This window comes from Lactuca sativa, chromosome 7 (assembly GCF_002870075.4).
Source record: "Lactuca sativa cultivar Salinas chromosome 7, Lsat_Salinas_v11, whole genome shotgun sequence".
Taxonomy (NCBI): domain Eukaryota; kingdom Viridiplantae; phylum Streptophyta; class Magnoliopsida; order Asterales; family Asteraceae; genus Lactuca; species Lactuca sativa.
The window spans coordinates 15366495-15438583 of NC_056629.2; the positions used below are offsets into that span (position 1 = coordinate 15366495).

General features: G+C 33.9%; 5 protein-coding genes and 2 pseudogenes across 8 annotated transcripts; all 7 read right to left on the minus strand.

Moving 5' to 3' along the window:
- Positions 1-10341: 10341 nt before the first annotated feature.
- Positions 10342-13696, minus strand: LOC111905965 (F-box/FBD/LRR-repeat protein At5g56420). Its single transcript, XM_023901698.3, has 3 exons — positions 12470-13696; positions 11895-12035; positions 10342-11350 (listed from the first exon to the last, which is right to left on the minus strand). The coding sequence occupies exons 1-3, from the start codon at positions 13430-13432 to the stop codon at positions 10994-10996; spliced, it is 1461 nt and encodes a 486-aa protein (XP_023757466.1). The 5' UTR covers positions 13433-13696; the 3' UTR covers positions 10342-10993.
- A 7659-nt stretch (positions 13697-21355) lies between these two features.
- LOC111905964 (putative F-box/FBD/LRR-repeat protein At1g78760) lies at positions 21356-24429 on the minus strand. 2 transcript variants are annotated; one of them, XM_023901697.3, is made up of 4 exons: positions 24268-24429; positions 22750-23698; positions 22389-22538; positions 21356-21995 (listed from the first exon to the last, which is right to left on the minus strand). In XM_023901697.3, exons 2-4 carry the CDS (start codon positions 23692-23694, stop codon positions 21600-21602), a joined length of 1491 nt encoding a protein of 496 aa, XP_023757465.1. In that variant the 5' UTR covers positions 23695-23698; positions 24268-24429; the 3' UTR covers positions 21356-21599. The 2 variants fall into 2 exon arrangements, with proteins under 2 accessions (XP_023757465.1, XP_023757464.1); XM_023901696.3 differs by having other exon boundaries at positions 22750-23704; positions 24268-24428.
- A 2144-nt stretch (positions 24430-26573) lies between these two features.
- Positions 26574-29946, minus strand: LOC111905963 (putative F-box/FBD/LRR-repeat protein At1g78760; annotated as a pseudogene).
- Positions 29947-31155: 1209 nt separating this feature from the next.
- LOC111905962 (F-box/FBD/LRR-repeat protein At1g16930) lies at positions 31156-37611 on the minus strand. The gene is made up of 5 exons (XM_023901694.3): positions 37390-37611; positions 35032-37266; positions 32774-33734; positions 32012-32182; positions 31156-31762 (listed from the first exon to the last, which is right to left on the minus strand). Exons 3-5 carry the CDS (start codon positions 33722-33724, stop codon positions 31397-31399), a joined length of 1488 nt encoding a protein of 495 aa, XP_023757462.1. The 5' UTR covers positions 33725-33734; positions 35032-37266; positions 37390-37611; the 3' UTR covers positions 31156-31396.
- Positions 37612-43019: 5408 nt separating this feature from the next.
- LOC111905961 (putative F-box/FBD/LRR-repeat protein At1g78760) lies at positions 43020-46034 on the minus strand (annotated as a pseudogene).
- Positions 46035-48328: 2294 nt separating this feature from the next.
- LOC111905959 (F-box/FBD/LRR-repeat protein At5g56420) lies at positions 48329-51050 on the minus strand. Of its 2 annotated transcripts, none has more exons than XM_023901693.3 (4): positions 50826-51050; positions 49123-50079; positions 48904-49050; positions 48329-48826 (listed from the first exon to the last, which is right to left on the minus strand). In XM_023901693.3, exons 2-4 carry the CDS (start codon positions 50071-50073, stop codon positions 48527-48529), a joined length of 1398 nt encoding a protein of 465 aa, XP_023757461.1. In that variant the 5' UTR covers positions 50074-50079; positions 50826-51050; the 3' UTR covers positions 48329-48526. The 2 variants fall into 2 exon arrangements, with proteins under 2 accessions (XP_023757461.1, XP_023757460.1); XM_023901692.3 differs by having other exon boundaries at positions 49123-50085.
- Positions 51051-52684: 1634 nt separating this feature from the next.
- Positions 52685-57036, minus strand: LOC111905958 (uncharacterized). 2 transcript variants are annotated; one of them, XM_023901691.3, is made up of 10 exons: positions 56717-57036; positions 56379-56576; positions 55795-55904; positions 54809-54877; positions 54545-54660; positions 54410-54464; positions 54056-54176; positions 53761-53808; positions 53580-53674; positions 52685-53032 (listed from the first exon to the last, which is right to left on the minus strand). In XM_023901691.3, the coding sequence occupies exons 2-10, from the start codon at positions 56473-56475 to the stop codon at positions 52931-52933; spliced, it is 813 nt and encodes a 270-aa protein (XP_023757459.1). In that variant the 5' UTR covers positions 56476-56576; positions 56717-57036; the 3' UTR covers positions 52685-52930. The 2 variants fall into 2 exon arrangements, with proteins under 2 accessions (XP_023757459.1, XP_023757458.1); XM_023901690.2 differs by having other exon boundaries at positions 56379-56597.
- Positions 57037-72089: the final 15053 nt, after the last annotated feature.

The following is a 72089-nucleotide window of genomic DNA, read 5'->3' on the forward strand; positions in this document are numbered from 1 at the left end:
GCAATATGTTCATCCATTTTGGACAATATGTTTTTTCATTTAAGTGCATATCTTAACTCCCTAAAATAACTAAATTCAACTCATATTATGTGAAACGATGAGGTGTGATGTATCCGATGGAAAAAAAAAGTATATCTCTTATCAAGTTTGTATCTAATCCAGTCTACCTTATTGGACACAATTTGTATTCATAGGAAACATTGGTTTTTTATTATTGCCAATTTTTCCCATAACCACTTCACATATATGTTGCTCCCAAGTCCTAGTTCGTACTAATGTTTGCTTAACTACCTTCCGCCAATCACCACAAGAGTTGTCAAGGATATAGTGCACAAGAGATTGCATTATTTTTAAGAAAACTTGGTTTTGATAAGGATAATGCTATTTGTTTCACTCAATCAAGATGGGATAGTAGTCTTGATGCTTTGAAAGAACTCTTCCCCAAATCTTACACAAAGGTGAGACATAATATAAAAAAAAGAACATTTGAATTTCTTGATGTAATTTGAGTTATTGATTGAATGATTGATTGATTTCAGAAGGAAATAATGCCAATGGACAAGAGAAGTCAAAGTTTCTTAAATCTGAATATGAGAAGGTGATTAACTTCTACATATGTTTACAAATTGATGTAATCTTTTTATTTTTTCATGGTAAAGAGGAGGCCGAATCCATCTTCTTTGAATATCATGTATAATCCTACTTTATACAAAGGTGAATATATGTGTTTTTACCTTTTAGTCATTTATGTATTGTGATATGTGCATATTTGGTCATATATTTTGTTTAATATCTTAATACTTTTTGGCTATTTTGTCTCAATTATTGGACAAAAGGTACTTAATTATGTTTAAATTGTATTTTCAGGCTACAAGACATGCTCAAGTTAAAAAGGAAGCGGGATTAGCAATCGGAAGCTCGGGAATTAAAGAAAGAAGTTTTTGAAGCCAAAAAGTTGAAGGACTCGACGAGTTGGGCATCAACTCAACAAGAAGATAGGAATATTCGCGAACCATCAGGTGCCTTACCGTGCACGGGATTTAAGTGATGGACTCGTCGAGTCGCCCCTGTTTTCAGAAAACTATATAAAGGGCACAAATACCCGAGACATGGACTTTTCCTCTGGATCTTTTGGCGACTTATCTGCGATTAGAAGGTGGAAGCTCTTGAATTCGAAGATCAACCCTATAGATTGATTTGGGAGAGATCAAAGGCAACATATACTCTCTTTTTCTTAATCTATTGCACAATACTATGTTTTTACTTATGGATTTCGTTTTTGAGATATTACTTGTTGTAGATATGAGCTAAAACTCATTACTTATGTTTAGGGTAGACTATCTTGTTAATATGGATTGAATTTATGAAATGGATTATTTGATTTGGTGAAAATTGTTTTGTTAAGCTTGTAACTAATCCTTATGTGTTGACAACAACTATTTTCTGTTAATTATCAAGTCTATTAAGTTGCATGAACATCCTCTTAATTGCTTGCTTCATATGATTTATGTGAAAACAATATTATATGCCTAGTATTAGTGATTATGAACCTAGGATTAATTAGAAAATAGGTAAGTTAATGTGTAAGCTTGTGTGATGAACAACCATACAAGATTTTAATTGAATTAGTAATTTAATTAGCTACAACTACAAGTCTTACTTAACCCGAATCAAAATACTAGGAAATTCATTAGTTTAACCAATTGGTCATTGTTTAAATTAATTTGTTTTCTGAGGATTAGTAATAGTGATAATGAATCTAATCACATTAATCGGTAGCCAATGTCAAAATAATCCATTGCACTAGTCATAAATTCAACTATACAAACAAGCGAGTCAAACCTAAACATAAGTCTATTTTAATATTGAATCTAGCTACCTTCTAATCCCTTAGATGTTAATTTTCTTTGTTTGCGTGTTAGTTAATTGTTTAAGTTTCTAGTCTTGTAAAACTAGAGAAAACTCTTCTTTTTATTGTTAATTTTAATTAGATAATTTTAGTACTTAGTTAATTGTTACCGTTTCCTATGTTCGATACCTGCTTGCTTGAACTATATTGCTAAAAGATAGGTACATTGCCTTTCGTGTATTTATTTGTGTTTGAAATAGTAGGAATAAAACTAGTGCATTTTTGTAACGCCCGTAGATCCGGGCTAGTCAATTTAGAGATAATAGGGGTCGAAAATGGCTTTTCGAAAAAAGATTATTTAGAATAAATAATCATAACCAAGTTGTAGAATACGTCTCAAGGGTTCCGTACATATAAAGAACGCCGAAATCCGAGTTATAACGAAGAAGTTATGGTCCGTCGAAGTTTTACAGCAAAACCGGCACGACACCGAGAGACGTAAATAGTGAATTTACGATGGAGGATTTTTTAGCCTTATAAATAAAAACAAAAGTTTTAGTATACGTTAAACCAATAACATATAAAAAAAAGAATGCCCAAATCTGATTTCGTATGAGGAAGTTATGAATTTTCTAAGATTTGGCTTAGCAGTGCACAACCCGAAACTCGAATTTTAGATCGAGCGGTTTTTGGCCTACGCGACCTAAATGAGAATTGAATATCTCATTAATAGGAACTCAACGGTAAAAAGACAGACGGAAACAGAGTCTGTATGTAGAAGTTATAAATTTTACGCAGACATTTAACAGTATAATCTCCTCCTACTGTTAAAATTAAGATCAGTCGAGAATTAGCCGACGGAGTAAAAAGGAAAGTTGTAGATTTTATTTTTACCTACGCGTGGATATAAATAACGTCAAAAATGGAGCTCGTACGCGAAAGTTATGGATGAAGCTTAGTCTCTACTTTTCTAGCACGGCGAATTCGATACAGTTTTGTAAATCCGAGATAGAATGACAATTAGCCTACGAGGTCTAAATGAAAGTTGTAGTACTCGTAAATACCAACACATGGATATAAATAACGTCGGAAACGGAGCTCGTATGTGAAAGATATGGACGAAGCTTAGTCGCTACTCTTCGTGCGCGATAAATACGATACCATTTTTGTAAATTTGAGATAGAAGGAGAATTAGTCGACGAGGTCTAAATAAAAGTTGTAGTCCTCGTAAATACCAACGTGTGGATATAAAGAATGTAGAAAATGGAGCTCGTACGAGGAAGATACGGACGAAACTTAGCGGCTACTTTACTATAAAATCTCTATAAATAAAGGGTGAACCCTTCATTATTTCTACACACAATAAGCATTTTTTTCTCTCTCTAACTTCTCTCTAGCCTCCATAAACCCCTCCCAAGTCTAGGGAACCTCCCTAGCACGAGAAGAAAGCCCCGGAGCGCCCGACGGCTCCGAGAAGAAAAGCTTTCGGCTCGGAAACGCTGCTCCAGCGAAGCCCGGTTTTTAATAAAAACCCGTTGTTTTGTCGAGGAAAATTGTTTTGAGATAATGAAGTGTTGTCTGAGTTCGGAATCACCACCTATTCAAGTGAGTGCACGGTCTCTTTCATCTTACAAATAGATATGAAGTATTTTATATAAACTACATACTATGTGTGAATACTATCTGTATAATTACTATCTATGCTGGATAAACGATTTTATACATGTTTTAAATGATTTAAACTGTATATGTATTTTATATCTACGATAATGTTGGGTTAAAACATGGGTAGTTGTAATAGATGGAGTATGAGTTGGATGATGAGTTGAGAGGTGAAATAGACCGTGAGGTGAGGGTGAGAGGTGGACGATGTGAGAAGCCTTTTTCCCAAATGATGGCCCCGTCATTCAGCAGAGTATGGATGACAACCACGGACTATTCTAGACAGTCCAGTGGAACACTAGCATGCTCGCAACCTGTAGGTGTTGTGAACGATGTGTTCACCGGTGTACTCTAAAAACCCATTGACATGTATTGCGAGTGGATACTGCCGATAAACGAAATAGCCCTGGCAGCTATGGATTTAGTGCCTGTTGAGAAAATCCTGGCAGCTATGGATTTAGTGTCCGTTGAGTAAACCTTGGCAACGATGGATTTCATGCCGATTCCTTAGGATGATCCTTAGGAATGAATTAAAGAGGAGTAGCTGATTCTTAGAGTAGACCCTTAAGAGTAAAGAAGATAATGGGGGATGGTTAATTGGGTTAACTGTTTGAAGATTAAACATAATAATTATATTATTGTGGGTTGAAAACCCTATATACTCACCAGGTTTCCCAACCTGACCCACTCAGTTTATTTATATCACAGGTGTTGATATGAAGTCACATTACACTGAGAGATTAAGGAGATATAGATCACTAGTGATAATGAATGTAAGTTCTATTTATTCTTATGTTTCTGTATTGACAATGACATCCCAAATGTTTTAAAATGAATAAAATATGTTTCTTTGGAAATGTTTTGATAACGTATTTATCGTGTTTTTCTGGGAACAAATTCCACAACATTTTTATTAAAAGAGATACTCTGATTTTTATAAAGCATAAACAAAATCGGTCTTTTCTGGTCGTGAAAATGGGGATGTCACAGTTTTACACACATCATATTGTGTATTATGGGTTTTGTTTAAATTTAAGAACAATTTATGATTATCATTCGATGACATATTTTGATAAAATGATCATAGTATATCTTAACATTTACTAAGTTTAATGCTAATTGGGTTAAATGTAATAAATAACAACCAAAATCAGTGACAACTTTTTATGGTCATTAATTAGGTAAATCAGTGGCCACTTTTTATGGTCACTAATTAGACAAAAGAGTGACGACCTTTTATGGTCACTAATTATATAAAAACAGTGACGACTTTTAGTGATTAGTGACAACAGTTAGTGACGAAACGGGTCGTCATTGATTTAGTGACCATTACATTTTAGTCACTAATTAGTGACCATTATATTTTAGTCACTAATTAGTGACCACTTTTATCTTTTGGTCACTAATCAACTTTTGTGACAGAACCATAGTGATGAAAAGTGACGACTAGAAGTTTGGTCACTTAATCATTTAGTGACGACACCTTCTATTATTAGTGGCCATTTCGTTTTCGTCATTATCATTTTTTTGTAGTGAGGTAAACATCTTAAAACATTATGACTGCTATGGGAAGTTCTAACCTCCCAAGCTTCAAAAACTGTAACGCCCGAAATCTTGAGGAGAAATTGTTGGGGAGTAAGCCTCTTTTCGAGTTAGACACGGTGTGTTGGAGGGACAAACACGACGTGTCTAGTATGGAAAAATTGCGAAGATTAATAAACCAACACGGCGGGTTGGCAGCTGGAAAGGAAACCCTAATTTTTAGGGTGCTGCACCCTATTAAAAAGCCTTAAGTCCCTTGGCTGACCTCCTTATCAGCCTCAGGGGCGAATCTACCTTTATATAAAGGGTGTCCATGGACACCCCTAAATTTGAAATTTTATTTAGAAGGTATACCATAAGTTTTTGTGGGACACCTGTTATCAAAAAAATTGGAAACCCTTTGAACTTTGAAAGAGAAACACAAAAGAAAGAACAATAAAAAAATTTGATCTTTCATAGTTGTCAATCGTAAATTCGTAATCTATTCTTAATCTTTACGACTTACAAAAAAAGTAAGAGCGTCAATTTAGGAGTTAAATATGCAAAATATTTTCAAAAATATAATAGCAAATAATATTTGAAACTCATACTAATTTGTTTGGTGATCGCATTCCGTCTTGAACCGTTCTTGGTGTAAAAATTATGGACTTTTGGTTCTTGTCATCTCCCTACTCCTACATTCGATTTATTTTCCAGGTAAAGCTCTTTTTTTCTCTGTTTAGGACTCGTTAAATTTCTCTTGGTGTTGTGATGTAGAAGCAATTTATCGCGTACTCTTGGTATTAAAAGTCAAAGTCTACAAACTAGAAGCTATAAAATAATTGCGTACATCATGAAACTAAAACACACCTATTTGTAGACTTACTTTTGTGATGTATGTCAGACATATATTGTGTATTGTATTTGGTATAATACACAATCAGAACTTCCATTTTCCTGGTTTCATTTTGTTTATATAATCCGTTTATGTATTCATATTATAGTGATATGGTACTAGCAAAGATGTATTTATAGATTTTTTAGGAATAAGACAATTTGTATGAACAATTATAATACATTTATAAGTGTTTTTTTAAATTAAATTGATACTTGAACCCGCAAACTCAATCTACTTCTAACCTAACATCTAAATTCACCTAAAAGTTAATAAATAATAGGCTACAATGATGTTATTATTAAACCAACCCGTTAACCAAAATTTTTGACTTATTTATTTTATCATTTCATTTAAGTAGGATACACGTGAATTTGAATCTTAGATTCGCCACTGATCAGCCTCCATTGTTATCAAAACCCTAAATCGAGTTGTAGCCTTCATTGTCAATCATTTGAGCCTTGGAAGAAAGTTTAGTGTTTATTTTGTGCATTGTGAAGGAGGTAGAAGATCTTGAAGTTTCTAATCTTGGATAAGGAAGTCTTGGATCCAGAACCACCACCCATTTTACAATGAGTTTGAGGTACCAAGTTCTTATCTTGATTGCTAGATGCTTAGATCTCTCTTTTGGGTTAAATTGTTATGTTTTAGCCATGGGTTGGATGGATGTTGGGATTAGGACGTCCCAAAGCCTTATTCTTTCAGATCTAGGGTTTTCATGGACTCTTTTGGCATAAAGGTGCCAACTTTATGGATTTAATGGTTTCATGCATTCACTAAGTCCCTTATTAAACCCTTCTTGAGCATTTGAGCTTCTCCTATACATGCATGAATGTGAAGTTGGCAATTTTACATGGTTTTCCAGCTCTAGGGTGTTAGATCTGCATTTTGGTGCTTTGCCCTTGAAGATTAAGTGATTAATGGTTAAGGCCTCACTCTTTTTAAGTCTAGTGTTTAGGTTTGGATCCTTTTCGGTGGTTCCTAGGGGTAAAGTTGGAAACTTTACCCTTTTAGATCTCAGTTTGGTCGAGATTTGAGCTTTGGAGCTCTTGGATTCGATTAAGGCAGCTTAATGTATTTAAGCTATTGGGTCTTGGGCAAACTCGACGAGTTTGTTGTCAACTCAACGAGTTGGGTCAACATGGATTGTTGATCTTGACTTTTTGGCTTTTGTCTTTGACCAAGTTTGTCCTAAGGGGTACTTGAGGTAATCTGAATTGTAACTAAGGAAATTATGGGCTTATGATAAGGCGCATATGGGGTTGGGCCCAATTTTTAGTGGGCCTTTGTGGATCTTTTGGAATTGGGCCTTAGTTTTGGTTCATGTTGGGTCAGGGGTAAAATAGTCATTTTACCCCAAGTATGGATGGTGGGCCTTAGAATGTAACCCAATTGCTAATTGGGTGTTATTTTGATCTGATAGATCGGAGGTGTCATTAGGGTAGCAACTAGGGATTTCTTGCAATGAGCTTCAACATTCGAGGTGAGTCTCCTCACTGTTCTACGGGTCGAAGGCACCAATGTCGGCCCATTTGGTTATGTTTTGTAGGAAGACCTGAGGATAACCCTTGGCATTTTGTATGAAAGACAAGGAGGCGGCTTCTGGCATTCTATATGCAAGACAATAGTCTGAGCTTTGGCAATTATTAGTTAAGTAGCTGTAGATTGTATGTTAGTTGTCTTTGTGATGCTTGCATGAAAGATCAAGAGGTGGCTCCTGACACTTGTATGTAAGACCCCGGGTTTTGCCCCCCCGACTTAGCAAGGAAGACCACGAGGCGGCTTGTGGCATAATGACAAGACTATGGATGACACATAACACCTTTATTGATCGTGATATATGTATGTTAAGTATAGCTTGATGATATAAATGTTATTTATGTCTCGATTGGTATGTGTGGTATGTGGTATTTGGGTAACTCACTAAGCTTTGTGCTTACAGTTTGTGGTTTATGGTTTCAGGTACTATCGGTTCGAAAGGGAAGAGCATGGTTTGATCGCAACACATACTCTCGTGTTTTTATTCAAGATGTGATTTTGGGAATTAACTCCAATAATTGTTTTAGTTAGAAATGCTTTTAAATGTATGGGTCAAGTTATATCTGTGTTTTGATTATAATAAAAATGGAATTTTTACCTAATGATTTTTGGGATGTTACAAAAACCTCAAACATTACACACGAATAATGAAACTAAAAATTAAACCCTACATAACCATTAACATACCAAATACCAGTTATAAAACTGAAATTAAAAATATTTTTGAAAAATAGAAGAGTATACAACGAACATACCTACCCTAAATAATAACAAAACATAATCAAATTTTAAAAAATATATTTGACAAGAATTATTAAATAGATGCAACGCCTTTGAGTTTAAGAATTAGGGGGGGGGGGGGGGGGGGGGGAACGATTTCATTTGTTTTCCATTGTTCCATCTAGGGATGAGCAAAATGACCGAACCGGACCCGACCCGGGAACCGACTTCGGCCAAAATCAAGAACCGAACCGTCTACCGGTTCTTGTCGTGTCTTCAAATGTTGGAACCGGTCCTCGAAAAATAACATCATACGGTTCCGGTTTTTGCCGGTTCTCCCGGTTCCAAAAATCTACAAAAATAATGTCCCGGTTCCGGCTCGATCGATTCCATCGGGTTCCGGTACCGATTCCGGCTGGTTCCCCGGTCCATATGCTTATCCCTAGTTCCATCGTACTAGTAATCGACCATGATTATTTTCGGTTTTTAGGCTATTTTGGATTGTTGAAAGCCTAAACCATCTTTTTTGGGCCTCAAATTAGCTCAGTTATTAACGTCTTTCTAGTCTCTACATGCTCTCTAATGGGCTGAGCCTAGCAGTATACTATAATGAATTCAATGACAAATGGGAATCATGATCGCTTTATGACAAAAGGATTTTTTCTCATGAAATGACTTTTTAAAATATCACAATTATGCAGGGTGTTTGATAAATGAGTAAATTGCATGAATAGTTTAACTTCTATTTGTTGATCTATGAGTCCGTGACATTTTTTTTTATTTTCCAATCTACCAATGTTTGTATTTGTTTCATCCATGTCTTACAACCCTCCAAAGCCATTTTAGAAAGGGTTATTGATATTATTGATCATCTGAGTATTGAAAAGTGAAGACACTTATTTGACCATTACAGATAAAACGAAAAAAATGTTAAGTAGGTCACCGAGCATATAACTTCAACACCAAGTGTCATTTGCTTCTGAAATGGCGTCCACATGAAATTTTTTGATTAATTTTTAGAAATGTTAAAATTATTATTATTAGTGTTGTTATTTTGTTATCTTTAAACCTTAAAGATGAACAAAAATGATGAACATGAACATCACCAATTCTGGAAAGAACATACTTCTACATATAATAATGTTTTACAAAAATTTAATACATCACACAACAAAATTCCTTATTGTGAGGATTAGGGTGTAATTGACTCAAGCCAACTAGAAGTGGTAAAAATTGACACGACACGAAACCCGACACGAAATAAATAGGTTTGGGTAAGATATTTCAATCCGTTTAAATAAACGGGCTGACATGACACGACACGAAAATTAAATGGGTAAGGTTAGGGTTGAGAATTTCAACTCGAATATGACTCGAAACCGACCCGTTTATTTATATGCAAGTTTTTTGAATTATTTAAATAAACTAGAAAGATACAAAACCAAAAGCATAAGTAAAAGAAAACCTTCAAATTGAATTGTTTTGTAATGTTGAAATGACTTAGCCGTCTAGATCAAGATTTCATTTCAGTTTTTCCATTCTCTCCCAAACTACCCAGTCTCTTTCACCACTCTCACATCCTCATGACCTTGTCATCCGCCTCCCCAACTCCCACTCTTTTAATTTTGTCATCTAAACTTGCTATGACTTCATTTATTCTGCCTCAAAACAATTAGTTTTTCATTTCCGCCTACCAAACTCCTACTCTTTCAACATGCTCAATCTTTTAACCTCACATGACACGACATATTTCAAGGTATAACCCTAACCCGAAACCCGACACGAACTCGACACGAAAATAAACGGGTTGACACGACACGACGCGTTAATTAAATGAGTCGGGTTAGAGTCAAACACTTTCAACCCGTTTAGTGTTTCGACACGACACGATTGCCACCTCTAAAGCCAACTCATACTCGAGATCGACTAAAAAATACTCGAAATCAACTCAACATAAGTGAAAATGAACAACATCAAGTTGGGTGTTGGACTGTTGGGTAATCCAAAAATCCAGATCCAACAAGCATTCACATGAAACCAAAAAATCTGGTTTACCCATAACATGAATATTTAGTTATTACTTGCACAGTTTTTGACTCAAAGCTTGTAACATCGGTCCTTCATTCAGCAGAGTCATGAGTTCAACTAGGGGTGTGATCAATCCGAGTCGAGGTGATACAATGTAACAAAAAGGGTAAAAATGTAGCTTTACAAAGCTCACGAGCTTCAAGGGCCAACTGGTTTAACACTCAAGTTGCTCAAGCACAAACTCGGCTCAACTTGAATTGAGTTGATTTCTAATATGTTTTGGGCCGGGTTCAAGGGGCTACAACAGGTTAACAATGGTTCTTTTGAAAATATTTATAAATATCAACGATTTTTCTAAAAAGAAAAATAAAATAGTGACTTGTGTAAAAAAGTTGAAATAATGGTTAATCTGAGAATTTCCCTGATTAACCAATAGAATTTGGAGTTTTGAACTAAAGTATGCTGTTACTGTGTTCATCTAACCCAACATTTAATATCTCTCACAAAATTCCTTAATGAAGAGGATTATGATAGACGTCATTTCAAAAAGAACAAAAGAACGACTTCCCCCTCCAAAAATCACCCTTACGAACCAAGAAATCTGGTCTACCCATAACATGAAAAGATATTCATTCTACTACTTACACAGTTTAAGTGTTTAACGCAAAGCTTCTAACATCAGTAGAGTCATGAGTTTGAGTAGGGGTGTAATCGATACAGGTATTATATTAATAGGGAAAAACAAAAAATGTAACTTTGACAAATCTCACGAGCTTCATTCATGAGCTGGAATCGACTTGAATCAGGACGAATTCTGGTATTTTTGGGCCCAGCCATGGGTTGAGTTGGTTTAGGTTGATCACACCTGTAAGTTTGACAGCTGAAGAAGCCTTGTGAAATTCTGAGACTTGATTCATAGTCTCCATTGACCTCTCATGGAACTTGGCTTCATCACTCCAACTGAAAACCATTTCCTCCAATTCATTTCCATGCTCCAATAAGGAACGGGCTAAATTTAGTTCAGGCTTATTTTCTTGGAATTCAAGAAACTCCACCTTTTTCAGATGACGAGTCAAGATGCTCATTGTTTCAGGTGTAGCTTCATCTTGATTCCACTTGTCCAATCCATAAACATTCTAGATAATCAAACAAAAGCACATGTGAGAAATGGGATGAGTGAAAGCGAGCCACATTCTTCAAGATTGTGATACATAAAAAACAGAGTATTGAATTACAGAAATGGTCCCTGTGGCTGTTTAAATAAATAAATTAACGGTTAACCCTTAAATATAGATTTGTTACGGTAACAGCCCCTGTGGTTGACTAGTCCCACGTGAAATTACTAATATAACCTTTCCTAGTCCTTTTATCTTTGATCTTTAATTGATTTCTATATCTGGATTCTGGAAGATGATGGGAGTGTGGGGTTGGGGTGGGAGTGGGAGTGGGGCCCATGAACTTTGATTTCTTTTTGAATTAATTTATATAAATAAATAAAAAAAAAATCCAGAAAATGGTACCAAATACCAATGCCATCAGGGACCAAAACAGTAACAGAATTCAAACTTAGGAACTGTATGGTTAGAAAAAATAAATTGGAGTGAGAGTGCAGTTTTTGGACAACTACAGTGACCATTTCTGTAATTTACTCCAAAAAATATTAATTTCATATGAGAATACCTTTGGAAAAACCAAATGAAGATACTCCAGATCTGGAAGACAGGTGAGAAATCGGATGAGTACATGTAGGGCATCAACTGTAAGCTCCAACGTCTTGAGATTAGGTAGAGATATAGGGTCATCATCATCTCTAAAGCCCATCTTTTCATATGGAAAAAAAAAAAAAAAAAAGATGACATAAAAAAAGTATTAGGGTTACAAAGACCAATTAGAATTGTCATTTGCACAAAAAAAACATGAAACATAAGCACCGGATGTCATGTTTCATGTTAAGTGCATAATGTGACATGTTTAGATCCCTAAGTGCATAAATTCATATATAATACCTTAGCAGAGATTATGTGAGAATGTTAATCATGATTTTAAAAGTGTCGTATGTAATTCTTGAAAGATTAAGGAAAGATAATGCACCTTGTTAAGGAAAGTAAATAAGCCTTAAAAGCGTGGTATGTAATTCTTGAAAGATTAAGGTGTCAAAAGAGAAAATGTGCAAAATTTATACTAAACGATCAAGCAAAAGGTAAATACAATTATACAAGGATGACAAAACATGACATAAGGGTATAAGAATCTACCTGTTCAACAGAGCGAAGGCTGATCGACAAAGATTCCACATGACGCATGTCATAAAACAAATCATAAATGGGTTCCTCAACTTCAAACAATTCTTCAGCGTAAATCACAGCTTTCTTCAATGAACATAGATTGTTAAAGAGAAACTCCGTAGCTACATAACCCGTTAACGTTAAACACACCAGTTTTGGGCAAGAAATCTCAAGGCTTAGACACATGGCCCAATCTATATCTAATCCCTCCTCAACGTACCCATCATCATCAACTAGTTCTTGGGTATCAATTCTCAGATTCTTGAGCATCGGAGATGAAATAACAAGAGAATAGGCAGGGCAATCTATCAAACTCAAATCCTCAAGCAATGGGCAGCTTTCGAGAAAATATTTTACTAAATCATCCTTCAATAAATCAACATCGTTCAGCTCAAGAACCCTAAGTGCCGGAAACCCTGTAAATTTGGGCACACTTGGAGGACCTCTCATCAAATGCAACCTTAATACCTCAAGCGAAGCGCAAGCCACCAGACAATCGGGCATCTCAATATCCTCAGAATCATCTATTGGGCGAAACAACATGTCAAGCAGTTTGAATTTTCTCACAGCAGCGGCATGAATCCATCGCCGTATGGTCGACATATTGCAGCAACTCGCACACCATAAACGAAAACTATCCAAAACGAGAGGTTTGTTTAGTAAAACCCAATCCACAAACTCTTTAAATACGTCACTTTTCAATATCAGAAATCCATATGAGAGACCCACTCCTCGGGTAAAATCTATGTCTATAGAGGGAATTGAAGTCCACAAATACCTCCATCGTCTCGACAAAATGCTGGTTCGTGTTAATTCTTCGGTACTTGGAATACGTGAAAGAATCAATTGAAGAATATCATCCGGCAACTTACTCATCATATCAACCCCATCTAATTCGCCTTCTGATGCATTTGCTAGCTTGGATTCCTTCATGACTCTGTTACTGTGATGTGAATAAAAAACCACTCAGACAGATAATCAAAACACACACACAGACATTTTATCAATCTCTTTTTTCTTGTTTAAGATCTTCTATCTACATAATGCACTTCTATTCTATTAAGGGTTAGTGTCATAATAAGGCAACTAAGTATTTCAAAGTTTACGGACACTCCTGTCAATGCATTTCTTATTGCACATTCTAAAGCATTATAGCTTCCAACTATATATATTTATCTCATATGAAAACTTTATGAAAACTTCATGTTACACCTAAAAATTACACTAGTTTGATGTATTATTTTTAGAGGTGGCAAAAATTGACACGACACGAAACACGACATAAACCCGACACGAAATAAACGGGTTTGGGTAAGATATTTCAACCCGTTTAAATAAACGGGTTGACACGACACGACACGAAAATTAAACGGGTAAGGTTAGGGTTGAGAATTTCAACTCGAATATGACTCGAAAATGACCCGTTTATTTATATGCAAAATTTTTGAATTATTTAAATAAACTAGAAAGATACAAAACCAAAACTATAAGTAAAAGAAAACCTTCGAATTGAGTCGTTTTGTAATGTTGAAATGACTTGGTCGTCTAGATTAAGACTTAATGTCAGTTTTTCCATTCTCTCCCAAACTACCCAGTCTCTTTCACCACTCTCACATCTTCGCGACCTTTTCATCCGTCTCCCTAACTCCCACTCTTTTAATTTTGTCATCTGAACTTGCTATGACTTCATCTATTCTGCCTCCAAACTATTAGTTTTTCCTCTCCGCCTACCCAACTCCTACTCTTTCAACATGCTCAATCTTTTAACCTCACATGACACGACATATTTCAAGGTATAGCCCTAACCCGAAACCCGACACAAACTCGACACAAAAATAAACGGGTTAACACGACACGACACGTTAATTAAATAGGTCGGGTTATGGTCGAGCACTTTCAACTCGTTTAGTGTTTCGATACGACACGAACCCGACACGACATGATTGCCACCTCTAATTATTTTGTATACATTTATATTCTTTACTAATGTTGAATTGAATAACAAATATAAAGTTCAAAATTAAAACAATAACTAAAAGAAACAAGACTAAAACTATAATTATATCAACAATCTAGAAAATAGAAATTAAATAATTTTTTTATATTAAAGGGTTAATGTCATGGGATGCCAATTTTTTACTCTTTAGCGGAATTTTGATCTTTATAAGTTGAGCTTTCCTCTCATAGGATGCATTGGTATAAATATCTTAAATCAAAGTTCTAAACTTGAAACCTTACTCGCAAATAATCATTAAGCTTCCGATCATCAAACACCTCATAGTTACATTACGAAAAATATATAAAACGTATATAATCATCAACCAAACAAACCAAACTCCCATAATAAAACTAAAATTGAAGACATTTCATCAAAATACTAGAGTATACAAAGAACCCATAAACCCTAGATAATAAAAATAAAAAAATACTTGAGAAAAATACCTTTTTAAATAGATACTAGTTTAAGAACAAATGGGCGATAGTTAACGATTTCCTTTGTTTCCCGCCCAATTTAAGGCTGCATCTGCAGTGTAATCATCCATGCTCCGTGCAGTAGTAATCATCTAATCGACCACGATTCTTTCTGGATTTTGGGCTGATTCTCGATTGCTGGAATTAATAACATTTTTTTGGGCCTCAGATTTGGCCCAGTTCTCGAGGGCTAAGGCTTAAATCGTCCATATACAATAAGCTTTGAAAATATCATAAATATAAGAAAATTACATAAATCGTCCATATAGTAGAAAATGTCATTTATATTATTAATTATCAAAGTATTGGAGAATTACATATCGACTATTAAAGGTCTATCAGCAATAACATATCATTAACATATGTGTAAGAAAGTATAAACTCAAGATTTTCCCAACATCAACATTTCATTCACTATGAAACAGTTGGTTTACATCAAACGAATACAAAAGAAAATCTCACTACAATCACACTCATCTCTCAGATACACATTAGATCTAATCTATTTTGTAAAACAAAATAAACTGATTCTTACGGTATAAACCCTAATCTAGAGAGAACCAAACGAAAGAGAAGAACTGTGAAAAATATCTATCGTACCCAACTGCAACCACTCAACCTTCATTATATATACTCGGATCAACATAAACCCACGGATTATCCATGAACCCAAACCGGGCTTAACAACCCGCGTGCTTTCTTATCCTGCACACTTAACATACACAAAATACCAAAAAACACAAAATAGAAAAAATAACAAATATATAATAACAAATATATACTTAATTATAAATGATAAGTTTGTATATATGATATCTTTCAACACCCCCTCTCAAACTTATCATTTAGTAACATTATGAAGTGAAAACAAATTTAAAAGACCTAATCTTTTTGATAAAAACTCATGTTGAAAACCAGTTAAAGATTTGGTCAAAATATCTGCATTTTGATTTGAAGAATCAATTTTCACTAATTTTAAAATACCATTTTCAAATTTTTCTCTAATAAAATGAACATCTATCTCAAAGTGTTTTGTTTTTTCATGAAAAACAGGATTCAATGCTAATTTAATAGCATATTCATTATCACAAAAAAGTTTAACAGGAGTTAAATTTGAATAACCTAAATCACTCAAAATTTTCAAAATCCACAACATTTCACAAGTAACAGAACCTAAAGCACGATACTCAGACTCTGTTGAAGACCTAGATACTGTACTTTGTTTTTTACTTTTCCATGAAACAAGTGAACCACCCAAATATACTAAATATCCAGACACTGACCTTCTTGTTGTCAAGCACTTTGCCCAATCAGCATCAACATAACCAACATCTAAATTATCAGTTTTAGAGATAACAACACCTTTTCCTGGAGAATCTTTTAAATATCTCAATAACCTAAAAGCAACATTTAGATGTGATTTTCTTGGTTTATGCATAAACTGACTCAACAGTTGAACAACATAACTAATATCTGGTCTTGTTACTGTTAGATAAATCAACTTCCTTATTAATTTTTGAAATTCAGTAATATTACTTATCAGATCTGAATTATCATCACTGTACCTATTGAAAACAAAATTAACTTCCAAAGGAGTTTTAACAGGTTTGCAACCTAGCATTCCAAATTCATGTAAAAGCTCCAAACAATATTTTCTTTGATTTAAACAAATACCATTATTAGTGGGTAATACTTCTATTCCCAAAAAATATTTCAACAAACCTAAATCTTTTATTCTAAATTTAGACTTAAGAAACAGTTTAACATTCTTAATTTCTACATTGCTATTACCTGTCAAAATTATATCATCCACATATACAAGCAAAACAATCACTGTGCTATCCTTTGTCCTAACAAATAACGAATAATCACTTAAACTTTGAACAAAACCAAAATCAGATAAGGAAGAACACAATTTCTCATTCCACTTTCGTGGAGCTTGTTTTAATCCATACAGTGACTTAACAAGTTTACAAACTCTAATATCATTTTTTGTGTGATACCCTTCAGGAAGAGTCATGTAAACATCTTCAACTAAGTCACCATATAAAAATGCATTATTAACATCAAGTTGGAAAATAGGCCAAGAATTATTTACAGCAACACATATAACAATTCTTACTGTAACAATCTTAGCAACAGGTGAAAAAGTCTCTTCATAATCTATTCCTTCCCTTTGGTTATATCCTTTAGCAACAAGTCTAGCTTTATATCTCTCAACCTCACCATTTGATTTGTATTTAATTTTATATATCCAACGACAACCAATAGGTTTTCTATTTTTTGGAAGATCTACAATATCCCAAGTATAATTCCTATATAACGCTTCCATTTCCCCATTCATAGCTTTGATCCAGTTAGGATCAGAAGAAGCTTCAGAATAAGTTTTTGGCTCAAATGTTTTATTCAAGTTCGACACAAAACACTTACTTTCATTAGTTAAACAAGAGTAATTCACAGATTTTTTTCAAGCCATATTTATGAGAACTTTCAACAACAAAGTCATCAAATCTTGCTGGTAAACGAATATTTCTACCAGACCTAGTGACACCTAACAAATGATCATCAGAAGGATTGTTTTGTCCTAAAATACCATCCTCAGCCAATGTAGATGAACTGGGAACATCCTCATCAACCTGAGGCACATGTGCCTCGTCACTCTGGTTGCTGACCACACTAACTGGGGTCTCATCCAGACCATGAACTGCTCCAGCACCATCAGATTGATGGGTTACTCCCAAATCATCTAAACTACTGTTTTCTTGTAGAGAACTAGATAACATAGGCTCATCATAGGAAAATGGGTCACTTGGATTATTCAAAAAATTAGACTTATCAACATTTGAAAAATTAAGCTTGAATGGAAACACTGACTCATAAAATTTCACATCCCTGGAAACAAAAACAAAATTTGTGTCAAGACTTAAAACTTTATATCCCTTTTGTTCCAAAGAATAACCAAGTAAAACACATTTATCTGCACGTTCAGAAAATTTATCCAAATTATTTAATTTTGTTGCAAAGCAGAGACACCCAAAAACACGAAGTTTTTCAAAACTGGGAATAGATTTATAAACAAGTTCATAAGGTGAGGCTCCATTCAACACAGAAGTTGGAGTTCTATTAATCAAAAAAACTGAAGTTAAAACAGCATCACCCCAGTAACATAAAGGCAACCATGACTGAAACAATAAAGACCTAGCAACATTCAAGATATGTCTATGCTTCCTCTCAACCACCCCATTTTGCTGAGGTGTGTAAACACATGATGTCTAATGAATAACACCTTTACTTTCAAAAAAAGTTTTCATGTTATGATTTAAAAACTCAGAACCATTATCAGTCCTAACCTTTTTAATTTTAATACCAAACTGATTATGCAAAATATTAAAGAAAGCATTAACACATGAAAAAACTTCACTTTTAGATTTTAACAAATAAATCCAAGTTGCCCTAGTGAAATCATCCACTATAGTAAGAAAGAACTTAAACCCTTCTGAAGTGATCACTAGAAAGAGATCCATTCTTTTGAAGAGACTCTTCACGAGAAATTATAGAAAAAGCAGTTTTGACACTAGGAAGTGGATCCATGAGTAGAATATGACTCTTAACTTGATTATATGTTTCATCAAGACCAGTAAGAAATTGCATGAGCTTCATCAGCTTAGAATGATCATTTAGTTTAACTGCAGCCTCACAAGTACATTCTGTAAGACTGATTAAACCATCAAATTCTTTCCATAAAGCATCCAGTTTATTAAAATAATCAGACACAGTCATACCACTTTGTTTTAAAGAATTAATTCTTTGATGAATATTAAAGATTACAGACCCATCTGCTTTATTATAGGTTTCAAACAAATTTTCCCAAATTTCTTGTGCATTATCAGAATACGCATGACTAGCATAAATTGAATCACTGATAGAAGACAATAACCAGGAACACACAACTGCATTAGCCCTTTCCCACTTAGTCTCTTTAGTTTTCTCAACCGAATTCTTTTTAAATGTACCATCTACAAACCCTAGTTTGTTTCTAGCCTTAAGGGCCCTAGTCATGGAACTTCTCCAAATACGGAAGTTTTCATTTCCAGTTAGTTTAACAGTAACAATAGTTGTAGTAGCATTATCAGATGGATGAACATAGAGAGGATCATCAAAATTAAATAAATCATCCTTCCCACTCCCTTCAGGAGGATCATTAGGACCAGCCATAAAGCAAACAGATAAAAACAAACAATGAAGACACTAACAATCAGTCACTGTATGACGTCCAGATGGTCACCACGTATGTTGGGGCCCAAGACAGTCAATACAGATCAACCAGGTATACAAGAAAAAAAACTGCACAGAAATTTAACTAATACACTCAAAACATACAGATCTCCCACATTTATTCTACTAAAGAGTTGAGAAAGGAACAAGAAAACGCTCACAGCGATCAGAAGGAGATTTATAGTTCAAAGTGACCGCTCACCTCCCTTAGGGTTGTTCTCTGTCAGAGTTATTTCAGACGAGTGTCCGTTCCCTGACAGAGTTACTTTGACCCTAAACACTGGGATTGAGTGAGCAGACCAGATGATGAGAAGTTTTTCTTCAAGTATAAACCACAGATCCGGAAGGATCGGACGATAACCACCAAATCTGCAAAGTGAAACTTACAATCGCAGTAACTTGATTCTAACAAGAGAAAAAAAGTATCGAGAGTTTCCAAGAACCAATCGATTAACGAATGATCAAGAAACAATCGATTTCAAGTATTAAAGAAGGAACAAACACCAAAATAGAAGAGGAACAGTCTAACCTGTATGAATCTTCTGCAAATCAACAAGAACCTCAAATATCGTCACACAGAGAGGCTCTGATACCATGTAAGAAAGTATAAACTCAAGATTTTCCCAACATCAACATTTCATTCACTATGAAACAGTTGGTTTACATCAAACGAATACAAAAGAAAATCTCACTACAATCACACTCATCTCTCAGATACACATTAGATCTAATCTATTTTGTAAAACAAAATAAACTGATTCTTACGGTATAAACCCTAATCTAGAGAGAACCAAACGAAAGAGAAGAACTATGAAAAATATCTATTGTACCCAGTTGCAACCACTCAACCTTCACTATATATACTCGGATCAACATAAACCCACAGACTATCCATGAACCCAAACCGGGCTTAACAACCCGCGTGCTTCTTATCTTGCACACTTAACATACACAAAATACCAAAAAACACAAAATAGAAAAAATAACAAATATACAATAACAAATATATACTTAATTATAAATGATAAGTTTGTATATATGATATCTTTCAACAATATGTAGCATGTGACATGACATATTCAGATCCAAGTGACTAATATGAAGTCCACATGAATTTTTTTTGATTAATTTTTTAAAAAACCTATAAAACTGTTGTTATTATTATTATTACTATCATTTTTTTTTCTTAAATTATGAAACTTCATTTGTTTTTTACTAGATATTTTTATATCCATGAACATGGATAAAAAGTCAATATATATCGACGGATACCAAACGGGCAACAAGATGTGGCACTAGCATTTTCTGAATGGTAAAATTAATTCTTTTGAAAATAACATATGTAGATGTGGGAGATATAAAATCAGTATCCATGACTCGTTGAACTCTATTGAGGAGCTCCACCTCCTCTTATGCGAGAAAAACAAAAGTATCAAATGCGAAAGATAAACACATGTTTTTCAATGCATGCATTCTCGTGCTTACTACTTTGCATGCGATGGCTTTCACCAAATCTACAAAAGGAACATAGATTGCATAAAATATAACACCGCCCAAAATTGAACACATCTTCCAACAAAATTTAATACGTAGGATGATTTATGAGTGTAATCGATTCGAACCAACTCATTAGACACCAAAAATCGGTTGGGTTCAGATGTAGTCAAATTTGGGCTACTCTAGTATACTATCAAGCCTAACTAGAGTATTGAAATACATGGCTCCTTAGCTCACAAGCTTTAAGCTTAATCTAGCTTATTGATATTCATTTATTCTTTATTTTATTCATACTTACATATATCGGGACAAGTCAAGTCATCAAGTCAAAGATTGTGAATTTATTTAATGTTGTTTTATTTACTTATTAACTAATCTTGTCAGGAAGAACCGAGTTCAACATTGTCAATTACTTTATTGAGGTCAAGCCCGGTCATGAAAATTCAGGCTCGATCGAGCTTGAGTTTTTTATTCAAGGTGAGCTTCAAAGTTGGCATTACACAGCTCAATTACACCCTTCGGAGGATCATGATGTACGTCTTTTCCAAAAGAACAAACAGATAAGTAGCTATTATAGCAAAACACAAACAAAACTAGACCTGAGAACCAGACTAATATTTTCTAGTAATAAGTAAAATTGTAAAAATGAACGAGTTAAAACACATCCACATAAACCCAAGAAATCTTGTTTACCCATACCGGCAATAGGTAGTTACAACAAACACAGATTTTGATACAAAGTTTGTAACACCAGTACTTGATTCAGCAGAGTCATGAGTTCGGCTATGGGTGCAATGGACCAGAGTAGAATCGATACATTGTACCAAAAAGGGTAAAAATGTAACTTTTACAAAGCTCACGAGCTTCCACGGCCAAGTAGTTTAACACTCGAGTTGCTCGAGCACGAGCTTGACTCAGCTTGAATCGAGTCGATTTCTAATATGTTTTGGGCTGGGTTCGAGTTGGCTTGGCTAGGGTTGATTATACATCTAAGTTTGACAGATGAAGAAGCCTTGTGAAATTTTGAGAGTTGATTCATAGTCTCCATTGACTTTTCACGGAACCTGGTTTCATCAGCCCAACAGAAAACCATTTCCTCCAATGCATGTCCATGCTCCAATAAGGCACGTGCTAAATCTAGTTTCGGCTTGTCTTCATCGAATTCTAGAAATTTAACCTTTTTCAGATGATGAGTCAAGACTCTCATCGTTTCAGCATCATCTAGCTTCCAGTATTTCAACACATAAGCATCCTAGATCACCAAACAAAAACACATGTTGAGGTGCAAAAATCCAAACAAGTTTGGAATTGAAGTGTAGGTCAAATACTAGATATAAACAACATCGTAGGTATGTTTGCAGAAAGTATATATTGCTTCAATGATTAGAAAAATAATAATAATATAAAGATTTAGAAGGTTATAAACATTTGAATACGCATTTAGCACCTTACAATTTGTTTTTAGTTGTAGCTAACCTTTTTGTATTTTACTCTTTTGATAAAAATACAACCAAATTGATATCCCTTTATAGGTAAACGAGCAGGAATTTTCCGCCTTTATGAATTTGTGAAAGTGAGCCACATGCTTCTAAGATTGTGATAAATAAATAAATAAATAAATAAAAACCATTTGATATGAGAATACCTTTGGAATGATCAAATGGAAGGACTCCAGATCCGGAAGACGTGTGAGAATTGGAATGAGAGTATTCATGAAGTTGTAGGCATGAACTGTTTGCTCCAAAGTCTTAAGATTAGGTAGAGATACAGAGATATCAACTGTTGGATCAAAACACTGCCATAATGACAACAAGCAAGGGTTTGGAGGTTCTGATTCATGATAATAAACATGTCAAAATAAAACAACACCTATAAATCTTATTATATAGTTCCTGATTAATGTTGTAATCTTAACTTAATAATACGTAAAATAGATGTTTGAAAAATACTACACTGCAAATATGTTAACCAAATGAGGAATTGTTAGGAAAGGGAATAGCACCTACCCACTTGATGCAGTAAATGTTGATCGATAAATACTCCACATGAGATATTTCATCAAAATATTCAAAAGTGTCTAATTGTTCTTCTGCCTCATATAAATCAGTAATGTGAATCACTGCTTCCTTCAAAGAGTATAGAGTTCCAAAGCGAAAACGCATGGCTACATTACCAGCCAACTTCAAAAACACTAGTTTTGGGCAAGAAATCTCAATACGTGAATACTTCCTAGTATAACAGCATTCTCCAGTCTCTTCATAATGGTTCTCAATTCTCAGATTCTTGAGCTTTGGGGATGAAATACAAAGATCTTGCCATTCAAACACTATGCAGTCTATCAAACTTAACTCCTCAAGCAATGGGAAGCTTTCGAGAAAACGTTTTACCAAATCACACTTTTCTAACCTAACATTATTCAACTCAAGAACCCTAAGTGCTGGAAAACCTGTAATGCTAGGCAAACATAGAGCACACTCGAACAAACACAACCTTAACACCTCCAGAGAACTGCAGGTCACCAGACAATGTGGCACCTCAATATCCTCAGACTCCTCCCTAGAGCAGAACATCAAGTCAAGTAATTTGACTTTTCTCATAACAGCAACATGAATCCACTGCCTTATGGTCGACATGTTGTAGTAATTTGAACACCACAAACGAAAGCTATCCAAATCAAGGGTTTTGTTTAGTAAAACCCAATATACAAAGTCTTTGAATCTGTTCTTTTTGAATATTTTTGAGGGCTTCAGTCGGCGGGTATAATCTATGTCTATGGAGGGAACTGAAGTCCACAAATACCTCCATCGTTTCGACAAAATGCTTGTTCGAATTACCTCTTCTGTACCTTGAAGACGTGAAAGAATTAGCTGAAGAACAGGATCTGGCAAGTTACTGATCATATCGACCCCAACTTCACATTCTGATGCCTTTGCTTGTTTTGATTTCTTCATGACTCTGTTACTTTGTTGATGCATAACAAATCATTCAGACGGATTGTGAACAAAGACATCACAACTTCTACACAAAGCTAAAGGACATATCATTGCATTTCTAATTCTACATTCCAAAGCATTATAGTTTCTAACTGTTTATATATTATCTCATATACAAACTTTATGTTACACGGATTACTCTGTGTGCATTTATATCAAATATGAAAATCCAGAACTTAAATACTTTTTTTAGATATTGAAAAGGTTAATGTCATGGGAAGGCCGAATGCTAATTTTTACTCTTTAACCGGATTTTGATCTGCATACATTAAGCTTGACCCTCAAAGGACACATAGGTAAATTTCTTAAATCTCTATGACTGTCATGGGAGTTCTAAACTTCCAAGCTTTAAAAATTTCAGACATTACATATAAACCGTATATAATCATCACCAAACAAACCAAATTCAAGTTAAAAAAACTAAAATTAAGGTATTTGAGAAAAATAAAAGAGTATACAAAGGACATCTAAAATCTAATAATAACAAACCATATTCGAATTAGAAAAATGATATATATTTGAGAAAGATACCTGATTAAATAGATACTTTAAAGAAATACTGGGGTGATTGTGAGCAATTTCTTTTGTTTCCGCCCAATCTGAGCTGAATCTGCTACGTAATCATCCCCCATGGCCATTGCGCCCTGCTAGTCCGCTATTATTTCTGGGTTACGGGTTGTTTCTCGATTGCTTGAATTGAAACATATTTTTTGTGAAGTGCTTAACTGCCTATGGGCTGGGCTAAAATTTCTTGGGTCATGATTATTTTATAACAAAACATTTTCTTAAATATAATTAACTTTTGAAAATATCATAAAGATTAGATAAATATGTATAAAACATATATGGTGCATGTGGCTTGGCTCTGCTATGGGTCATTGCGTATGGATATATGTCAGTTTTTTCCAAAATTTTATAAATTGAGTTTTATTTAAATCGATTTGATAACCGGTTGCTGGTTTGACCACCGGATCAACCTACTTTTCAGATTTACATAACGTCAATACCAAATAAAATTTACATAATTTCAGTATCAAAGAGCTTCATAATATTTAACCGCACATAATTAGCCTCATAACATTTACCAAATTTTAGTAATAAAAACACATCACTTGAGCTATAGCGAAAAGTTTATCTAAGATCCAAAACAAATGACTTTTTTTGTCATTTAAGTTGGCAATATGAACATTAAAAATCAAGTCAAATCAAGTCAAATGTTACTAAATTATCTCATATTCAAAGGGTTCTTATATTTACTTTCTGGAATTGCAAGGAATGTATCTGCAACGGATTATCAACCATAAGATATCAGAGAAGTTTAAATAGATGTGAAAAAGATCACAGAGTCCAATTATAACAGTTCAATACGGGTTTTAACTGTTTAATTTAATCGGATCAACTGGATTTTTGAAAAAAAACAATATATTTTGGTTGTGAAGTAAGCATAAAATGGATGCTAGTTGAACCGTTTCATTTCCATGTTTTTGGTTTGACTGAGCGGTTCGAACTGACTTTTAAAACATTAGTGTTTTCATTTTTGTCCTGGACATCAACATTTTATTTGTTGCATCCATGTAACACATCATAGAGGCCATTCTTAAAATTGGTTAGTAATATAATTAACCATCAATATATATGAGATTACTTATTTAGTGATGATATATCAAAACATTTTAAATAGGCTATTGAACAAATACTTTTGTCACAATTTGACCATTGTTATATGTTATAGTAATTTTACCTAATTTTGCCTGGTCACTAAACACGCGGTTTGAAATCCCAAACACGCGGTTTGAAATCCCAAATGTAATGGCTACCAAGATATGCCACGTATGATGAATCGTTTGAAATCCCAAATGCCAATCAAATACATTTTACTTTGGACTGGTGTCCATTTTTAGCATCGACAATTTTGGAGACGAATCTTGCAATTGAGAATTGCTTTAGGTTTCAAATGTGCAATAAATTAAACATATTGATGATATATCCCTAACTTTTGACAAAGCATGTGAACAAGATTTGTAATCTAATCATAACTAAACAAGTAAATAAGTTGTTATTAGAGTACCTTAACTCATTGTTATTTATGAGGTCATCTTTTACTTTCAACGTTGAAACAAACATTCACACAATAACAATGAATCTTAAGCCAAATCATGTTTTAAAAAATGTATATGTTTATCCATTATACTCGAGGTACTTTTTTTTTTCATTTGGGCAAATATATGAACTTAATGGCAGTGTATTGCCTATAGCGGAAGAACGAATATACTTCCACATAGAATCAAATTTGACCTAAATTATGTTGCTATTGTGTGCATTTAACCCAAAATTTAATACATCTTCCAACAAATTTTCTTACTCAAGAGGATCATAATGGAAACCATTCCCAAAAGAACAAACGAATGATTTTCTTTTTCCTCCACAGATCACTCTTACGCCTTGTTCCCGAGTTCTACTTAAGGAGAGAAATGGGAGGATGCGGAGGGAAAGTGAAGGGTGTCAAAGGAAAATCGTGTTCCCGAGTTTCATTAATGGAAGGAAAGTGAGGGGAGGGGAAGAATTTTAGAGTCATATTTTCCTTCCAAATTGGGCGGATTTGGGAAGAAAGTGAGAGGAAGGAAAATTTTAAGTTTTAATTTCTTTTTCCTCCTAACTCGGGAACGCAAAAACTTAAAATTTTCCTTTCATTTCCTTCGAACTCGGAAACACAGAATAATGAATATTTTCCTTCACTTCCCTTTCTTTCTGTCAAAATTTTCCTTCCCTTTCCTTTAATGAATTTAAAAAAAAAAAAAAAAAAAAAAAAGTCGGGAACAAGGCATTAAGGAAAAAAAAAATGGAGTTGCAAAGACAAACAAGCAGTTAATTTAGCATAACACAAACAAAACTAGACTGGAAAACCAAACTGATAGTTTCTAGTTATAAGTGAATGAACAACATCAAGTTGGATAATGCGAAAATCCAAATACAACATACGTCCCATGAAACCAAGAAATCGGGTATACCTATAACATGAACAGGTAGCACACTACTTTACACAGTTTAACACAAAGCTTCTAACATCAGTCCTTCATTCACTAGAGTCGTGAGTTTGACTACGGGTCTGGTCAATGCAGTAAAAAAGGGTAAAAATGTAATTTTGACTAAGCTCACAAGCTTCACGAGCCGGGCATTTTAATACACGAGTTGCACGAGCAAGAGTTTGATTCAATCCGAGTCGACTTCTGCTATTCTTGGGGCCGGTATGGTATTGGCTCAGCTGGGGTTGGGTTGACTAAAAATCTAAGTTTGACAGCTGACGAAGCCTTGTGAAATTTTGAGACTTGATTCATAGTTTCCATTGACCTCTCATGGAACTTGGCTTCATCACCCCAACTGAAAACCATTTCCTCCAATTCCTTTCCATGCTCCAATAAGCCACGCGCTACAGCTAGTTTTGGCGTTTCTTCATCGAATTCAAGAAACTCAACCTTTTTTAGACAACGAGTCAAGATGTTGATTGTTTCAGCATCTTCTAGATTCAACTCGTGCAATCCATAAACATACTACATCATCAAACAAAAGGAAAACGTCTTACATGTTGAGGTGCAAAAGTTGCAACTAGTTTGAATTCTTGAAAAATATATTTGTAGGCTCAAATCTCAATTGCTCTTTCATATAATAGGATAAGGTAGAGGTCCCAAGTTCAAATCCTTTTCAATAGAAAAAATGATTTGCTTCATGATCCAGTCTAGGGTTCATAAATATCCGTCTAAATCCCATCTGATATTTTTTTAGCATAGGTTAAAACGGGTCTTGTTGAATTAGGTTGACCTATTTTTCCGTTTTTCTATAGCTATAAATTATTGACATATTAAACACTTTAGAACCACTTTAAGTTAATACACGGTAAATTTAAAAACTATCTAAGAGAATATTTTTCGTGCGTCCCATTTATAAATAAGATAATAAAATATCATGATCGCATAATTAATTTACAGAGGTTGTACTGTATGTCTGCAAAAAATATATTATTAAAATAATAATATGTTTTTTTTCTTTTCTTTTCTATAAAATGATTTAGAAGGCTGTAAACATTTGTATACACATTTGGCACCTTTGAACCGTCCAAGCCATTGAGCTGACTTTTTTTATTTTACTCGTTTAATTAAATATAAACAAACTGATCCATTTTAGGTAAAAGAGCAGGAAGATTTAGCCTCTATGAATATGTGAAAGTGAGCGACATGCTTCAAGACTGAAAAAAAAAATAGCATTTGATGTGAGAATGAGAATGAGAATACCTTTATAAAGTTTAAATGGAGAGACTCTAGATCCGGAAAACATTTGAGAAATGGGATGAGCATATACACTCCATGCGGGTCATCAACTATGATCTCCAAAGTCTTGAGATTAGGTAGAGATATAGGCTCATCTATACTTGGACAATAACACTACCACAATCACAAGTAAAAAATTTAAAGGTTATTATTCATCATTCATGGCAATAAATAAGCATAAAGGTACCCAAATGATGAAGATTCACTCAAAATCAATAAAAAGCATGTAGGTACATTAAACCCTGTTAATTCCATTAAGTCAAAAAGAAACAACACCCAGGAAGTTTATTTTATAGCTTTTGATTAATTTTCTAATCCAAAAATGGAGTCTTCTATTCATATGAAATGGGCTAAAGTTTTCATCCTTTTCATCGAGAGTTCTGTAATTCATTTACCATTACACAACTAATGATGTTACTTCATTTTGCATGGTTCTGATTTCAAATTTGGAAAATAAGTGTATATGGGACCCACATAACGGAGATGACACGAGATGAAATTTAATATCAGGTGATCATTAGACAACCATGTCTTTTTGCAAAACTACTAAGGAAAGGTTGCATAGAACTTTTTCATAGAGTTAATGAGTATTGGTATACAGAAGTCTTGCTTTCGTAGGCTAACATATTTTAAAATAGATTGAACAATATAAAATGATGTGCTTTATCATAACACTGTATCAGAACATACAGCAAAAGAGGAAAGTACACTGCAAAATATAATAAACGAAATATAAAATTTTATACCTGTCCGACACAGTAAAGGATGATGGACAAAGATTCCACTTGAGATAGTTCATCAAAAACATCAAAAGTGGGTTCTTCCAATTGAAAAAAATCTTTAATGTGAATCACAGCTTTCTTCAAAGAGTATAGATTTTCAAATAAAAAATGACAAGCTAGAGAACCAGTTAAATTCAAAAACACCAGTTTTGGACAAGAAATCTGAATTTCGAAGCCCATTCGACAATTTATGAATTCGTCTGCTTCATAATCAAAAGTTCTTTCCCGATTTTCGATTCTCAGACTCTTGAGCTTCGGACATGAAATAATAAGACAATTAGCATCACAGTGTAACAAAGTCAAATCCTCAAGCAACGGGCAGCTTTCAAGAAAATATTTTAACACGTCAGTCTTTTTTAACGTAACATCATTCAACTCAAGAACCCTAAGTGCTGAAAACCCTGTAATCTTAGGCACACATAAACGATCTCCGAGCAAACATAACCTTAAAACTTCCAAAGAACCACAAGTCACCAGACAATGGGGCACCTCAACATCCCTCAGACTCATCTATTGGGCAAAACATCAAGTCAACTAGTTTCACTTTTCTCACAACAGCCGCATGAATCCATCGCCTTATGGTTGACATATCGTAGTAATCCGCACAATGGAAACAAAAACTATCCAAATCAAGAGTTTTGTTTAGTAAAACCCAATACACAAACTCTTTGAATCCATTACTTTCCAATTCCTTGTCTGGATCTAATCCTCGGGTATAATCTATGTCTATAGATGGAATTGAAGTCCACAAATGCCTCCATCTTCTTGACAAAATGCTTGTTCGAATTGCTTCTTCAGTACTTGGAATACCTGAAAGAATCAGCTGAAGAACATGATCTGGCAAGTTACTGATCAAATCAACCCCATCTTCTCCTTCTGATGCATTTGCTTGCTTGGATTTGTCCATGGGTCTGCTACTGTGATGTGAATAAAAAAGATCATTCAGTAAGACATTTTATTCTACACAAAGTAAAAGGGAGTAAGTTTCGTGCCAAGATAGATCTCTTTCTCTATATGTTTTTTCATATGTCAGATTTTTTGTATACACCTCTTTATTAGATTGAGGGTTAATGTCATAATATGGCGACTAAGAATTTCAATTTTACATTCATGTTCTTTCCAAAAAAAGCATTTACATTCATGACATTGCATTTCTAAATGTACATTGTAACGCATTAGAGTTTCTAACTGTTTAAATGTCGTTTCATATTTTGTTACATCTTAAAAATGTAGGATTTTGATGTATTAACTTGTATGCCTTTATATAATTTACTAATGTTGTATCCAATAACAAAAATAAAGTAGAAATAAAAAATAATTAAACTAAAAGCAAATACAGAAACAAATTAACAAAATTAAAGCTAAAACTATATATATATATATATATATATATATATATATATATATATATATATATATATATATATATATATATATATATATACTATCAAACATGACAATTTCAAAATTATATAATCATATTTAAATAATTTAAACTGTTTTAAGGGTTAATTTCAGGGGATTGGATGCTAGCTTTTTACTCTTTAACTGTATCTTAATTTCCATAATTTAAGCTTGGATAAGTAAATACATAAACCAACATGACTGTAATGTGAGGTTCTAAGCTTAGGTGATGTCTAGATTTTTCTTTGTTATTGTGATACTCTATATCAGCTCTAGCCTTTGGCTGTGAGAGAAGGGTTCCCCCTGGATCAATTATCTGATTGTGTTTTGCTTTCAATCAATTTCAACATCGTTTCCTTACTTTTCTTCTTTGTTCTTTTTATTTTTGTAAACCCTAATTTTTGTTTCTCATCAGATGTCATGGGTTCACTCTCATACATATAATAACTTGTTATTATATATATATATATATATATATATATATATATATATATATATATATATATATATATATATATATATATATATATATATAGAGAGAGAGAGAGAGAGAGAGAGAGAGAGAGCAAAAAATTATGAACTTCCAAAAAAACCAATAGAAAGTAAGTCTTAATAGTAAAAACAAAACAAGAATAAATAACTTTTTTTATGATCCGATAAATATATCCATAATATATAAAATAAATATACCGAAGGTATTTGGTTCATTAGTTAGTTATTTTATCCGAGAGCGCTCATTGTTCAAAGATGGCAACTAGATATTGCACGGTGTAACGTTTTCTAATGATTGCCCTCAACATGATGCTTTATAAACACCAAATGGACCAATCGTTAAACTTTATCCAAAAAATTTAATAAATGCCCAACTCATATACTCGGGATAAGCTAAAAAATAATCGAAATGGCCTTGGTTTAAGTGAAAATGAGCAACATTAAGTTGGGTAATGCCAAAATCCAAATCCAAGAACCATCCACATGAAACAAAGAGATCCGGTTTACCTATAACATGAATAAAGTAGCTACTACTTGCACAGTTTTTAATACAAATCTTACAACATCAGTCCTTCATTGAGTAGAGTCATGAGTTTAACCTCGGTCGATACAATGTACCAAAAAAGGATAAAACTGTAACTTTGACTAAGCTCACGGACTTCAACAGCCAAGTAGTTTAATACTCGAGTTGCTCGAGCACTTGCTTGAGTCAACTTCAAATCTTTTTGGGGCCAATATCGATTCGGTTTGTCTTGGTTTGATTACAAATCTAAGTTTAACATTTGAAGAAGCCTTGTGAAAGTTTGAGACTTGATTCATAGTCTCCAATGACTTTTCATGGAACTTGGCTTCATCAATCCAAATGAAAACCATTTCCTCCAATGCACTTCCATTCTCCAATAAGGCACGTGCTAAAGCTAGATGTTCTTCATCATAATCATGAAACTCCACCTTTTTAAGACGAGGAGTCACGAAGTTGATTGTTGCAGCATTTTTTAATTTGCACTTGTCCGCTCGATAAAAAAACTAGATCATCAAACAAAAGCACAAGATTTTCATGTTGAGATGCCAAAATCCAAACTAGTTTTGAATTATTGAAAAATGTATTTATAGGCTTACTGATACATTAAACCCATTGAGCTAACTTTTATTTTTTTTTAATTTTACTGGTTTACTAAAATATAACCAGCTTGATTTATTTGCAGGTAAAAACGAGCAGCTATGAATATGTGAAAGTGAGCTACATGCTTCAAGAGTGTGAAACATAAAAAATACCTTTTCCATTAGGTCCAAAAGTGAGGATTCGTTTATAAAGATCAAATGAAGAGACTCTAAATCCGGAAAGCATTTGAGAAATGGGATGAGCCTATGCACTGCATCAACTGTTATCTCCAAAGTCTTGAGATTAGGTAGAGATACAGGCTCATCTTCTTCTGGCCAATAGGCCTACACCACAATCACAACAAGTCAAAATTTAGAGGATATTATCCATGCATGTAAAGGCATACCCAAATGATAAAGATTCAATGAAAACCAATTTGTCACTAGGTAAAAAAGAAATACGACTTATGGGCTAAACTTTTCACCTTTTTCATTGAGAGTTTGTGTAATTCATTTAACATTACACAACTAATTCGGTTACTACATTTTCCATATGGTTATGATTTCCATAATTTGAAGATGTGTATATGGGACCCACATAACGGAAATGACATGAAATTTAACACAAGGCAACCATTAGACAGCCTAATCTTTTGGCAAAGGGATGTCATTTTTCCACATATGTTTTTGATTCATCCACTTAAAAAAAAGGTTTAATCGAAGAGAGAATCATAATGAAATGTATAAAAGTCGAAACAACTTTTTTCAAGTGAATGGATTAAAAACCTTAAATAGAGCTGAGATGACTAATATGGGTTGAACAATAAAAAAAGAATATGCTCTATCACAACATACAGATTTCAGAAGATGGAAAAAAACAGTGCAATATATTTGAGCTGAAATGAAGAATTGTTTAAAAAGAGAATAAGCTTCTACCTGTCCCACACAGTAAAGGCTGATGGACAAAGATTCCACTTGAGATATTCTTTCAAAAAAATCACAAGGGGGATCCAACTGATTAAGAAAGTCTCTACAGAGAATCACAGCTTTCTTCAAGGAGTATAGATTGTAGAGAATAAAATCACGAGATACAGAGCCAGTTAAGTTCAAAAGCACCAGTTTTGGGCAACAAATCGTAACACTTGAACTCATTCTACAATCTATGTAATCTTCTGTTTCATAATCAAAAATTCTTTCCCGGTTTTCAATTCTCAGATTCTTAAGCTTCGGACATGCAATAACAAGTTTATCAGCATAGCAGTGTAACAAACTCAAATCCTCAAGCAATGGGCAGCTTTCAAGAAAATATTTTACCAAATCACCCTTTTTTAACGTAACATCATTCAACTCAAGAACCCTAAGTGCAGAAAACCCTGTAATCTTAGGCAAACATAGATGATATCCGAGCAAACATAACCTTAACACTTCCAAAGAACCACAAGTCACCAGACAATAGGGCATCTCAATATCCTCAGACTCGTCTATTGGGCTAAACATCAAGTCAAGTTGTTTGACTTTTCTCACAACAGCAGCATGAATCCATTGCCTTATGGTCGTCATATCATAGTAATCCGCACAACGTAAACGAAAACTATCCAAATCAATGGGTTTGTTTAGTAAAACCCAAGAAACAAAATTTTTGAATCCAATACTTTCCAAAACCATTTGGGGATCATGTTCTAGACCTCGGGTATAATCTATGTCTATGGAGGGAATTGAAGTCCACAAATACCTCCATCTTCTCGACAAAATGCTGCTTCTAATTGCTTCTTCTGTACCTTGAAGACGTGAAAGAATCAATTGAAGAACACGATCTGGCAAGTTACTGATCAAATCAACCCCATCTAATTCGCCTTCTAATGTCTTTGCTCGCTTGGATTCCTTCATCACTCTGTTACTGTGATGTGAATAAGAAATCATTCAGTAAGACATTTTATCAAACACCTTGTGAACAACAGGATAGTGCAGCTTCTACACGAAGCTAAAGGGGATAAGCTTCTAGACAAGATTGATCCCTCTTTCTCTATATGGTTTAACATATGTGAGGTTTTCTACTACACCCCTTTACTAGATTAAGGGTTAATGTCATGATGATAATATGGCAACTAAGTATTTCAATTTTTTACATTCATGTCGTTGTATTCATAACTGCACATCCTAAAGCATTAAACTTTCTAAGTATTTATATATTATCCCATATGAAAACTTTATGTTATGTTACATCTTAATTCTTAAAAATACGGTTTTTTTTGTGTATTATATACTTTACTAATATTGCATTGAATAATAAAAACAAAACTAATCCCTATTCTAATAAAAGAATAGGTTTAATCTCCTATTGATAAGTGTCATACAATTAGAACTCCTCATTAATGTTATATATCACATATCATGCCACTTGTCAACCTATTAATTATCTATTTAAAATTTTTAAATTGTAAATTTCCACTCTAATTACATTAAATTAATAATTGATTATCCATTTCAAATTTTAAATTTTAAACTTCTTACTCTAATTATAGTAAATTAATAATTGATTTTTCATTTTAAGTTTCAAAAATTTAAACTTTCTCACTTTAATAATATTAAATTAATAATATTTGATTAAAAAATAAAATACAATTATTACAGATTATAAGATGATATAACTTCACATATTTATTTAAATCAATGATTATAATTTTATATAAATAAAAAAATATATCTTAAGTAATAATTTATTTAAAATAATTGATTAATAATTTTAATTTTTTAATATAAAAGTTTAATTAATTTTATAACCGTGGTTCTCACGGGTTATAAACTAGTAGTATTTATAATATCAAATATGACACTCGAGAAATTAAATAATTACTTTTTAGGTATAAACTGGACTTTAATCTCCATAAGTTAAGTTTGACTCTCACAGGATGCAATATTTAATACTTTAAATCAATATGAGTTTCATGAGAAGGTTAGAAGCTTCAAAAATTTCAAACAATACACACAAATAAGAAAACTGAAAATTAAATCCTAGTAGTCGTTAACCTTCCCATCTTGAAAAACTTAAGACATTACATCAACCAAACAAACCAAATGCAAAAAATAAAACTGATGGATATTTGAGAAAAATAAAAGAAGATACAAAGACTATATAAACCCTAAATAATAGGAAACCATATTCAAATAAAAAAACTGATATTTGAGAAAAATACCTGATCAAATAGGTGCAAAACCTTAGGGTTTAAGAAGTAAGTGGAGGCCATGAAGGATTTCCTTTGTTTCCCAGCAAATTTGAGTCTGCATTGCTGCGTAATCACCTCTTGCTCTCTGTGCTACCAATCGACCACACTCATTTCTGGCTTCTCCGCTAATTCTTGATTCGCTGGAAACATCTTTTGGGCCTGATACTACGCCTTTACGCTCTTGTGGACTTCACGCTTAACTGTTTCTGGACGGGCTGGCAATAAAGCCAGGTCCATTATTATCTCTTTATCTAGAAAAATGATTTTTGCTCGCATAATAAAATCTTAAAAATAAAAATATCATAAATATGTAAGATATCATAAATATCTTAAAAATATGTAAGATTTTGATGTAACTCTAATGTTGGATTAAAATAAACATGTTAAACATTTTTTTAGGATACATATGATATTCTTTTTTAATAATTTGTTTTTTTGTATGTAAAAGTATTTTATTATTCTTATCAGTTACAATCTAAATTCAATGCATTGGTAGTGAATTAATTGTTTTTTATTTTCATTTTCATAAACTGATAAATAAACTAAAATATAAAATATATAATTATTAATGTAAATTGGAGCAACATACATTTATTACAGACTCAATTAGGCTACACTTATGGTGCTTCACTTATGGTGCTTACAAGCTACAACGATGACGATATGTAAACAACCATAATAATATAAAAAAATGTTCAAAACTAACATAACATTATTTGCCTTACTATTTTTTGCTAGTTTGATTACCTCTCCTCTACACCCATTCAAAAATTGGCGCTCTTGTATACCATAAATAACATATTATTAAATAATTAAGTAAAACGGGTTGAATTAGATACAAAAATAAAACCTTTAGAACGCACTTCAACAATTAGCTCACTTATGCACCATGTATAAATATGGGTTTAGCATTAGCTTCAGAACTCCACTATGCACATCATTACAATCTATTGATTTGCTAGCAATTAAAAAAATGAAATCACAAGTATCATCAACTAATACTTGGATGAAAACAAAAGAAGAAAAGGAAAATAGGATGATTATGGAAAGGCTAACAAAATCTAAATTAAGTACAATACAAAAATTAACCTGAAGTTGCAAAAGAATTTAAATAAACACCAGTAGAAATAATAATAAGAGCAAAATGAACAATGAATAGAAAAACAACTTAGCAAATGGCTTAAGTTATTATCTTTGAGAACACTTGTAGACAACAAAAAAAAGGTCAAGTTATTTATTTACATTTTTGCAATAAGTCTAAAATTTCATTACAATTTATTTAACAGCGGGATAAACGTATCAATATACAATGCTTTAATAAAAAATTATAATAAAAATGTTGTAATTTAAAGAAATAAAAGTAGGATGCTATAGAATGAAGTAAAAGAAAGTATGTTGCTAGTTCTTGCAGTTAAACCAAAAAATGACTTAGTTGTAAGTATCCATTACAGTAATGCTAGAAATTTGACGTTTTACATAAAGAGAAAAGAAGTTTGGCAGCTTTATAGAGCCTATATTATAGCTTCTACAACCATGCCTAAATCTTATAAAGTGTGAGCTAAATATATTTTAGCCAAAGTTTCATCAAATGGTTTTAGATTTTTCAATATAATTACCATGAAAAAACATATGCTACACCTTGTATTCATTTTCTTAAAAAAAATAGAAGAACCAGTTTTAATTTTATATACTATAAAAGATGTATTTAACCACAAAAGCAAAAAAGTATTTGTAACTTCGAAATCAAATTCTATATTAGAGTTATACACCTTTGGACTTTAACTTCACTTATAAGATGCATAGAGTTTGTGATCGTCCACAAATTTAAAGAAATTTGACAAAAACATTAATAAAACTCATTGATGAGTGAAACAGAAAACAATTAGGCCCATACATTTAGAGACAACAAGATTTGTACAAACATCTTGATTTTCTCACAAATACTCTTATACTTGATTAGTTAAATAGATCTTAATAAAGATATTATCAACTGCTCTGGTAGATCAACAAAACATATTGTATGTATTCAATACCCAACTAATAGATGAAATGACCAGGTCTACAAAGATAACAAGTATAGATGTACAAGTAGGAGTGAGTGCAAATCGAAACATTAGAGTGAAAATACAAATCGAGAGTTTGAGAACCGAAACTTCCCTTTTTGTAAGATTGATGTCGCCATGAATGTTGATAAACCAATCAAACCTACAATCGAAAGCTCTCTAATCAATGAATACACTGCTGAAATAAGCATCTGCGAGGTCGAAGAAGAAGAGAACGATAGCCATAAAAATAATAATCTTAACCCAAATAACCTTTCGAATTTACCTTGGAAAATTGGGGAAATAGTTGTGGATCAACGTTAGGGGTAACCCTGGTTCCAATAACAAAAGCAATCAATTTGGGAGGAGACGTAAATGATGAAGAGACCAAGAAGAGCATTAAAAAGGATGGAGGTGAGATTAAGGAGTCAATTTCGTTCCTCAAATCATGGGGTTTTCTTAATCAAGTCGCAAATATTCGATAGGATAGCTGATTTCTCGGGTAAAATTTGGAAACTGTTTTCAATTTTTTTCCATGAATAAGGATTTCATTGAGGAATACTATGAGCGGGAAAATAATTGGTGGAGGGTCTAGAAAGATTACACGTGGCAAAGTGGTTGTGTAAAAAAGAGCCATGTGACTATTTAGGGAGGTTTTTATTAGGAGTAGTGATTAGATAAAATAGTAACTTACATAGTTGTTCTTGTGGTTTTCTTATTCTTATGGATCAGTCCAGATTGTCGTACTTTATTCGGACGACTTTTACGGTATGTTAAATAATAATTGGTAGTAGGAAACCGTAAGTTTTCTAAGTTTTATGTGTATAAAAGTATTTGTCAAAAGACATTTGTAAGTTTTTGAAGGTGTAAATTACATAAAATCAAAAGGTAATGCTACTTCAATAATTTTTGAATTAAAAGCTTTTTGTTTAAAATAAAAGTTGTAAACTTGTATTTCCACAACAAAACTTTTTTTCTTTGATTCTAGCTTTTTCTTATAAGCTAAAAAACTAAAAGCTCATATAAAACTCTCAAAAGATTGTTCACAAACACCTTAATCTATATTTTTTTTTTCATAAGACAACACAAACGAATCAAAAATATATTTTTGAAAACTTTGTACCGTAATCTTAGGTAGTTCTCATGCAATAATACAAACTTTGATACACAAACTACTTATTTTTCCTCGTAAAGCTATCATTGGAGTATATTGAAGAAATAGTCTCTATGTTATAGTTGAAATAACGTTAGTCCAGTTTTGCACACGGACAATTCTCATGCTTTTATTTTGCTGTATTTTTGGTACTTATCACTAACTTTATTTGGAAATGTGAACTCAAATGTTTGTAAAAGAAAACCATTCATGGAATTTCCTCTTACTCCAGAAAAAATATTACGTGAACCTCCAATCTATTGATTACCGTGTAATGTAAAAGATGACCGAATTACCGTGTAATGTAAAAGCGAATCAATATTTTTAATATCTAGTTCTCCTATTCATATATGTTTTATATAATTTCGTTGATAGATGATTATGTAATCCACTAAGGATTTTGGGCAATTTGAAAGTCTTCAATTGAAATCTTTTAAGAAGACAAAATTGTAAAAAAAAAAAAATGGTCTTTGTGGTTTTCAAAACTATGTGGTTTTGGTCCAAAAAAGTTTAGTGATACATAAGTGTTACAATTTCGTAAAATTTTACTGAATTTGGTACATGTACACTTAAAATGACTTTTATGCCCTTATGATTTCTTTTTTCCTATTATATTTGTATTAATGTTTTTAATTGATTAAAAATACAAAGAAATTCTCTCTCTCTCTCTCTCTCTCTCTCTCTCTCTCTCTCTCTCTCTCTACCACTCCAATCCTCACCTTTCTATCTCTTTTCAGAACACACACACAAACATATACTATCAAGAGCACATACACATAATCTCAAGAACACCTCCATCTTCTCCACCCTCATCCCATATCTTTCCTTCCTTAACCCGATGAAACTTGACCACCGGCCACCACACCACCTTTCTATTGGATTAGGTGTTTAAGCCCATAACTATAATTGGTATATGTTTGAATTGATAGTAACACGGTCCTTTTGGGTTGTTTTCAAAACGAACAACTAAACATGATGACTTTTGGAGAGAGAGGTTAAATTTATTATTTAATTAATAAATTGAAATAAATAACTTGTTAATATATTATTAAAATAATATATTAATTAGAAATAGCAATATTTAATTAATATTTAATCAGAAATTAATTGGAATTAATTTTGGGATTAAAAGAATTAATTAAAAGTATAGGGGTTAAAGTGCAATTGTTCAATAGTTGAGCAAGAGGTTCCAGAACCTTCCTTAGGAAGGAGGTGGACGGATTCTATATGGATAATCTAGGGTTTCTAGATTATCCTATGTGGATAAATAATGAGCTGGATAATTACCAATTTGAAATAATATTATTATATTCAAATTAAGGTTATCCAAGACATCTTTGGTGCATTATAAATATACACTAACCCCTTACAACCCGCTCCCAAGTTCAATTTAATGAGAGAAAAAGAAAGGAAATGGTGGAAGTGAGAGGAAAGTAAAAGAAATTGGTGTTCTCGAGTTTCATTAAAGGAAGGAAATGGAAATCAAAGGTATCTATTCTAACCCTAGTTACTATTTTCGAAAATAGTATAGGTTTCTTAAGGTTTCCTATTTGATGTTCAAAAGTTGTATGTTCAATTAGAGAAAAATAGAACAAGAATTAGGGCTGAATGCACACATAGTTTTTTGTTTGTTATGTTTAAAACCCATCATGTTCCTCATCTTTCTATCAGAAAAATCATGCCATACACCTTTCCTTCTCATATTTGAAACCCATATCTCATCAGAGATATCCCTCTTTCCTCCCATTGCCAACTAAGAAAGAGCTCTAATAGCTCCGACATTTGTCACCACCAATGAACCAGAAAACCACCATACCCTTCTTATCCCCGAAATCAATTAGTTTCTTGGAGAGATTGACGGATGTTTACAGAGACCAAACCTTCATGATTTGTATATCTTTGAAGTATACATGGGAAGAAACACGCAGAAGGTGAGTGAAGCTCACATATGCTCTAACTCAATTGGAGATTTCTCATGGTGACAATGTAAGTTTTTCACCGGAATCAATGGCTTTTTAAATCCAATTTACATATTTTTTTTCTTCGTTTTGTCCATGACAAAATTTGATGCAGTGATTGAAGCCCAAAAACCTTCGCCCCTTGTACAAATCAATCCTAATACAACCCACATAATTTTTTGTTCTCATCCCTATGCTTTTCTTTGGTTGTTGGAGGTGGTTGTATTGGAGGTGGAAGGTGATCGGTGGAATGTTAGAAGGCACCAAGGGGGTGTATGGTGGTCTAGGTTTTTAAGGAAAAAAATTAAAAAATGTAAACCCATAAGAGAGAGAGAGAGAGAGGGGAGGGGGAAGGGGGAGGGAGAGATGGGGGGAGAGAGAGAAAGAGAGAGAGAGAGAGAGAGATTTTGGTTGTTTAATTAAAATAATAAGAATTCAATTAAAAGAAATATAAAAAAAACTATTTTAAATGCATGTTTGTCATTTTAGGTTGGATATTAATCAAAACCACACAAAAATGTCAATTATAGGACCAATACCAAACAAGGTCTCCAAAATTGGACAACCGGCACCAACAAACTTTTTTGGATCAAAATCACATATTTTTTACAACCACGGTGACCATTTTTGCAACTCTCTACTATAAATTTATATTTTAACAAGACAAAATTGCAAAAATAGTCTCTATGGTATGCATTTTTTGGGGGTTTTAGTCCAAACCACGACTTTTTTGGATTGATGGCCCTTTTGAGCTAGTTTCGTTGCATTTTTGGTCCCTCTGAAAAGTGAAATGACTGTAATGCCCTTAGGGTATTTATTTTCCATTTTTAAATTCATTTTTTTAATTTAATAATTATTTATTCATTTTAATTATTAAAAAATGAGAGGGCCCACCTCTCTCTCTCTCTCTCTACAAACTCCACCCCCTCCTCCTTTATTTACGACTAAGAACTCCCCATCAGAGGTGGAGCTATTTTTCCGGCCACCATCCAACGTTGTTGTTGTTCCCCTTCCTTCTCGTCAATCCGAGCCGGAATCCAAAAACGGAGGTAGCAAAGCCGCCGGAGGCAGCTCGCCACCTCACTACACCAACTGCTTTCCCTTTTTACTCTCATTGTGTACTGTCGGACGGGAATCCAACTGACAATACCACACATGCCATTCAAGAGCACCTACATACAAATCAGTTTATGGGGGATGAACACCAACAAACAAATTGATTTCCAAAAATGAGAACACACACTCTCCAAAAAGAAAAACACACAAATAAATCAATTTTGGAAATGAGAAAACACAAACAAAAACAGAAACACACTATCTGATTCCATTTGAGGGAATTAATACACACAAACACGCACAATTTCAGTTTTGATTCAAATTTAGGCTTTCGATTCTTGAGTTACCATCTGAAAAGCCCTTGGCGAATAAATCTGGGAAAGAGGCGATGATCTTCATCTGATTTCGTTTTTTGCTTGCATCTATATTAGATCTTCATTGCTTACAATTTGCAGGTTTAGTACCCCAAGATTCCCCAGTGAGTAAATTGTTAGAGACTGAAAAGAAATAGACATAAATGAGGTTTACCCCAATGCTTTAAGGAAGTGAAGAATTGCAAAGATTGTTGGAGAAATCAATGAAGGCAGCAACTTGTGGTGGAACCAGAATCACCCTAGTGAGGCGATTAGAATACAGGTTGAGGACAAAAAGTGGAGGAAGGTTCATATACGAAAAGCCTCCATTTCCAACCTCCCATATCCAACTTGGTATTTCTCCAGCAATTTTGTTGTTTGAGAGGTCTAAATTTATAAATCTTGTTTGGATGAAATTAGGGTGATCGTGTGTGAACCATAGAAAGGTAGAGACCGGAGATGAAAGGGATGAAGTCGAGTAAAGGTACAGACAGCAAAACCTGCAACTCCGACCTCTCTTTTATTTGTCCTGATTTTTAACCCATGTGGGGAGAGAGAGAGAGAGAGAGAGAGCTTTTATTTTTTAATTATTAAATTGAATAAAACATTATTAACCTTTAAAAAATGAAAGAAAAATAGAAAATAAATATCCCAATGGTATTATAGTCATTTCAATTTACTGAGGGACCAAATCTACAACGAAATTATCTCAAAAAAACCACGAAGCCAAAAAAGTCGAGGTTTGGACTAAAACCCCAAAAAAATGCATACCACAGGGGCCAATTTTACAGTTTTGTCTTTTAACAAATAAATGTTTAAAAAGAATTGTACATAACCATTATATATGAATTATTTTCTATAAAAATAAGATAAACTCATATTCACAATGGGAATCTATATTGAAATACTACATAGAAAAATTATTTTTTATATATTAATATGAATCTCTATTTATGATCGACAAAAAATGATTATATTTGATATATTCATTTTCCAGATAAAAGTAAACCTAAAAACAAAAAACTAAACAAAAAAAAAGGATTTTTCAATAATCCAGAAAATATATTCACACTATATACATGGTAAATATATGGATAAGATTGGTTTCTTAGTTCATTATTTAATCCAAAGACATGTTTGGCCATTTAAAAAAATATGGCAACTCAAAATTTAGATTTAAAGCCAGAAAGACCACCCGTGCAACAAAATGAAATCATGATAACCATTTGCGTTTATTATAGTTCTCCTCAACATGATATACTTTTTGCAAACCACAACGACCAATCGGGAAAGATTAACTGAAAATTTAATGCAACACCTAACAAGATTCCTTAATCAGGAGGATTGGTGGTGTAATCGAGTTGAGCCAACTCATTCATTCGAGACAACTCGAAAATAATCGAAATTGACTTGGTTTAAATGAAAGTGAACAACATTAAGTAGGGTAATGCCAAAACCCTAATCCAACAAGCATCCACATGAAACCAAGGAATCGGTTTACCCATAACATAATAAAGTAGCTACTACTTGCACAATTTTTAATGCAGAGCTTGCAACATCGGTCCTTAACTAAGTAGAGAGTCAGTAGTTTGAGTTAGGGTGTAATCGACTCGAGTTAAGTGTTTAATACTAGAGTTGCTTGAACACGAGCTTGACTTGACATTAATCGAGTCAACTTCTAATCTACGGATCGGCTTGGCTTGGGTTAATCACAAATCGAAGTTTGACAGTTGAAGAAACCTTGCGAAAATTTGAGACTTGATTCATAGTCTCCGATGACATCTCATGGAACTTGGCTTCATCACCCCAACTGAAAACCATTTCCTCCAATTCCTTTCCATGCTCCAATAAAGCTCGCGCTACAACTAGTATCGGCTTTTCGTCATCAAATTCACAAAACTCCACCTTTTTGAGGCGACGAGTCAAGATGTTGATTTTTTCAGCTTCTTGTAGATGCCACTTGTTCAATCCATAAACATGCTAGATCATCAAACAAAACCACAAGTTTTTCATGTTGAGGTGCAGATATCCAAACTAGTTTTGAATTCTTGAAAAATGTATTTATATAGTTGATTTTTCATATGATAGGATAATGTGAAGGTGTTAAGTTCAAATCCTTTACAAAATAAAAAATGATGATTTATAAATAATTTAGATATTAAAAATTAGAAGGCTGTAAACATTTGAATACACATTTCCAGAACTTGGATACGTTAAACCCATTGAGCTAAGTTTTTTATTTTACTAGTTTACTAAAGTATAACCAGCTTGATCCATTCGTAGGTAAATAAGAAGGAATTTTCTGCCTCTATGAATATGTGAAATTGAACTACATGCTTCAAGACTGTGAAACATAAAAAATACCATTTGATATGAGAATGAGAATACCTTTATAAAGATTAAATGGAGAGACTCCAGATCCGGAAAATATTCGAGAAATGTGATGATCATATACAATCCTTGCGGGTCATCAACTGTTATCTCCAAAGTCTTGAGATTAGGTAGAGACATGGGCTCTTCATCTTCATCTGGCCAATAGCACTACACCACAATCACAACAACTCAAAATTTTAAAGGTTATTATTCATGCATGGCAATAATATTCAATCAAAACCCATAAAAGGCATGTAGCTACTACATTAAGCCCTGTTAGGCAGTTCTTGTTAATTCCATTAGGTCAAAAGGAAATAACATCGACAAAGTTTGTTTTATAGCTTCTGATTAATGTTCTAATCTAACATAAGGCAAGCATTAGACAGCCCTCTCTTTTTCCAAAACTATAAAGGAAAGGTTGCATAACGACCTTTTCATAGAGCTAATGAGAGATGTCTAAAACAGGTTAAACAATACAAAATAAAAATAAAAAATGCTCTATCTTAAAACAAAGATTTTCCGAAGATGCAATGCAAAATATTTTAGCCGAAATGAAGAATTGTTTAAGAAGAGAATAAGCATCTACCTGTCCGATGAAGCAAATGCTGATGGACAAATATTCCACATGAGATATTCCATTAAAAACATCACAAAAGGATTCAGATGAAAAGTCTGTACAGTGAATCATAGATTTCTTCAAGGAGTGTAGATCTCGGAATGAAAATTTAAAAGATACAGGGCCAACTAACTTCAAAAGCTCCAGATTTGGGCAAGAAATCTTAAGCCTCAGACAATCTAACATATCGTCTACTTCTGGATCAGGTATTATCTCATGCTTTTCAATTCTCAGATTCTTCAGCTTCGGACTTGCAATAACAAGAGATCCAGACGGAGTACAGCAGTTTAACAAACTCAAATCCTCAAGCAATGGGCAGCTTTCAAGAAAATAATTTACCAAATCACCCTTTCTTTTATAAATATCGCTCAATACAACATCGTTCAACTCAAGAACCCTAAGTGCAGGGAACCCTGGAATCTTAGGCAAACATAGACGATGATATCCGAGCAAATATAATTTTAACACTTCCAAAGAACTACAAGTCACCAGACAATGGGGTATCTCAAGATCCTCAGGCTCATCTATTGGGCCAAACATCAAGTCAAGTAGTTTGATTTTTCTCACAACAGCAGCATGAATCCATCGCCTTATGGTTGACATATCGTAGTAATCCGCACACCATAAACGAAAACTATCCAAATCAAGAGTTTTGTTTAGTAAAACCCAATACACAAACTCTTTAAACCCGTTACTTTCCAATTCCATATCTGGATCCAATCCTCGGGTATAATCTATGTCTATAGATGGAACTGAAGTCCACAGATGCCTCCATCTTCTTTGACAAAATGCTTGTTCGAATTACTTCTTCAGTACTTGGAATACCTGAAAGAATCAACTGAAGAACATGATCTGGCAAGTTACTGATCATATCAATCCCATCTTCGCCTTCTGGCTCCTTTCCTTGCTCGGACTTCTTCATGACGCTGTAATCTGTTACTGTGATGGATAAAAGATCATTCAGTAAGACATTTTATCAAACAGTTTGTGAATAATTATTTTTTTAGATATAAACTGGACTTTAATCTCCATAAGTTAAGCTTGACTCTCACAGGACGCAATATTAAATACTTTCAATCAATATGAGTTTCATGAGAAGGTTAGAAGCTTCAAAACTTCAGACATTAATCATCAACCAAACAAATCAAATTCATATAATAAAACTGAAATTTAACATATTTGCAAGAAGATACAAAGAATATATAAACCCTAAATAATAGCAAACCACATTCAAATAAAAAACCTGATATTTGAGAAAAATACCTGATCAGATAGGTGCAGCGCCTTATGGTTTAAGAAGTAACTGGAGGCCATGAACGATTTCCTTCTTTTCCCAGCCAATTTGAGTCTGCATCTGCACCCTAATCAGTAATCACCCCTTGCTCTCTATGCGATTATTTCGCTTCTCAGCTGATTCTCGATTTGCAGGAACATCTTTTGGGCCTCAGATTAAGCCCGAGGCTGTTCTGGGCTGGGCCTGGCAGTAAATCACATTTTTGTTCTTGTGGTTTTCTTCTACTTATGGATCAGTTCAGTTTTTCCTATTCCATTAGGACAATTTTTAGAGTACGTTTGACAAGTGTTTGTTAAAAAAGGACAGGGAGCATTTATGATGTTATTTTTTTAAAATTATAACGATCTCTTTTATCTCAATAGGATTTTTGCATGTATAATCAACTTCTGAAAATATCATAAGTATACAAGATATTAGATAAAAGAGTAAAGTATGTAATTCATTTTTGTGGTTTTTGATCCGGTCCAGTTTTTGGTATCTATAGACTATTCAAGATCATCTTACATGAACAACTTTGTATACATTCTGATCCGGTCCAACTTTTCCTATTCATTTGGAATCGGTCCAGTTTTTCCCTACTTTTCTAACATGTAACTTTATAAAATTTAAGTTGCATGGAAAATTGTGGCAGGGAAATAACAATATATTTTGCATTTATAGCATTATGGGCGATACCACATGTTTCAATTTTTACCATAGTTACAATTTATAGTGATTATAGCAAATTTATTTTGAAAATCCAGTAACCCTTCAATTTTGTTGCTTATCAGGCATCCAATTAACACCAACAAGGCAATTCAAATAGCAAATCCACATTGAAAAAAAATGTCGTAAGAAATCCAAACCAAAATACTTATATTTCTAACAGCCATTAGTAAAATCTAGCAAACGATTGTTTTGATAATTAAAAGCCTTAGCTTATGTTTGATGATCTAATCATTGGATATGTAAGAACAAATTTTAAAAATCATTAAAAACTTTATAAAAAAACACATTAGCATGTTTGGATGTGGCATGTGATGTGGTCAGTGACACAACAACAACGGATGTCATGTCCGATTTTCATAGGTTTCATGTCACATATTGGTATAAACAACTAGAGAAGTTTTGTCCTTATTGTGTCCGATATGTTCTACATCGGTTGACATTTTGGATCAAATTTTTGTTTCCTATGAGCTATCGATCAACATTTGGAGAAAGGTCTTATGTTGGCTTGATATGGTGGTTTCGGGATGGAAGGCTATTAATGACATCATCTTGTGGTTGGATTCGGTTTTTAGTGGAGTGTAGAAAAAGGCGATGGTTGAAGCTATTATTTTTGTAGTTTGGTATATTTGGCGATTCTGAAATGATCTTGTGTTTGGCGATAAGATTCCTCAAAGAAATGAGATTTTTGAAAATGTTGTTGACTTTTCGTTTGATTGGTTTGTTTTTAGAAACTCTCTTGATTGACTTAATAACCCTTATCTAGTTGTGTCTTTGTAATTTTGTTATTTTTTGCTAATAATTCACTTGTTCAAAAAAACTGGTGGTAGTTTGTGTAGTTATGATACCACTGAGGAAATGTTTTTTGGATTTGATAATAGTTTGCATAAGTCTATTATGGATAGTTAATGGTTAGAATAACACTTAATTAATTGTAACCTTGATTATTAAGGAATTTGCGTAATAACACTTTAATAATGAATTTGAGTGTATACTAAATTGTTGAAAGGCATTGTGCAAATTGTACTGATTAGCTTAATGATATATTAAGTTGTGTAACTAATTTATATTTTTAGTCATGTTACTCGTAGCTTATCATTTTGTTGGTGTGCCTTTTAGGTTTCAAGTAGACTTAGTAGAAAGATGCAAAGTTGGTAGCGCCCGGCTTAGAAGTTAGTAGAAAGATCCAATTTTTCCAAAAGGTCGCTCTTGAACATATTGTTGGTATAATCTTGATGTTGGAAAATTGAAATAAAAAAATATGGTTTTACATTTTATGCTTTAGTTATTAGTTTGTTATCTAGAAATGGTCCACTATAGTTTGACCGAATTTTGTGGAGTTGAAAGAATGGGTCTTCGGTTGTATCTCTTCTTTAGGGAGAGTAGATAGTGTAGCTATTTTCATGCATCACGTGGGTGTCTAGAAGGCTATATACAGTCTTTCCTCTAGTATGAATAAAGTAAGAGTTGTTTGTCATTATTTTTCACACAATGCATATTTAATTCATTTGTGCAGATCAACTTTTGTTTCTTCTTTCTATCATTAAAATCGAGTAAACAAGCTGTCATTTTGGTTCTTCTTTTACAGCACATATCCTAATGTATTATTTTATTTTCGTAGGGCAGCACAATCAAATCAAGCTGATTTTTTTTTTCAGCTGTAGCCTAAGTTAGTTCTCATGCAAGTAATACAAAAGATCTAGTAATACGGGGGATATGAAAGCAACATCATGTTAGGTTATACAAAATTCCAAAGCTAACAACAACAAGCATCCGCCACAATTTCACATAAGACCAAAAGATCTGGTTTACCCCATAACATGAATTGGTAGTTACTACGTACAGTTTTACAAAAAGCATTTAACATCAGTTCATCAAAAGAGTAACGAGCTCGATCTCAACTCAAATAAAAGACTCAGAGCTTGAATCGAGGGTGAGCTGGCTGAAGTACAGTTGTAAGTTTGACAGTTGAAGAAGCCTTGTGAAATTTTGACATTTCCTTCATAGCCTCCATCGACTTCTCATGGTGCTTGGCGTCCTGTTGCCACAAGAAAACCATTTCCTCCAATGCATCTCCATGCTCCAATATGGCACGAGCTATAGCCAGTTTCCGATCATCTCCATCGAAACCAAGAAACTCAACCAATTTCAAACGACGCGTCAAGATTCTCATTGATGCAATATCATCTAGTTTCCAGTCTTCCAACCGATCTACCTAAAAATACATGATTCAAGTTTTGTTATATACATAAATAAAAAAAGAACACCATTTGATATGAGAAATGAGAATACCTGTGTAATGAACAAACGGAGAGACTCCAGATGTGGAAAACATATGAGAAATGGGATGAGATCATTCATTGCAAATACACCAGTTGTTATCTCCAAAGTCTTGAGATTGGGTAGAGATACAGGGACATCATTTGGCGGAAAATAGCACTACCACAACAGTTTACAGGTTATTATTTAAGAACTGTTCATACATACAATACAAAGAGAATAAGAACCTACCATTGAGACACAGTAAAGAGTGATGCACAAAAACTCCACGTGACTTATTCCAACAAACCCATCAACAAGGGGCCTTTCATCTTCAGTCAGTTCTTCAGGGTGAATCACAACTTCCTTCAAGGAGGGCATACTTGTTTCAAAGATAAATTCACCAGCTACATAACCTGATAGCATCAAAGACACCAACTTTGGGCAAGAAATTTTTAGCGTATCAAACATGCCCTTATTCTTCTTGAACACTTCATAACTAACCCCTGCCTTGTTGATAATTGTAAGACTCTTGAGGTTCGGACACGAAATACGAAGAGTATAAAGTTCGTGTATAAAACAGTCTATCAACCACAAATCCTCAAGCAATGGGCAGCTTTCGAAAAAATATTTAACTGAAAAATCATCGAACAAATCAACCTTTTTCAACACAAGAACCTTAAGTGCTGAAAACCCTGTAATAATATTAGGCACACTTAGACGACATCCGGACAAAGACAACCTTAATTCCTCCAATGAACTGCAAGTCACCAGACAATGGGGCACCTTGACAACCTCAGACTTATTCCGAGGGCTTAACACCAAGTCAAGTTTTTTCACGTTTTTCATAACGGCGATGTGAATCCATTGCCCTAGTGTCGATTTATTGTAGTAGAATACATAACTTAGACGAAAACTATCCAAATCGACGGATTTGTTTGCTAAAACCCAAAACACAAACTCTCTAAATTTGGTTTTATCGAATCTTTGTAAAAGATTCATCCCTCGGAAATCATCTATGTCTACACAGGGAATTGGAATCCACAAATGCCTCCATCGTGTTGACAAAATGCTTGTTCGAACAGCTTCTTCTGTACCTTGAAGACGTGAAAGAATCAACTGAAGAACATGATCCGGCATTCGACTGATCATATCAACTCCATCTTCGCTTTCGGATGCCTTTGCTTGCTTTGATTCCTTCATATTACTCTGTTACTTTATAGACGCGAATAAAAAATCATTACAAATATTCAAATCAAATTGACATTTTATCAAACACTTTGTGAACAGCAAGATGGTAATACAACTGAAAAGGCGTAGGTTTCTCACCAAGATTGATCTCTATGGTTTTTCATGCTTGACATTTTCTATCTAACTCCCTTTATTCTATTAAGGGTTAATGTTATAATATGACAACTAATTACTTCAAATTTACAGTAATGTCATTGCATTTCTAGTTGTACATCCTAAAACATTAATGTTTCTAACTCTTTCTATATTATTTCATATGAAAGCTTTGTGTTACATTTACACCTTAAAAATGCAGGATTTTGATGCATTTATATAGTTTGCTAATTTTGTATTAAATAACAAAAATAAAGTAGAAATTAAAAACTAAAAGCCAAAGGAGAAACAAAAAAACTAAACTTGACTCTCACAGGAAGCATTAGTAAATATTTTCAATCAATATGACTTTCATTGGAATTTGGAAGTTTAGAAGCTTCAAACATTAAAACTAGAAATTAAGTCCCGTAGATAACCATTAACCTTCCAATCTTCGATTACTAAGCATATAAACCGTATATAATCATCGACCAAACAACCAAGTTCAAATAATAAAACTGAGATTCAAGATATTTGAGAAAAAACACAAGAAGATGCAAAGAACATATAAACCCTAGATAATAGCAAACCATACTCAAATAGAAAAACGGAAATATAATTGAGAACAATACCTGATTAAATAGATGCCGAACCTTGTAGTTTAAGAGCTAATGCCTGGGCGATTGTAAACGATCCCCCTTGTTTCCCGCCCAATCTGAGGCTGCGTCTATGTAATCTTCCCTTGCTCCCTGGCTCCTAAAGTCCTAATCGACCACTATTATTTCTAGCTTCTGGGCTCATTCTTGATTGCTGGAAGTTGAAGGTGGAAAGTGGAGAGTGGACTGGAGACTGGAGACTGGAGACTGGCCCTAATTGTCCAATTGAAAATTTTGGATCGGACTGTTTTGGTTCGGATATTCGGATTTTTGGATTGGTTTTCAATAAAACCGAGTTATTATTTTGGATTTCGGATTGGTTTTGGTTTATAAAATGAGAACCGAATAGTCCAAAAAAAACCGAATAACAATTTGTTATGAATTTATTTTCAGTATATCTATAATTATTTATTAATTTTATAATTTTTTTTAAATAAGTTAAAAAAGTTTTACCTAATAAAAAACATTAATATGTACTTTCTCTCAAAAGTTTTTTTATCTATTAAATAACAAACTATAATATGCCTTCTTAGTGGTTGTTTATAAATTTTAAATCACAAGTAAATAATTTGTTTTTGCGTTTTCTGTAAAATTGGATCATATTATATTTCTATGTCCTTTTAAAATGTTATGGTTTTGAAAACCGAATTATAAAAACCGATCCAACCGAATTGTAATTGGATTGGATTTGAATTTAGTTTGGACTATTTGGATCCATGTTTTAGAAACCGAAATCAATTTGGATTTAATTAATTAGATCGGATCGAACCGATCCATCCAAACGATCACCCCTAGAGACCGGAATTGGAATTGGAAAGTAGAATTGTAGAAACATCTTTTGGGCTTCAGATTGGGCCATGGCGGTTGTCCGTATAACTGTCTCTGGGCTGGGTTATACTTTATAAAGCTATAATAATGAAATAATCTATTTTATCACAAGAGGATTTTTGTCCTACACAATCAAACTTCTGAAAATATCATAAATATATAAATAAATATACAAGATATTGGATAAAAGAGTAAATTATGTAATTCATTTTTTGTGGTTTTTCCATACTTATGGAACGGTCCAGCTTTCGTATCTACTCGAATCCGGTCCAGTTTTTCCCTCATTTTTGTGGTTTTTCCTACTTAGTTTCTGAACATATAACTTTGTACAAAACCACAAATTAAGTTATATGGAAAATTGTAGCAGGGAAATAACAATATATTTTGCATTCATAACAATATGTGCAATACCACAATAGGCTTCAATTTTAACCATAATAGCAACATAGTTGCAATTTATAGGATTTATAGCAAATTTATTTTGAAAACCAGTAACCCATTACCAGTTTTTTTCCAATTTTATTTCTTATCTGACATCCAATCTCCACCACAGAGGGAATTCAAATATCAAATTCACATAGAACTATAGAAGCATAAAAAAACAAAACAAAAATAGAAGTCAAAAAGAAATCCAAACCAAAATCTTTAAATTCCTAACGACCATTAGTAACTAAAATCTATCAAACTACTGGTTTGATAATCAAAAACCTTAGTTTACGTTTGATATCATTTGCTATGTAAGAGTAAAATTTAGAATCATTAAAAAAATCCACATTGGCATGTTTGTATGTGGCATGTGATGTTAATGCATGCCACATCATATTATCATAGGTTTCATGTCGCAGATTGCTATAAACGGCGGAGAAATGTATATATGTTAGTATTATAATTTATAGGTAAAAGGTAAAGTACATTGCCTATATTGGTTGGAAGAGTAAATTATGTTGCTACTTCCCATAACTCACATATAGGTCTAGAAAAGGATGAAAGTTGAAACTACACACAAATGAAACAATTCATGTCATATAATAATAAATAAATATTATAAGCATCACCCCACAAGACTAGTTTGTATTAGACAAGCAATCAACCCACCAGCACCCTTACAAATTAGTGTTTCTTCTTTGCTTTCTTATACAGTTTTACACAAAAATAATATGGAATCAAACAGTTGGGGCATTTGCCATATAGTAAATAGCGAAAATCCATTTTTTGTAGCTAAAAGTGTTGTCAAATCAAACAGACTTAAACTGCTATCGGCTGAGAAGGCTGTAGGAGGGTATATCTTCGAGCCTTGTTACGTCTTCTTGCAGAAGCTCTCTTTCAAGCTGACGACGTGTTGACTTCATCACCGCCTGCAACACAAATCATATACACCTCACTTTTCTCATTTATCTCTGTATTATTATTATTATAGCATCCTACTTTCATTTTACGCAATCATACCATTCTACTTTTAATTATTTTTCTTATTAATATAACACTGAAAATTGCTTTGTATTTGGATGAAATTTCTATAAACGGATAAAAAATTTCAAAGTACAATACTATAATAGGAAGAAATGAAAGCAGGATGTTATGATAAACAAATCAATGAAAATATGTTTGCTGTTTTTTTTTTAATCTAACAACACCTTCTAGAAAATGTGTTAAGTGGTCATGACCAAATCTATGGCAATCATCACAGATTTCACAATTCAACCGCATGTAACCATTTTTATTTTGTGGTGTTCAAAAGGTTCAACATTTCTGTTTTTTTTTTTTTTACCATTTTCATATTAATGGTGTTTGATGACTTGATCTCTCTACAGAACGAAAAAATGGGTAACTTAATTTGTTGTCATAGATTTTCTCATTTTGTCAGTTGCTTTTCTAAAATACGAGAAAAAAAAAATTACATACATTGAAATCCATGTAAGATGCATGCATAGCGAGCCACTGGTGATCCATTAGCTTGAATGTAATGCAATAAAGAAGGTCAAATGCCAATTCGTTTTCTGTTTGGAAAAATAGAGAAAATAAAACCAAAAAATAAATTATTAGCTCCAAAATTAGTTTATATAGAACAAACAAATACTTGTACCTGAAAGAAACTTCAAGAAGGTTGCTCCCACAAAACTTCGTGGTTTAACTGTAAAGTAGAAAAACTCTATCAGGCCCTGTTTCTTTTTTTCCCCATTAAGTGAATTGAGGGCAAATTTGTAAAAATTAGGACTCAAATGGGAAGGTTTCCTTTCCATAACTTTCTGTATCAAGTCCAAAAAGAAACACTAATATAAAGCTTACAGCCTAACAGGATTAAGTCAAAAAGAACAACATCTTAATCTGCAAAGCATTAAACTCCTAAATTAATTATTATTTAAAATATCCTGGAAAACCTGCTTCAAGATCCAACATCTGAATAAGCATGAATGTAATGTTGACACCAGCTACAGCAAAAGGATATTCCCACATGGAACGGACGCCTTCTCGCTTTCTAAGAAGATCTTGAAATGATTTCTGCAAAAAAAAAAAATGTAACCAGTGAATAACCTCCTTCTAGAGAAATAACTAAAATGAAAAGAAAAAACAATTGCATGGATGCAAGTGTATCATGTTTGACAAAGAAAAGAAACTTATTCTGTTCCTTCCAGAAAACATATGAACCAAACGGACCCTTAGTTTTACATACATGAAGAACTTCTGAGTATGTGTGTATGTGAGAGAGAGAGAGAGAGAGAGAGAGAGAGTACCGGGAAATTTCTGGCAAAATACAATGAGTTTTCTAGTGATATAAACCCTCCACCCCTATCACAAAATTCCAGGTGTTAAAAACTGCATAATGTTAATGGAAGATCTCAAGGAGCAACAAGAAAAGTGTGATTTACCGAAAATCAGTGGAAGGATCTTTCCCTTGCCACCCCATCTCCTTCCACTGTTCAGAAATTAGATCATGGAGTTCCTCTTCAGGAAAGGCGGCTCCCCATAATGCCCTCAATGCTTGCTACAACATCAATAAAATTGCAAAAATGGGAGATTAATTTAAACCCACTTCTTGTATTGTAGCCATGAATCTTAGTTATGAAATCTATTTAGTATTTACATACAAACATCAAGAATGTGTGTTTCTGCAAAAGGAGGGAGACATTTACCTGATGTCCAGGAATTGAACTATCATAAGCAACATCTAAACGGTGTTGCAGCCTCTGTAAACAATCTTCCTGGCAATGGCGAAAAGAAATGAACAATCAGATTCTTATCATATCATATACTGTTAAAAAGGAAATGATGGAAGTGGTAAAGACTTTAATCACAAAATATTTATACTTTCTGCATACAATCCTAGCAAAGTCATGCTTTATAACCATCTTCTTATAAATGAATAAGAAAAAAGCCCATGAAAGTTTTAGCATATGGATTCTTTGGACACACTGGCTAGCCATAACTGACTATAGGGAATAGTAGAAAACTAGAAATAGATATAGGTATAGGATCACGTGGAAGGATGTTTTTCATGTCATCTATTGGGGTGTTTGGTTCGCATAATATTTTGAAAGGAAATGGAATTGGAATCTGGAGGATTTGGAATATGAATGAATTGAATCCCGTCACAATTTGTCGAGGTGGAAACGAGATGGAATTTGTGAGCTACAAAAGGGAAAGAAAAGGAACATGCGAGAGGCGTTTAATTACTTGTAAATTCTAGGTTTTAAAAGGGCTTTTGAGTATTTTGAACATGAAAAAATGATGGGAATTGAATTCCATGGGTTTTAGGATGGAAAGTTGAAATCCATGGGTGGAAGGATTTCGTGAATTCCAACGGAATCCAATTCTGTACTCATTAGCCACCAATTGCGGGATTGGAATGGAATTGATTTCCAATTACGGCCAAATCCACAGAATTCTGCAAGCCAAACACACCTTTAGTATCCGTTTTTCACTTTCAACCTTATCTGGATAGTTTTGGGTAAAGGGCTTGTTAATGTTGCAATGTTTTCTACATTAATCTACCAAGTCCCATACTTGGTTGTCTGACATGGCTAGATCTTGGCTTTCATAGCACTGAGCAATTTACCAGATCCAGGTGTGCTACAGAAAATCACATGCATCAATCATCTTAACAGGTTTAAAACCGTACCTGGGCAGGGGTCAAATCAAATGATGGGCGAGAGTCACCTTCTCTTCCCTGAACACAAACACATGAGAGGCCTCTGCCAAGCCATGCTGCTGAGCCTGCTGCAACCTCAGCTGCACATAAAAAAGAAACAGGGCCAAAAGCAGAGTTCCTAAGTTCACCAAAATCATAATTCATGACTATATGATGGTTTAAATAATTAAAGCAACTAGTAGTCCATGCTTAGTGCTACAGTCCACAAGAATGTCAAATCAAACTAAAACTTAAATTTGATGGGAGATGCACTCTAAATTGTCAAAAAGGGCATATCCCCCAATTTGATTTAATTTTTAACTGAACCAAACCAATATATCAAATGTTCATGATCGTGTATGCACAATCAAACAATTTGAAATGAAATTGTTTATAATTGATATTTGATTAAGGTAATTATACTAACAAGCAAGCTGAACTCATCACATATATCAATGAAAGCAATCATCTAATATCTAATTGCGACAGATCGGAATTTTCACAATTACCTCTTTACAGAGAAACGTATAATATGGTGCTACGATCATAATGAAGTTAAACAATGAGTCATATACCTGAAGCTGTATTACAGGTGTTGCTTCTATCAAGTCCATGTGAAATCCTCCTAACTGCAACAAATGATCCACCACCGCCTCCTCCTCTGTCCTCCATTACCGGTAACAAAAACTCAAAGCGCGCACACTAATTCACCGTTAATTCCACCATTACCGACCACAAACGCAAGCGCAGAAGTTCTTCAACTTCACAGCAAACTGCGAAATTGAAAACGAATCCTAATCCGTTCACGACACCGAATTAAAATCCGCATCAAGAAATAAACCTCCGATCACCACTTTCGCGATCAAAACTGATGAAAAAACATATCAAGAAGCAATTCATTAAAAAAGTTTACCAGTAATTCTTGAAGGCAAATGCAGGAGTTCTCTAGGGTTTTACTGGATCTAAAGTTCTAATAGAAGAACACAAAAAATGAGCTTAAATCAATTTCCCTCTTTGATGATTATATTGTGTGTATTCAAATATATACAAGAAAATAGAAAGTATTGGTTGTGTTTCTCTCCCTGCTTTCTCTCTCTACATCTATGTCACGAAGAGAGGTTTATATATATAATATTTGTGCGTGTTCTTTGTTCGTTTGTTGGTGGCCATCTCGTCTGTTGGGAAGGAGTATTGACTGTAAGAGAGAGAGAGAGAGAGAGAGAGAGAGAAAAGGCGAAGGTTTTTAGGTACGGAGATTACAACTTAAAAAGGGAATATATGCTAAAAGCCTAAAATTAATAACAATTAGACAAAGACAAAATTGCAAAAATTGTCATGGTTATCAAAATTTTATGGTTTTGGTCCAAAGAAGTTTGATGGTGCATCAGTGGTTTAACTTTGGATACTTTGTTTGGTTTTGGTCCTAATGGTTGGTATTTTTGTGTAGTTTTGGTCTATACCTCACCTAAAATGACCAATATACCCTTACATATTTCTTTTTTAATTTAATTAATTTAATTTATTATTATTTCAATTAAAAGAAAAAGAAAAAGAAATTACCACCTCATCCCCTACACCCCATCCTACTCTCTCTCTCTCTCTCTCTCTCTCTCTCTCTCTCTCTCTTTCTCTCTCTCTCTCTCTCTCTCTCTCTCTCAACATAATCGGTCTATCCTATCCCTCTCTTCTACCAGTGCTCAAAAACCACCACCAATGTCGCCCCTGCTTGTGCAACACATCCCCCTAGCAAACTCCGATGATGATGGCTTGCGACCTAGATGCAAACTCCAACGATGTGACCCACCTCCCACCACTCATTCATCTTCTCTGGTAGCGTCATCGTAACGCCATATTTTCGTTTCCAGATCTGCAAACGAGACTGACGTACTGGATCCGAAAAGCATCATTTTCTGGCGAAGGCAAACGAATCCTCAGCCGAAGCTCCGCCTTCTCTGCCACTTGTAAACCACCAATCGCTAACATCCAAATCTCTAGTCCTCATGGCTACCACCACCACCACCAATACCACAGATCTTTACATACACTGTTCACTGTCGTCTCTTACATCTCTGCCTACTAAAGATTCCATTGTTGCTTCCTTACCTATGATTTGGGGTTTATTTTATGGCCATCTCCGGCCCTCACTCATATGTCACCTCCATTTCTAAGATCTACATCACCAAACCTGTTTTCTCAAATCATACATCGACGTCGGAGAAGAAGGATCGTCACCCTCAACCATCTTTGATTAGGATTTTGCCATTATGTTTACAAGGATGAATCTAAAAAAGATTCCACTGCCATTATGTGTACAAGGGAGGTGGGATTGGGTTGCAGAGATGAAGAACAAAGAACGAAAGTTTATGTTCTTGGTTGTGTGTATATAAGTGATTGATTGTGTATCTCGAGTTTCTAGAGAGAGAGAGAGGGGTGTAGCAGTGGTCGGAGGTGAGGCGTTGATCTTGGGGACGTTGACAGATGCATCCTTTTCTTGAGCTTATTTCCCATTAATCTCCTTTCTACCAACGAGAACATTGATCACTTCACACGAAAGAGAGAGAGAGAGGGAGAGAGAGAGAGAGAGATGGTGTGTTTTTGTATTTTCAATTAGTTAAAAACATTAATATAAATAAAAAAAATGTAAAAACAAACTAAAAGGGCATAATGGTCTTTTTAAGTAGAGAGGGACCAAAAACGATAAAAAGATCCAATTTTGGACCAGTGGTGCACCAACGTTTCTTTTTGGACCAAAAGCACATAAATTTGCCAACCACAGTGACCATTTTTGCAATTTTGTCTAGACAAAATTATATAAATAGTCTTTGAAAAAATAGACCAATTTTAGTCCTTATGACGAATTGTTTGTATTTATGGTCCTTATAGTTTCAAAATTTTGCAATGGTCCTTTTAACTAACGGTGCTAACTTTTCCAGTTAAGGCCTTTGTGAAATGACACATATTCCCTTTCTGTCATAGGGACCGTTTATGTTATTTGTTCATGTCACATGGACAATTTATGTAATTTTGTCTATTATTTAGGGTAAGTTACACGGATGGTCCATGTGGTTCAGGGTAATCTGCGTGTTTGGTCCCTAACAACTTTTTTAATTTGGATCGTCCCAATTTTAAATTTTTGTTGCACGCTTATTGTCTGTTCGTTCTATAAAGACTGATTTACCCTTATTGATTTCTTTTACATTTTTTAATATCAGTTAATTAAAAAATAATAATTAAATGTGGAAATGATATTAATTAAATATTAAAATTTGATGGGTCCTAAATTATAACTCCACCCCACCCCTCTCCTTCTTCTCTGTAAACCACCCACAAATTCGTCTTCTCCGACAAACCACCCATAACCCCGTCTTCTCCGGCGAACCAACAACAGATACCAACCCAAAATCAAAATAATGTCTTTTCCAGCAAACCTCCATCAAACCAAACGCATTCCATGAATTTTAAAAAAAAAAAAACAAATCAACCGGGAAGAGATCTCAAACATGTCATTGGTGGTTCCGAGCCACATTTTCAAAAATCAATAAGTGGTTTCTTATGAAATCGATGGATATTCTGGTCTTATCCGGCAACAAATCAGATTCCGATAATCACCAAAATTAGAACTTGAACCTTCAATTGATCTTGAAAGCAATCCTGAAACCAAAAGAACATGAAAACTGAAATCAAAATCGATGGCAATTTGAAGCTTGAAATCGATGGCAATAGTTGTTGGTGGCCGACGGTGGTAGAGGGGGTTAGAGGCGATGGATGAAGAAGACGGGAGGTGGAAGAAAACGTGAACGCGGGATTTGGGAAGTGGGGTTAGATTAGGTTTAGTCTTTTTAACCTTTTTAATATTTAGTTTATATATTAATAAAAAAAATCATTAATACAAAATTATATAAGATGAGGGCAAGGTAGTCTTTTTACATCTAATAAGGACCAAGCGTGTAACGAAAATATTGTAACATCCCTAAAAATCACAACCAATTTAAACCTTTCAAAACAACCTATTTACTAATAAAAGTGTTTACAAAAACATTGTTTTTAAAACATGATTTAAAATCTGAGTCTCCCAATATCCAATCAGTTGTAAAACCAATGATGTGTACGGTTATGCCTTCGCCTTGCCACGGTTCTCTGAAGAACCTGAAACCATAAACCAAAACTATAAGCACGAAGCTTAGTGAGTTCCCCTAAAGTACCAACACACAAACATATAACATATACAAATAACATGTATTGGGTCCACAACTAAAAGACTGGATTACCCCTAAGCCCACAGTATGAGTCCGTCTTGCCTATCGGGTCCACAACTCATATATGGCTTGCTCTTGATCCCATAGAATAAGTTTGGCTTGCCCTCAGGGCCCAAAACTTATGCATGGCTTGCTCCCTGACCCAATTAGTCATCAGACTGGAATACCAATGTCCAGCCCTCAGTACGAGTCTGGCATACCAATTGGTCATCATCTAGTATCTGGAATGCTACTGAGCCCTCAGTATGAGTCTGACATGCTCTACTCGACCCTCAGATCATATCTGGAATGTTATTGAGCCCTTAGTATAAGTCTAACTTGCCATATTCGACCCTTAGCTCATATATGGAATGCTCCAGGGTTTGTTGGCTACAACACAAAGCAGTACAACCTCAACCCAACACAATATCTAAACAGATACAGATAATCATGCAAACAAAATCACAGGTAGTTCTACCGATCTACCAAACTAGCATAATCATTCATATCTATTCCCTACTCAGGATAACTGGTCTTCGGGCCACTACCCCGAATTAGGAAACGATTCAGGACAGGGTGTTACAAATATAAAGTAGGGACGGTCCAAGTTAAAAAAAAGTTGTTAGAGACCAAACACGTAGATTACCCTAAACCATAGGGATCATCTGTGTAATTTACCCTATTATTTATTATCTTCATATTTTATTTTATTTATATTTTTTTTATAAATTAAAGTTTTTTTTACGTTTTGTTCAAATATAATGTTTAATTTTCTTTTTATATATTTTTCGCTTATATTTGTTGATGTTTTTGTTGAAATAAATTTCTTAAATTTTTTGACGTTTTATTCGAGTACATTTATTAATGTTTTTTTATGTTTTGTTCGTATACTTTTTTTGACGTTTTGTTCGAATACATTTTTAATGACTGTTTTTTACTTTTTGTTTTTTTTATAAGGAAATTGAGTAATCTAACAATTTTTTATTGTATTTTATAAAAAAAATAACCACTTCTTTTTATAACTACATTTTAAAAAAGAAAAACTATTTACTCTACAATGTATACATTCCACGCCGTATTATTAAACGTGTCAAATCCGACTCGGTACTATGGTCCCCCAGTCCAAGACATCTATTTCGTACTATGTTTTGGACATCTCTGTTCCAGGCTACTCCAACTTCGAAAAATATCTTTTATCGGTGAAGAGCTCCAACATTTATGGATATATGTCAATTATTTGTATGATTATATGTTCAAAATAAAGTTGAAGTGTTTTTTGTATGATTATATGTGATTATTTTGGAAAGAATTCATTTTGCTTCGATTTCGGCAATTAATTGTGATTAATAGGAATTAATTACATATAATTATAAAAAATTGAAGCAAAACGAATTATTTTCAATTCGTAGTACTGTAAAAAAATAATTCCAATTAATATGAAACCAAATAAAAACGAATTATTTCCAATTTATCACATATGATCATACAAAAAACACTTCAACTTTATTTTGAACATATAATCATACAAATAATTGACATATATCCATAAATGTTGGAGCTCTTCACCGATAAAAACTATTTACTCTACAATGTATACATTCCACGCCGTATTATTAAACGTGTCAAATCCGACTCGGTACTATGGTCCCCCAGTCCAAGACATCTATTTCGTACTATGTTTTGGACATCTCTGTTCCAGGCTACTCCAACTTCGAAAAATATCTTTTATCGGTGAAGAGCTCCAACATTTATGGATATATGTCAATTATTTGTATGATTATATGTTCAAAATAAAGTTGAAGTGTTTTTTGTATGATTATATGTGATTATTTTGGAAAGAATTCATTTTGCTTCGATTTCGGCAATTAATTGTGATTAATAGGAATTAATTACATATAATTATAAAAAATTGAAGCAAAACGAATTATTTTCAATTCGTAGTACTGTAAAAAAATAATTCCAATTAATATGAAACCAAATAAAAACGAATTATTTCCAATTTATCACATATGATCATACAAAAAACACTTCAACTTTATTTTGAACATATAATCATACAAAAAATTGATACATACCCACAAATGTTGGAGATTTTCACCTGTAGAAAACATTTTTGAATTTAGAGTAGCCCGGAACAGAGAAATCCAAATATAGTACGGAATGAGGGTTTTTGACAGGGAGACCACAATATGGGTTAGATCTAACTCGGTTGATAACATGACCTGAAATGTATGAATTATGGACTAAGTGGTTATTTTTCAAGAAAAAAAAGGTTATTTAAAAGAAATTACAATACAAAAATGGTTAGCTTGATCAATTTCCTTATAAAAAAAACAAAACATAAAAAAATATTTTAAAAATGTTAAAAATGTATTCCAACAAAACATTAAAAAAACTTATTCAAACAAAAAATAAAAAGGTAATAAATAAAAAATAAAAATAAAAACATTAATATATGTATTCGAATAAAGCGACAAAAAATTTAAGAAATTTATTGGAACAAAAACTTCAAAAAATATTAGCGAAAAAAATAAAAAAATTACAACATTATATTCGGAAAAAAACATCAAAAAAATACAACGATAATAAATAATAGACAAAATTACATAAATGGTCCATGTGGCTTGAACAAATTACATAAATGGTCCCTATGACATGAAGGGTAAAAGTGTCATTTCACAAAGGACTTAACTGAAAATTTTAACACTGTTAGCCAAAAGGACTGTCTTTGAAACATTTTGAAACCACAAGGACGATCTATACAAAAAATTTGTTATAAGGACTAAAGTTGGTTTTTTATATCAACCATAAGAACCATTTATGTAATTTTGTCTAAAAAAATATATTTAAGAGATATTGTGATTAAACTAAGCACTCTAGTTAGAGAAGAGGGAAATTGAGTAAACTAATCTATATAAACGAGTATTTTAATAATAATAATCAATTTAACATTTTTTGAAAAATGATCACTTTCTCTGGAATAGCGCTTTTCGTAGCCACGATAGTCATTTCGGAGCTATGTTGCCCACCCATTCTTCAGAATAACGCATTTCGGAGACATGGTACTCATTTCGGAGCTCTGGTTCGGAATAAATATCTTTGTACACTCCAGACTTACATTCCCGGAATAAGAATATTCCAGACTACCAATGTCGAAACAGGAATCTATGTACATTTTTGTCAAGCTCGTACTTTGAGGTGACAATATGGAGTCACAAACATAAGTTTTGTAGACCCGTTCCGGATAGTTGTTCCAGATTAAAAAACTCAATTTTTGTCCCCTATATATATATATATATATATATATATATATATATATGAGTTTGCATGTACTTAGATGCTTACTTTCGATCATCCGTAATTATCTCTTATAACTGCTTCAAGATGAGTTTCTCAGATTGTGAGCATGGAGAAAGCTTTAACAACCTACATGTTTACCTATGCAACCTTAGGTGAATCAACCCACATACTTACACTCACATCAAAATTGATGTGATTGATCGTTTCCAATCTTGTTTCATAGCTATTGGATGTGTGGTATATTTTTTCTATATTTTTATTGCCTCTTTAAATTGATAATGTTTCTACATCTAAAGTAATTGTTTTGGGTTCCCAAAAAATACAGCTTCATGCATTCATAGGTTATTTGTTGTCCGTCATTTTCATAGTAGCGTCCTTCTAAGAGGGGGCTATCTAAACATAATGTTTGTAGCACTTGCTATCGACGAGAACAACCAGACCCTCCCTATAGCATTTGGTCTGGTCGTAGAAAATAATCTAGATTGTTGTACCTAGTTCTTTATGAGGTTAAAGGAAGCTTTCAGAGTGGGTAGGGAAGTGTCGTTGATAACCATTATGGAAGATGCCGTTACTTCTTGCATAGGTCATGTGCTCCCTGATTCGTATCTTGGGTATACTTGTAAAGGTGTGTTCATGTATATGTGCACAACAGGCGTCTCGCGCAGAACATTGGAACCTTTGTTATGGATGACATCCAAGTCATATATTATGTCTTATTTTGAGAAAAACTTATGTCGACTAACACTTAATGCACGAGAGGTGCTTGTCAACATCGGTCATGTGAAATGGGTAAGAGCCTATGTCCTTAACATCCGTTGGAATGTACTAAACATTGATATTCCAAAATTTTGTTGGTGTTATCGTTTAATCAACACAATGTGTCGATAATAATGCTTACCGAGACAACTCATGACCACATTCAACGAATTTTTGTTAAACGCGGTTTCATGGGAGGTAAAATACAGTAACATATTGATTTTTTTTCCTATACAATAAGTTCGCTAACTTAAATGATAATACTTACCTTTCAGGGAGGTTGACTAGCGTACTAACCCCGTATGCACATATGATGCTTCAAAGGAGGATGCAAAAGTCCATTCGATAGCAAGCAACAAAGATCTCGTCTTCGTTTCCGTCCAACATTTTCCACGTTTTTTATTTTAAAAGAACTTGTGTTATGAATTTGAACTGTCATACATGTTCACATGGGAAATGGCGCAGTTTGGGTATAGCATGCGGTCATGTTATTGCAACATCACGTTATTCAAACATCACTAAATTAGCAGATATGGTTCAAATATATTATCATGCTGATGTGTTTCGAACTACCTACCAGACCAAAATGTGCACCCTCTTCCCCCTCCAACTGAATGGGAAATACTTGACCCGTTCATATTCGTTTTATTGCCTATAACTAATTATGTTTGTATTTGATTTTTGGAGTGATTAATGAAAGATATTATTATTGCCCTAATATTTGTTAGATGTTACAAATATAGAGAAAACATAATTTACAACTACCATAACCTTATTAAACATGAAAGTGACAAAATACATAGTTAAAAAATATGGGACAACTTTTAAAATATCCCAAGCATGTTCGTATGGAAAATCAACCCCATTATTTTTCTGTCTGTATTCCACCCTTGCCTGCTGCAAAATTACTTGTTCATCTTCATCCATTAATTCGTTGTCGACCTTGTGATATATTTTGAGAAAAAAAATCTTCACCTTTGACTGTATGTCTACAAACTTAGCCTTCACTTCTTCTTCAGTTCGATACTGAAGAACATCTAACTCAAGGTAAAACAAAATTTTTAAGCGTGCCCATCGTGATTCGTACATTAGATGTGGCAGCATGAGAAAAACCATATTATCATCAATTATTACCCAAGACTGAACGAGCGTGATCTCTTCCTATATAGTCCACGAATGGGGTTGATTTACTGTCATTTGGGCTTCTAATGTAACATCCAAAAACTAAAGATAAAATTTTCATTTTTCAACCTTTGACTGTATGTCTACAAACTTAGCCTTCACTTCTTCTTCTTCAATTCGATATTGTAGAACATCTAACTCAAAGTAAAACAAAATTTTCAAACGTGCCCATCGTGATTCATACATTAGATGTGGCAGCACGAGGAAAACCATATTATCATCAATTATTACCTAAGACTAAACGAGCGTGATCTCTTCCTGTATAGTCCACGACTATCATTCGGTCTTCTAATGTAACATCCCAAAAATAAAGATAAAATTTTCATTTTTCAAAACCAGCAAAAAACCATAAATGTTTACAAAACAGAGTTTTCAAAGTGTCAAAATCACAAATTAGAGTTGCAACATCCCAAAATCCACGACCAAAAATTTTATTTTTAATTTAATAATTTATAACAGATTATTAAAAACATCATTGAGTTATCCCATATCATAAAAACCCATAAGTCAAAAATCTCAAAACAAGTCATAATAATATCATAGTACAAATCCCAAGAACATCATAGTGCAGAAAATAGTGGTGTGATGCGTTGTAGTCATGTCGGCTTCGAGGAAGAAGTACCTGAAACCAAAACTGAAAACCGTAAGCATAAAGCTTGGTGAGTTTCCTTATCATACCACATACCATACAATAAACATACTGCCAGGCATATATGGGTGCCCGACTTATCCTGCTGAGCATATATGGGTGCTCAACCTACCCTTGTCAGGCATACCGGGGTGTCCGACCTACCCCTGCCAAGCATATCTGGGTGTTCGACCTACCCTGCCAGGCATATCTTGGTGCCCAACCTACCCTCCGGTTTATTTCAACCAGTTACGGGAACTATTTCTCCCATACCATTACCACCTAATAACATAGCATAACCTATTGTTAGACATATATGGATGTCCGACCTACCCTCCGGTTTATCTCAACCAGCTACGGGGTCTAACCTACCCCTCATACCACTATCACATAATATCATAGCATACTAGCACATAAAGCATAACATATAATGGTATACCATAAAATTATCACAAAGACAATCATCTCAACTATAATCAACTACTAGTGGGCCATCATTGGTGCCTTCGAGCCACTTCTACTGGAAGGTAACTCACCTCGATAAATGGGAAATAAATGCAAAGGCTCTTGCTCTGAAATCAATCCCTCTCAGACTCCTACACATAAGCAGTTCCTTTAATTACCCTTTTCATACTCATAACCCTTCTAAGGGTCAACTTTGGTCAATGGTCAAAGTCAAAGTCAACATACTGGTCGACTCAACTCGCCGAGTTGGTCCATCAACTCATCAAGTTTCATGATCCATAAAACCCTGGAAATCTTGATCTAACTCGTCGAGTTCTTTCATGAACTCGTCGAGTTCCTCCTCATAATAGAGTCGCGATATTTCACTAACAACTCGCCGAGTTCCTCCTTGAACTCGTTGAGTTCTTCAATCTTCGAACCCAAAAACCATGGCCAACTCAACGAGTTTGCTCAGTAACAGAAAATGTTGGGGGACCACGACCCAACTCGCCGAGTTGGATGAACAACTCATCGAGTCCCCCTTAGGGGCTGTTTGGCAGGATCTGAATTTTTAAGATCTGAATTTTTAAGATGTCTGAATTTCTAAGAGGGTCTGAATTTTTAAGATCTGAATTTTAAATTGTTGTTTGGTTGAAAGCTCTGAATTACAGTGCTGAATAATAAAAATGACCGTTTTACCCTTTTGTATTATTTTTGCTAAATTCAATTTTTTTTGTTTATGAAATAACCAAATCAACTTCTTGAATAATTATGTAGAAAAAAAAATCCAAATTAAATAAATCAAAATTAAACCATCATATTACCCATTAATCGCTAATCATAACAAAATTCAGCACAATAACCATCATATTTCAATTTCATAATTCCATTTCAGCAAATGAATTCAACACTAATTCATCACATTACAAAATTCAGCACAGTAAAGAACTACAAACACATTCTCAGCAAATGAACACATAATTCAACAAGATCAAGAATCATATTTCAACACAAATCAACAAGATTCAGCAATACATACACACATATCAACAAAAAAGAAAAAATTAGAACAAAGAGCACATTTTCAACAATATTGTTTAACAAATAAACACAAACTCAGCATATTTCAGCAACATATTTACATTTCAGAAATCAACAAACAAACAAAAAAAAAACAAGATCATAAACTTATATTTCAGAATTCAATCCATCACAGTTACAAAAAAGTTGCAATATCTATAACACAGAGAAATCGAGCAAATTACCTTCGATTCAAGCAAACATACTTAAGATTCTGCATAACTCGATCCGTTTTATCAGCAGTAGTCATCAATGAACGCCCAATCTAAAAAAAGAATTTATGTAGGGTTCGTTTTCAGAATTTACCTTGTCGATAGGAACTGAATGAAAGTGACAAAATCTAAAAAGTAACAAATAAATTCTCACCAACTTCGAGTGTTGCAACAACAATTTTAGAGAGAGAAGGATGGGGTGGGTGCCTATCGGATTCTGGGAACAGGAAATAACTAAACGCAAAAAGGGGAGACATGAATTTCGTACCTGAACAATAGAGGAGAAATTGGTTATTCCTTGGTAATAAACATCATCATTGGCAATTAGCAAAGCATAATGTTTGTTGAATTTGGTATAGATGTAGAAGAAAGTAACGTACACCGAGGTATAGATTGAAGAGGTCGTTGATGGTTGGTCGTGCCGGCAACTCAAACCCTAGGCTTCGGTGTGGTTGCAGATCAGAGAGGAATTGGAGGGAGAAAGTGGTGTGCGACGATGACGTGCAATGGTTGTGGTGTGTGAAGGTCGATGCTGAAGTCCGACGAGATACGAGGAGAGGATGGAGGCGGTTGTTCTTTGATGCCGCAAGAAAAAAGAGAAGGTGTGACGAGGGTATGATGGGAAAAAATAAGGACGCGCGCTTCCTTTTTCATTTCAGATGCAAAGTGAAGTCTGAAAAAAATAAGAGGCTATAGTCCGATTAAGAGCCAAAAAATAAGACTCTACCAAACGGTCTGAATCTGAACTTTTAAGAGGATGCCTCTTAATTTGTCAATTAAGAGGCTAACAAACAACCCCTTAGTCTAAATCCATTTAGTCACTTCTAATCGAGTTCAATGCTTCCAAACCATAGATTTGGTCCCCTAGGATTAAGTTACCACATAAAATTGCTAACTTTACGTTCATGCATGGTGTCATGAAGCTAGATACACCAAAACTAAGCTATATAAGAGATCTAGCGCATGGAGAAGGGCCAAGGCTTGATAAAGCTGACAACTTTAAGCCTCATAAGCTCATGAGTGCCTATATCTAAAGTCACAACTTCATGATACACTGAAATCCCGAAAATGACTTCAATATGGACCAAAAATGATAACATACAACCCTAAATGAAAATCTAAGTAATAGAAAGCCAAAGTATCAACTTTATACCTCAAATGAGTCTGAAATGCAGTTCAAACTCTGGATCTACTAGCTTCCTCTTGAATCCCCAAGCTTCTTTTTTCCTTCTCAAGTTTCAAAATCACAAAGAATGCACAAAATGGCTCAAAACTCTCCAAAAGTGTATTACGGTTTCTTGTCTAGGGTTTAGGACGATGGGGGCTGCAAATGAGGCCAGCCTTTGGAGGTTAAGGTTTTAAATAGGGTACTAAACCCTGAAAATTAGGGTTTCATTCTGGCAACCCTACTCGTCGAGTTGAGACTCTCAACTCGTCGAGTAGACTTCAAGTCCCGCGTCTAAATTCCATTCCAACTCGATGAGTTTGGGGCCTCAAACTCGTCGAGTCCCTTTGCAAAAATGAAAATTTCTTATTTAAAATACATACAAGGGACCGAGCGTTACAAGAGTATCCCAAAATCACATCTCATAATATCTGAAGGATGTACACGATCAAGCCTTCGCCTTTCATCGATCATCAGAAGTACTTGAAACATAACTGTAACATACAAGTTCTGAAATCATGTTTTGTAAATTTTAAAAGTGAATAATATTATATAATTATGAGTATTGAGTTCTAACAGATAGTTTTTACTAGAAATGGAGTAAAACTATGTTTAAAATCACTCGGAAAATATTGGAAGTCTTATGAGATTTCAATCAAAAGACAAATGTTGAAAGTTAACGAAAATATAAAATTTGAAATAAGTAGAATTTTATTATTGAAAATTTTATATAATTTCGTTAGAAACATTTAGGCGAAAACCTCATCGAAATCCGAGTTATAACGAAGAAGTTATGACCAATCGAAGATCTGCGACAAAACCGGCACAACACCGAATGACGTAAAAAGTGAGTTTTTGATAATCTACTTTTTAGCCTTGGTGATATAAATGAAAGTCGTAGTATTTGTTAAACCAAGAATTTTCATAAAAAGAACGTCAAAATCGGACTTCATATGAGGAAGTTATGATTTTTCTAAGTTTCAGAATAACAGTAGACAGCTAAAAACTCGAAATAAAGATCGGGTGATTTTTAGCCGAGACAACCTAAACGAGAATCGAAGGTCTCGTATGCAAAATATATGAATTTTTGAATATTAGGGCACAAAAACCGTGAAATCTCGCATGGATAAGGTCAGATTTCAGACACGTCACCCGGATTCTCGCAGCTTGCCTCGTGTCCGACCCGCGTGTCGCAACCTCTCACATCCGATGGCGCGGACCAATCTGAAACCGACGCGTGTATTCATGGTGGAGGCTTCCGAACTGAGCCACCTGTCTTCACCTCACATTCGACGCCTAACACCCTCGCATGCGACCCACGTGACCCGCCTCGGTCCGAAGTTCACCCTATAAAAGGAAGATGCGAACCTTCCTGGGTAAGTTTGGAAAATTTTCACTTTTTACACCTTAAGCCATATTTTAAGCCACTTTTAGTCACCTGAAGCCCCAGGATCATATCCAACACCCGAAATACGTTCCGATGTGCTCAAAGAGCCCGAGAAATTTATCTTTTCGTTTTGAAGCTCAACCCTCTCAGGGCCCGGTTTTCAATAAAGCTCCCGATTTTCAGTTAAGAAAGCTATCTATTATAACGAAGTGCTGACCAAATTACTATTTTAACCTCCAGTTAATTCACGGTGAGTTCAATATATAGGAACAATTGTATGTTATGTGTTATATGTGTTATGTGCTTTTCCATGTTATTATCTCGTGTTATTATTTCTGCTATTTATGATGGCAAAGCTATACCTTTGGCCATGTGATCAGTGAAAGGACTTAGATTCACATTGGTATTCGTATTTAGCCTCTGGCCATGTAGAGCATGTCTCGTAAGAGAATGACTTCTATTTTATGGCATTGGCAGAAGGTTAGACAGGGTTGAAAGTCTGAAATCTACCAAAATGTTTAATCAGAAAGTTTATGTCTTCTGTGCCATTTGGGGTGAAGCTTTATTAATGTATATCAAGTATGGAAATTATTATGTCTCATTGATTGTATATATTTGAATAAAATCATTGATTGATATGGAAAGTTTGTCACATGATTCACATATGCCTTTGTTTTTCCTTGTTCCTCTTTGCTTCTGCCATATTGAAGTGTATATATATATATATATGTGTGTGTGTGTGTGTGTGTGTGGCATAACGTTATATTGTATCTATTATTGAACTCACTAAGTGTCACCGCTTATCCCTCTCAATGTTTAACAAAAGCCAATGTAGTTGCCGATGCACTTAGTAGAAAGGTTTATCGTAATAGTATGTGTTATACTATTACTCACACTACTGTAAAGTTCATTATTCTTGATGAATTAGAGAAATGGCAAGTAAAGGCCCTAAAGCCAGAAAATATGAAGAAAGAAGGGATGCTACATTATGTTGATGTTTTACTTGATGATCCATGAGGATTGAAGGTATTTAAGAATCAGCTATGGATTCCAAAGATTAGTGGATTAAGACAGAAGATTTTAGATGAAGCCCATAAGTCTAAACTGTCAATACATCCTGGTACAAGTAAAATGTACTATGATGTAAGAGCTAATTATTGGTGGCCTAGATTAAAGAGAGACATTGGAAGATATGTACAGGAATGCTTAGTATGCTTACAAGTCAAAACAGAGCACCAAAAGCCTTACGGAACCCCAGAAAGTCTTAGTGTTCCTGTATGGAAATGGGAAGAGCTGTCCATGGATTTCATTACCAAATTGCCAAAGACTGCTAAACAACATGATAGCATTTGGGTAATTCTCAACCGCCTAACTAAGAGTGCACATTTTCTTGTCATGCGTGAAACGGCTCCAATGGAGAAATAAGCACAAGTATACTTGGATGAAATTATTGCAAGACATGGTGTGCCATTAAAGATCATTTCTGATCGTGATACTCGCTTCACTTCTCACTTTTGGGCGATTATGCAACGTGAATTAGGATCTCGAGTTGCTCTCAGCACAGCTTATCATCCCCAGACAGACGGTCAGACGGAAAGAACAATCCAAACAGTAGAAGATATGTTGCGTGCATGTGTCTTGGAGTTCGGTGGTAACTGGGATAAATACTTACCTCTTATTGAATTTTCGTATAATAACATTTACCACGCTTCAATCAAAATGCCACCATATGAAGCATTATATGGTCGCAAATGTCGTACGCAATTATGTTGGAGTGATGTAGGACAGAAGATCCTTGGAGGCCCTGAAATGATTCAAGACACCACCAAAAAGATTCAAATTGTACGAGAAAGAATAAAAGCGGCCCATGATTGACAGAAGTCCTATGCTGAAAAGA

Coding starts and splice junctions, on each gene's coding strand:
- LOC111905965 (XM_023901698.3), bottom strand. CDS start 13,432: ATGAAGGAATCCAAGCTAGCAAATGCATCAGAAGGCGAATTAGATGGG. Junction 12,036..12,469: donor GCCTTCGCTCTGTTGAACAG/GTAGATTCTTAT, acceptor CCATATGAAAAG/ATGGGCTTTAGAGATGATGA. Junction 11,351..11,894: donor TTCATTTGGTTTTTCCAAAG/GTATTCTCATAT, acceptor TTGATTATCTAG/AATGTTTATGGATTGGACAA.
- LOC111905959 (XM_023901693.3), bottom strand. CDS start 50,073: ATGAAGGAATCAAAGCAAGCAAAGGCATCCGAAAGCGAAGATGGAGTT. Junction 49,051..49,122: donor CTCTTTACTGTGTCTCAATG/GTAGGTTCTTAT, acceptor CTGTTGTGGTAG/TGCTATTTTCCGCCAAATGA. Junction 48,827..48,903: donor TCCGTTTGTTCATTACACAG/GTATTCTCATTT, acceptor ATGTATTTTTAG/GTAGATCGGTTGGAAGACTG.
- LOC111905962 (XM_023901694.3), bottom strand. CDS start 33,724: ATGAAGGAATCCAAGCGAGCAAAGACATTAGAAGGCGAATTAGATGGG. Junction 32,183..32,773: donor GCCTTTACTGTGTGGGACAG/GTAGAAGCTTAT, acceptor ATTGTGGTGTAG/GCCTATTGGCCAGAAGAAGA. Junction 31,763..32,011: donor TTTTGGACCTAATGGAAAAG/GTATTTTTTATG, acceptor TTGATGATCTAG/TTTTTTTATCGAGCGGACAA.
- LOC111905964 (XM_023901697.3), bottom strand. CDS start 23,694: ATGAAGAAATCAAAACAAGCAAAGGCATCAGAATGTGAAGTTGGGGTC. Junction 22,539..22,749: donor ACATTTACTGCATCAAGTGG/GTAGGTGCTATT, acceptor TCATTATGGCAG/TGTTTTGATCCAACAGTTGA. Junction 21,996..22,388: donor TCCATTTGATCATTCCAAAG/GTATTCTCATAT, acceptor TTGGTGATCTAG/GATGCTTATGTGTTGAAATA.
- LOC111905958 (XM_023901691.3), bottom strand. CDS start 56,475: ATGGAGGACAGAGGAGGAGGCGGTGGTGGATCATTTGTTGCAGTTAGG. Junction 54,465..54,544: donor GATCCTTCCACTGATTTTCG/GTAAATCACACT, acceptor ATTTTGTGATAG/GGGTGGAGGGTTTATATCAC. Junction 53,033..53,579: donor CATCTTACATGGATTTCAAT/GTATGTAATTTT, acceptor TTTGTGTTGCAG/GCGGTGATGAAGTCAACACG.